Here is a 70,310-nt window from a genome sequence, read left to right as displayed (position 1 = left end):
TTCTTTCAAATGATTTCTGATGCAAAGAAAGAAAAATAGAAAATTTAATGTTCACATAAAATAGTTTGATAATTCATATCCTGCTACCTAAATACATTCTCTGATGTACTACTCTGCCCCTAATACATTACTAGTTTCCTAGAGCTGCTGTAATAAATTACCTGAAACTGGGTAGCTTAAAATAATAAAAATTTACCCTCTCACAGTTCTGGAGGCTAGAAGTCTGAAATTAAGGTGCCAGCAGGGCCACATTCCCTCTGAAGGCTCTAAGGGAGAATCCTTCTTTGTCTCTTCCCGATTCTGGTGGTCAGAGGTGTTCCTTGGCTTGTGGCAGCGTAATTTCCAGTCTCTGCCCCCATCTTCATATGGCCTTCCTCTCTGTAAACCTTCATCTGAAGTACAATAAAAAATGAAAAAAAGATACACTATGATTCTCTTAAACATACAAACAAGTCGTTCTCTTCTGTCCCTGCCTTTAAGGCAATTCTCATATTGAGGAAGTACTGGGGAAGTTGGAGTGAGAAGGGTAGAGGGTGGGACAGTGCAGGGATCTTTCCTTTGAGACTTCCAAGAAATACAGCACACCCTCTCCCAGTGTCTCACTTTCCTGATGTACTTCCTATTGTCAACTGAACACGCCAAGCTCACTGATAGGCCATTTCCTCTGCTTCTCAAGCTTAGGCCATTAAATCTTCAAAGATCAGAGCCCCACTTAGCCCATTCTTCTCCTATCAAGATAATTCAATACCCAGCATCCTGAATTCCTAGATCCTCTTTTGTAATTCTTTGATCATTTTTATGACCTATGTATGGACTATTTTAAATGTCCTGTCTTAGATATACAACCTTCAACACAATGCATGAAGAAGCCTGACCAGAGCTGAGTAAACAGAATCACTCTTTAATTCCTACCAGTCATATCCTATTAATAAAATCCATCATCATGCTGGAGTTTTTACAATATAATATGGGTGTCTTAGTTATCTAGCGCTGCTATAACAGAAATACCACAAGTGGATGGCTTTAACAAAGAGAAATTTATTCTCTCATAGTTTACAAAAAAAAAACAAACCCATTGCCATCGAGTCAATTCTGACTCATAGTGACCCTATAAGACAGAGTAGAACTGCTCCATAGGGTTTCCAACTGCCAATCTTTTGGTTAGCAGCCGAGTTCTTAACAACTACACCACCAGGGCTCCTCTCATAGTTTAGGAGGGTAGCAATCCTAATTCAGGGTGCCAGCTCCCAGGGAAGGCTTTCTCTCTCTGTTAGCTCTGGGGGAGAGTCCTTATCATCAATCCTCCCCTGGTCTAGGAGCTTCTTGGCACAGGGACCCTGGGTCCAGACGACATGCTCCACTTCTGGCTCTTCTTTCTTGGTGGTTTGAGGTTCCTGCACTGAGAAGCTCCTAGACCAGGAGAAAGTTGATGACAAGGACCTTCCCCCAGAACTGACAGAGACAGAAAGCCTTCCCTGAGAGCTAGCACCCTGAATTTGGACTTCTAGCCTCCTAGACTGTGAGAGATAGCTAAGACACAACCCAAATGTCCTACAATAATAGAATTGATAAACAAATCGTGGTGTATTTAAATACAGCGGAATATTATAGAACATGAAAACAAATGAACTACTGCTACTTGCAACAATAAGAGATGAATCTCACAAACATAATGTTGAAGAAAAAGAATACACACACAAGAGAACATATGGAATGATTCTATCTACATAACATTCAAAAATAGGCAGAGTAAACCTCTGTGGAGGAAGGATGTGACTGGGAGTGGTGATTCCAGAATATTGGTCATGTTTTATACTCTGATCTGGATCATGATCACATGAGGGGTTTACTCCATAAAAATGTATCAAGCTGTACATGTTTTTGTGTGTGCTCTCTGTATACATGTTCTATATTCCAATAAAAGATTTTATTTAAAAAAAATTAACCCTCCCCTCCCCCCAAAAAAATCAGGTTTTGGTTGTTGTTGTTTTGTTTTGTTTCTGGTAACTTTTTGTTTTGATATATTTCAAACTTACAGAAAAATTGCAAGAATTTTACAAAGCACTCCTGTACATCCTTTACCCAGATTCACTGTTTGTTTACATTTTGCCCCATTTGCTTTATCATTCATTCTGCATGTGTGTGTATACATTTTTTTCTGAACCATTTGAGATTAAGTTGCAAACACCATGCCTATTTGCCCCTATGTAGTTCAGTGTGCATTTCCTATGAACAAGGATATTCTCTTATATACCTACAGAACAATTAATCAAAATCAGGAAATTTATCATTGATACAATACAATTATCTAATCCACAGTCAACAGTCAAATTTAATCAATTGCTCCAACAACGTCCTTTTTTTTTTCAGTTCAGTCTTCAATTCCAGGATTACATTTAGTTGTTATGTCTCTTTAGTCTCCTTTAGTCTGGAATCATTAATCAGTTTTTCATAACCTTGAATTTTTTTTAATACAAGAGGCTGGTTATTTGTGTACTATCCCTCAATTCGGGTTTGCCTGATGTTTCCACGTGATTAGACACATGATCAGATTCAGTTTGTTTTGAGCAGGAATGTTACAAAAATGCTGTTGTGTCCTTGTCATTGTATCACACAAGAGGCACATGATGTTACTTGGTCCCATTATTGGTGATACTAACTTTATCACTTGTTTAAAGCAGTGTCTGCCAGATTGTGCCAAAACTGTAAAGTTACTGTTTTTCCCTTTGTAATCAGTAGGTAATCTTGGGGAAGATAATCTGAAACTATGTAAATATCATGTTCCTCATCAAACTTCTCCATTAATTTTAGCTTGCCTGAAGCAATTATTAATGCGGTGGTTGCCAAATGGTGATTTTCTAACCCCATCATTCCTTCTACATTTATCACATTTATTGTTGTCATTCTGCTGTAAGGAGAAGCTTTCCTTTCTCCCCTATTTATATAAAATATCCTCATACTGAAGTAAAAACAGATTGTGCATTTGAACTGCACAACATGCCCACTACAACAAAAGTATAGGGGAAAAGGCAGTAGAAAATAACAAAATAAAGAGGAAAAAGTAGGGAAGAAAGGCCATGAACCTTAAATAGAGAACGTTCCTTACTTTGTATCCTTAAGTTTCAGCAATACATTGTTAACTCTACGTAAATAATAGCAGCAGGGGTGAATTTAAAGGCTCTACTAAAATCTGCCAAGTTTGAAACCACAGAATAAATAACAGTTAAAGTTCACAAAGAAACAACTTCTTTTTTCTTAGTTATAGAGGCTTCTTTTTCCATCAACTCATAATGTGGAGTTCTCTTTCTATCTGGCTTAAGGCTCCAGTGATAAGTATCAACTAACAAAAATAAGAACTAGAATTTCAACTATAACTTTGCACAATACAAAAAGAAATTGTTTAAAATATAAGACTGGGGTTTTTTGGTTTTGTTTTGTTTTGTTTTGTTTGTAATTCTTATCTGGTCTCATAGGACAATAACTTTTTTCAAGTTAGCACTTCTTATTTATGGAGAGAGAATTCTTTTCATACCACAATGAACTCTATTTTCTGTATCTTGAATAGCAAACAAAATCTCCAAGAAGCATTCTGCTTTTCAAAATCTAGATCATGTTAAATAACTCCTAAACTTAAAAAGAGAGAAAAGCTTGGCAAATGAAGCGGGTTTTGTTTTGTTTTGTTTTCCTACATAGAAGCATTATGAGTGACACTTAGGGTTGACAGTAAACACCTCTAGAGTGCTAAACTTTCAGCAAATAAAGTCAATACATACCAGTAGGAGACAAAAAGAACAGAGAGCTTGACCATGGCCTAAATAATGGAATTGACATATGTAGGTGGTTACAAAACTGAAAAGTTGAAATTTGGAGAAATGAAGGATTAAAGGTTGGAAAGGCAAGATTCATCAGAGTTTATCTAGCCAGCATTGTTCAGGGAAGAGAGCATACGAAAAACATTAACCTCGTATAAAACTGGTTACTCTAACTAGCCTCTGACAAAATCAAATATCTAGATCTCCCAAGCTGAGAATCGATCTCTGGTCACTGTTGACTTCAATGGACAAAATCATATGAAGCCTATCTGAGCAGTCAATCAGCTGCGTGGTGGCACCCCACTATTTCTTCATCTCCCCTCCAAAGCACAGTAGATATGTCGGAAATTAAGCCCAGCCCATTATAGCCAACCAAGCTGTTTTGAAAAGATTAGAGCAAATAGATGGGAAGAAAATCATACGTTTTATTGTGAAAACCAAGAGAGAAGAATTTTAGAAAGAAGGGTATTCAACAGTGTCAAATACCAAAGAGAAGTCTAAGAAAGTGAGGGCTGAGAAAAATCCATTGCATCTTGTGAACTGGAGACCAGGATGGCCTTTCAGTGAACAGGCTGAGTGACAGGGACAGGCATTGAGGGAACAGCAGAAGACAAGCGAGCAATACAAGGAGTGACTGCACTGAGAAAACAGAGTGCCCATTCTTAAACATGTGAAAGTAAAAAGATAAGAAAATTAGGATGAGTTGCACCAAGGTCAAATGAAGGATGTTTTTGTTTGTTGGGTTTTTTGTCGTTGTTTCTTTTGGAGAAAAAAAATACGTCTGCAGAGAGAGAAGGAAATTAAAGGTGCTTAAGTGGCACAGTGGTTAAGAGCTATGGCTGCTAACCAAAAGGTTGGCAGTTCAAATCCACCATCTGCTCCTTGGAAACCCTATGGGGCAGTTCTACTCTGTCCTATAGGGTCGCTATGAGTCAGAATCAACTCCATGGCAATGGGTTTGGTTTTTGGTTTAAGCTAGACAAAAAGGAGATAATTAAGGGAAAAAATATTTGATTCTAGATGTTATAAGACCCACAAGGAAGAAAGCAAAGAGGACTGAGAGCACAAGTAAACGCATTGCCAATGAGTCAATTTCAACTCATGGCAACCCTTTAGGACAGACTAGAACTGCCCCATAGGATTTCCAAGGCTGTAATCTTTACAGAAGCACACTGCCACATCTTTCTCCCTTCGAGTGGCTGGTGGGTTCGAACTGCTGACCTTTCAATTAGCAGCTGAGCATTAAACCACTGTGCAACCCAGGACTCCTAGAGAGCACAAGTAGTTTAAATTTTAAAAGTTCAGTTCATCAGTATGGCCCCCGGACACCCTTATAGCTCAGTGGTTAAGTCACTCCTGAGGTTCACTGTTCAGCCAGGGATTGGACAGCCCCATAAAACAAAATGGGACTAATGAGGCACAGCAGTCCAGGGACAAGGACTAGAAGGCAGGAGGGGACAGGAAAGCTGGTGATAGGGAACCCAAGGTTGAAAAGGGACAGTGTTGACATGTTGTGGGGTTGTTAACCATTGTCATAGGGCAATATGTGTACTGTTTAATGAGAAACTATTTGTTCTGTAAACCTTCTAATTTAGTATAAAAAAAAAAGAATTATCTATGTGAGATCAAATTGACAACAGCAACTCAAAAGGTTTGATGGGAAGCCTAGGGGATAGTGAGTTGAAGATAATGGTGATGGAATAATTTGAAAAACGATAGTGAGAACAGCAGCACAACTGGAAGAATGTAATTGACATCAGTGAATTGTACATGTAGAAATTTTTGAAATGGTGTATCTTTGGATATGTATACTTTCACAAAAAAAAAAAAAAGGTCTTCCAAGGTCGAGAAGGGAGAGTGTTGACATGTCACGGGGTTGTTAACCAATGTCATAAAACAATACGCGTACTGACTGTTTAATGAGAAACTATTTGTTCTGTAAACCTTCATCCAAAGTACAATAAAAAAAAAATTTAAAAAAAAAGTTCAGTTCATCATCTGAGATGGTGGGGAGAGAAAGAAATACATACAGAGTTATTTATCTAATAACAGGGAGAATCCCAATTCATTAGGTAATTTTTAATTCTCATAATTTTTGTAAGGTTCTCCAGTACCACTAGTGTTGGTAGTAGACTAGAAGTACCAAAAGGCAGAAAGAAGAATGACACTGCCATCAATACAACCTGGAGAGTTGCCCCAGTGGCTCAGAGGACAAGTAAGAGCTCTAGGGCACCTAGGTTTTTATTAGTAAGTGTGACCTCAATGTTGGGATAGACTTGGGAATATAGGCTGGGCAAGTTAAGTATAGCCAGAAAATATCTTGTTTAGCCAGAAAATATCTTGGTATGAGCTTCATTTACCAGTACTTTATCATAAAATTATCACTATGTTCAAATCTGTTGTTCTGTTATTTTTTTGTTTTGTTTAATTTTTGCTACTTTGTCTTTATTCCTGGAGCCCTGGTGGTGTAATGGTTAAGAGCTCAGCTGCTAACCAAAAGGCTGGCAGTTTGCATCCACCAGCTATTCCTTGGAAACCCTATGAGACAGTTCTACTCCGTCCTGTAGGGTCACTATGAGTCAGAATTGACTCGACAGCAATGGTTTTTTGTTTTTTGTCTTTGTCATGCATTGAATTGTGTCCCCCAAAAATATGCATACAATTTGGCTAGGCCATGATTCTCAGTATTGTGTGATTATCCACCATTTTGTCATCTGATGTGATTTTCCTATGTGTTGTAAATCCTATCACTATGATGCTAATGAGACAGATTAGTGGCAGTTATGTTGATGAGATCCATAAAATTAGATTGTGTCTTAAGCCAATCTCTTTTGAGACATAAAAGAGAGAAGCCAGCAGAGAGACATGGGGACATCACACCACCAAGAGAGCAGTGCTGGGAGTAGAGCACATCCTTCGGACTTGGGGTTCCTGCACTGAGAAGCTCCTAGACCAGGGGAAGATTGATGACAAGGACCTTCCTCCAGAGCCGACAGAGAGAGAAGGCCTTCCTCTCGAGTTGACACCCTGAATTCAGACGTCTAGCCTACTAGACTGTAACAGAATAAACTTCTGTTTGTTAAAGCCATCCACTTGTGGTATTTCTGCTATAGCAGCCCTAAATAACTGAGACAATCTTTATACCTGGGGCCATTCTCAACCATCTGCTATTGGCTCCCCACACCACCCACCCAGAGAAATCAAGCAGTCTCATTGTTTCCTTTATCCCATCAGTGCTGACGATGACAAAACATCTTCCACTCCCATCTCCCCCATAAATCCCAATCTCACATTTCCATCAAGTACAAGATATCTCCACTTGGATAGCCCACTGTCACTGCAAATTCAATATATCAAAAGCCAAACCTGACACCTTTGGAAGAGGCTGCATAGGCCCGGCTCACTATTATTTACTCCCCATTGCTAACATTGTCTCATGATCTTGTCTTTCCCTCTGGTTCCAGTCTCTACAAAAGTTTTAAGATTAACCAATGTTCCTCCTTGGAGGGTGGAAGGTGACTCTAGAGTCCTGGTTCTGGGTGTGTGAGTGCTCGTGTGTCTGGGAGGTTGAGATTCTCTAAGATCACCTCTCTCGGCAGACAGGGCCGTCTGAGAGGTTGAAGGGGTCAAGATCACTTCCGTCAGCTTGCAGGATTTCTCGTGAGTGTGTCTGGGAGGTTGAGATTCTCTAAGATCACCTCTGTCAGCAGGCAGGGCCATCTGAGAGGTTGAAGGGGTTGAGAGCACCTCCGTCAGCTTGCAGGATTTCTCATGAGTGTGTCTGGAGGTTGAGATTCTCTAAGATCACCTCTGTCAGCAGGCAGGGCCATCTGAAAGGTTGAAGGGGTCGAAGGCACCTCCATCAGCTTGCAGGATTTATTCGTTTACTATGGTTTTGTGTCTGTCCTGTCCATTCCTTTACTGTGGTTCTGTGTCTGTGTCCATTGTCTGTGTGTACCTAGTGTTACACCATCTACTTGGGCGCCCTGATTCAGCTGTAAGAGAAAGTAAAAATATCCCGGGTGAGACTGGTTCTTTAGACAGCCATGGTATCTTAAGACTATGTTCACGACTTAACTGATCTGGATCCTGAAAGCCCTGAAAATGCCAGAACGGTCAATACAATCTTTACAGGACAAAGTGCCCGTGATATTAAGAGAAAGCTTCAGAAAGAAGGAAACTAAAAGCTTGAACCTTATCACTTAACATCTTTGATAAATGAGCCTAGATTTCCCCCCCACCACTGATTCACTGGTTTAGGGTTCATATTTAAAAACACTATAAACTGAGTATACTAGAAGTAACTTGGAATTTCAGTGACCACTTTGGGAAAATGAGCTTTCATTTGTGTTGTCCATTTTTTCCTTTAGGGAACTTTGCTTCACGCTCAGGTTTTGTCAAAGGTCTAATATTCCCCCGTCTGAGGCTCCGGCAAGTTAATAAGTTTTATCTAGAACCTGTTTTTTCCATTGAATTGAGTCGAGCTTATCAAAAATTGCTGTGTACACTTTAAGAAACTAGGATCCACATATCCTTTTTGTGTGGTATTGTCTGGTGAGTTTATGTGGTCTTTCTGTCTCCTTTTGTCCTGAAAGAGCTTGCTTCTGGTCTAGAGTGTTGTGTCTAAGTCTGTCTTATATCAGGTTGGAGGTTATGGCTAAGAATTATTGTTTTTTGTAAGGCTGGTCATAGAACCTCAGTTCTTTCTTCGTCCAGAAAAAAACTGCATCTTGTGTCTTTCTTATGATTTAGACTTTTAATAGCTACTTGAAGAAACGCTGATATAAATTGGTCTATTTGAAAAGTACGCTAAGATATTTATGTTTTATACTATGTCAATCTTAAAGCAAAATCTTTCTAAGTAACTTCAGCTAGATATCATATAAAATGTGTTTTATTTAAGAAAAAAGGATAGTTTTGTCTTAAAGTAAAAGTAACAGTTGCAGAACAGTAAAAAAGAAATTAGTTATCTTTCATCCTTCAAAATTCCTAGGTCAATTTAAACATATGTAAATGAATTGGGATGATACCCCCATCCCCAGTCTTGCTACCCAAGAGTTGATGGATTCATTTCCAAAATTGCTAAAGAGCTTTGGTATTTACTGGGTAAATAACCTTTCAAGATACCTCCATCAACTTAAACATATGTAAATGTCTTCCTTGAGTCAAGAGAGGGAGGGCAGGCACGATCAGGCCTCCTCAGCCCCCAGCCCCCAGTCTCCAAGGTCATGTAGCTCAAGGGAAGCTTTTGAAAGATCCTTTCCAGCTAGGTGGAGACTCTTTTAAGACAAAAGATAAGAAAAATTGCTACTTTGCTATAGTTATCAAAAATTGAGTGGATCCTGATAAAGAACTGTAAACAGGTTCTCTCTATTACAGGGGAACTCTAAGAAGTCAAACAATAGAAATCACAATAAGACACACCTAAAATGGCCTGAAAAAGTGTTTCCAGCAGTAGTCAGAGGCTTAAAGTTATATCCATGTCAATGAATTCGTCAATTGAACAGAGACTTTGTGATTTCCAAAGCCAGTTGATAAAATTGTTAAAGGCTAAAATTAGGTTCGGAAAAATACAAGAAACAGTAAGTTAAATGAAAATTAGAATATTTAAACAGAATTTCTTTCAACAACAGTTATGTTTCTTTAAATACAAGCTTAAAATAATTTCCAAGACATTTTATGTAATTTAGTGATATTGAGTTAATAGATATTTGTTATAATTTAAGTTTATATACTTTAACTTTTTATGCCACAAGAGGAAGAATGTATACATATATATTTAAGTCTGCTAATAAGTATGCTCATTTTTGCCATTTAAAGGTATGCACTATTAAGAGATATCCAACAAAAACAACGTTTATGAGGTTTATTGAAAAAGAAATGTATTTGATATGGTCAAGTTTTATCCATCTGACTAAAGTTTAATGGTTCAATCTATGAGATTTTTAGGAGTTTTAATGTTAAATAGCATATAAACAAAGAAATAGGTTTCTCGCTGTTAAAATAACAAAATTTTCTTTGATTTCTGAGTTAAAAGATTAATTTATTCTTTGTGTAATCTGCCTAGAAGACGAAGGTTTGACCTCTCATTAGAATAAGAGTCCTGAGTCTGAATACTAAGCTGCATGGCTTTTAGAAAAGAAAGCTAAGGCTTTTACTTTAAGAGCTTTGGTTAAATAAGTATTGTTTCACAGTGACCTATAATATTATTATTTCTTTATTGCTAACTTGGTTGCAACTTTATCTTTTTGAATCTAGCATCATCAAAGCCAATGGTTTGATTTGGAAAGTCACATCATTTACCTATGAAGTTTTCTTATTACGATTCAGGTATTTAGAGATTTGATAATCTTGGTATATTCTCGGTGTATCCTGACTATATGGTATTTTGTCTCAAAATTATTAGGTATTACATCTGAAACTCTTTGAATACAGTTAATGGTTATACTCAGAAATATTTTTTTATCTGAAGTTTTTTCAACTGATTTCATTTGGTCTTTACATTGTGCTTGTAATTAATTTCTATCAGGTCTTTTACTATTAAGAATATTATTTTTATGAATTAATCATGGCCATATTAAGCTTTGTCATCGGCAGATAAGTTTTTACTTTGCTGATTTGCTGAAAACATTTGACCAAAATATCTCAAGACCAAAAGATGGACTGTTAGACTTGATAAAAGGACTGTGACTAGACTCAATCAAGATTTCCAGAACTCTTATGCAGAAGCTGATGAGTGCACAGACTGTGGCTGATCCAGAATCATGTGGAACAGAAATTAACTACATAAGACTGGTAAATGAAAGGAAACTATGGGTTTTATGTGAGAATATTGTTGATCTTTAAAGGTCCTACTTTCTGGATATAAGAAATCATTTTCCTTTGTCCTAAATTATCTAACTAATGGGTTTAGATATTGTAACTCTTGAATTAGAAGTTCTGTTGGTAAACTTAGCAAAGTTGTAACTATCATAACTAGAGAAGCATCTGAAATTTGAGCTATGATTTTACAAAATAGATAGTATTAGCCTTCCTGTTAGTCTCTCAAGAAACAGTTTGTGCCTTAATAGATAAATGTTGCTGTATTTATAGTAATACTCAGTCTGAGGTTTTGCAAAATGTAGTTGCTGTTGAGGTACATGAAAAGCAGTTACTGACGCTACTTATGCATAAACAAACACCTGTTATGGGGAGAGGCCCATCTATCCCAGCCAAATCTCCTCTAGGCTACATTGTAACAAACTGGAGGAGGTATAGCTATGAGCCTATGACAAGAAAGAAAATGATATGCTTATGTAAAAATGTATGGCCCCAGTACCAGCTGGGAGACCAGGAACATTGGCTCCAAAATGGGTCTTTGGCTTAAGGCGTGATTTTTCAGCTTGACTTGTTTTGTAGGATAAAATGGAAAAAAGTTCCCTATATTCAAGCTTTCATCTCTCTATCAAATTTTCAATCCCTCTAACCAGGTTCTTTTCTAGGGAAAGCTGAAGGTAAAAGTGCTTTCTGAATCCTCACCAGAGGGTCCCCTCTTAGAAGGAATAGCCCCGATAACTGCTTCGGCTCCCACCGCCATATGGGGAAGGTGCGGTAGAAGCTGACAGGTCGGGTAGAGGAATGATGGCAGAGTCCCCCACAGAAAAGGCTGAGCCTGATTCTAGTCCGGCCAGCTTGAGAGGAACTGATGAAGGAAGAGAATCGGCAAGTAAGAGTCCGACTTCATTGGGTATGGTCTCCCCACTACACACACCAGTCAGGGTACTGTTTTCGATGAGGGTACTGCCGGGGCTTGGGCAGGGCAATTTCCTCTGAGAAAAATTCCAGCCGAAGGAGGAACAATGTTAGTACACAGTCCTTTCTCTACCTCTGGCTTGTATAATTGGAAGAATCACAATCCTCCTTATTGGAGTAACACAAATAGGACGGCAGAGTTGCTCTTTTCCATTTTCTACAGATCCTGCCTGAAAACGCATGCGTCTTACAGGCGATACCGTTGCAAGAAGGAATAGTGACACTTAGTGGCATTCCTTTCCATATTCAACAAAAGCTGAATCCGGAGGTCTGGGCATAAGAAAGGCCTGGGCGAGCCAAGTCAGCCGCGCTGGTTAAAATTACTTTAAAACCTGGAGCACCTATTATAAACCAGAGGCAATATCCCCTCCGCAAGGAAGCTTTGGAAGGGATCGCACTATTGATGCATCGATACATAAAAACTCAACTTTTAAAATTTTGCCAGTTTCCGTACAATACTCCTATCTTACCAGTGTTAAAACCGGGGACAAGAGAATATCAGTTTGTTCAAGACCTAAGAAAAATCAACCAAGTAATAGAAGACATACATCCGATTGTACCAAACCCATATACCTTCTTGGTTACTATACCCAGTCAATGTGCTTGGTTTTCAGTACTGGGCTTGAAAGATGCCTTCTTTTGTATTCCTCTCCACCCCAAGTCTCAGCCTCTATTTTCCATTGAATGGACTGATACTAAGACAGGGAATTGCTGTGGGGGTACTAACTCAAACCCTGGGACCAGCCAGGTGACTGGTGGCCGACTTTTCAAAACAGCTGGACAATGTGGCCCAGGGATGGCCCCCTTGTCTTCGAGTCGTGGCTACAACATGTGACCTGTTACAGAAAGCTGAGAAATTCACCCTTGGGCAAAAGGTAACAGTAAACACACCACATACAGTTCTGCCTCTTCTGGAACAAAAGGGGGTTTTTTGGCTCACAGCAGGACGAACGAGAAAATATCAGGGAATCTTGTTAGACAACTCAGACGTGGTTCTGAAGGCTGTCTCCTCCCTCAATCCTGCCACATTGCTGCCTGTTTCGGAAGATGCCCTCGTACATGACTGCCTAGAGATAAATGAAGAAGTTTATTCTAGCAGACCAGATCTCTCAGATGTTCCTTTGACTGACCCAGAAATACAAATGTATACAGATGGCAGTAGCTTTCTATATGAAGTATGCCACAAAACAGGATATGCAGTGGAGACACGAACTCAGCTCTTAGAGGCAGCTCCACTTCCTGCCAGCACTTCAGCTCAAAAGGCTGAACTCATAGTCCTTGGGCTGGCCCTGTGACTAGGAATAGGAAGACGCACAACTGTGTATACTGATGATAAATATGCCCATCTGGTCCTTCAGTCACACGATGCCTTGTAGAAAGAAAGGGGACTTCTGACATCTGCCAACAAAGAAATAAAACATACCAGAAATCCTAGAACTCCTGAAGGCAATCAATGATCCCCTTCAGGTGGCAGTGATATAATGCCCCAGACACCCGGAAATTTTAAATATCTGCTGGTTTTTGTAGACACCTACTCAGGGTGAGTGGAGGCTTTCCTTTGTCGAACCAAACGAGCCCAAGAAGTGACCAAGGTGTTACTCAAAGAAATCATACCCTGTTTTGATCTTCCAATCTCAGTACAGATTGACAACAGGAGAGCTTTTATGGCAACAGTCACACAAGAAGTCAATAAGGTTTTAGATATAAATTGGAAATTGCACTCAGCCTGGAGACCACGATCGACTGGCAAGACCAGAAAAATGAACCATACTCTGAAAAAGTCCTCGGTGAAAATTTGCCAGGAGACAAGCTCCATTTAGATACAAGTTCTCCCCATTGCCCTGCTCGGAATCCCGGTAGCCCCTCAAAGCAGGCTCAAATTGAGCCCTTACGAATTAATACATGGGAGACCATTCCTGAAAAAGTCGACTTTCCCCCACCTCGGCGATGACTGAAGTAGAGAAAAGAGACTGGGTCTGTTCTCTGAAAGCCATCATAAACACTTTTAATCAGTATGCTTCCTCACATTTGTCTTTTCCTTCTGACACTCCCCTCCACAGGTTCCAACCCAGAGACTGGAGATCAGGTCCTGTTGAAAATCTGGAAGAATCAACCCCTGAGGATCAACTGGCCCCTCAGTGGGAGGGACCTTTTGAAGTTCTCCTGATCACCCACTCGTCTCTGAAATTAACAGGAGTAGCTGCGTGGGTACATCACTTGAGAGTAAAAGCAGCCCCACCAAAAGAAGAGAAAGAAACAGAAAACAAAGAGCTATCATACTCTTGTACTCCAATTCAGGGCCTGAAGTACAAGTTCAAGATGCTTACAATACAATGATTTTGACCTTATTTCCCTCTATCTTTCTATTTTTCCGGGAGACCTGGACAGAAAAGGTGCCGGTGATCCTACAGGCAAAGGGGACACTGACCCTGCAAGCTGGGGACACTCTGACCCTCCCATGTGTAGTCTCAACCCTAACTCCAGTAGGTCCAGTTAAGTGGGCCATAGAAGAGCCCGAGAGAGGAACCTTAAGAATAGTGATTATTCTAATTTGTTTTTGTGTTCCCTGTTTTATGAGAATATTAACAAAAGGAACTACAAATACTCTTAAGGCTAGAAAAATTTTTATCCTGGTAAATCGGGACACCCCTTTTTCAAGCTCTGAGGACGAATGTCATCTAATTCACCAAGATGCAGCCAACTTCCACTCTAACTCATCCCCCCACCCCCGCCTATGGCCTCTAGTCTATATCAGGAGGTTTCTCACCCCAGCTGAGGCCCCTAACCAGCAGGAAGTAGCCAGAAAAGAAGCGACGCCCTGTTTCCCAAGATTGAGAAAATTCCAATAAAAGGGGGGATTGGAAGAGGCTGCATAGGCCCGGCTCACTATTATTTACTCCCCATTGCTAACCCCACATTGTCTCATGATCTTGTCTTTCCCTCTGGTTCCAGTCTCTACAAAAGGTTTAAGATTAACTGATGTTCCTCCTTGGAGGGTGGAAAACAAGCGATAATGATCTAAGAATGAAAAACTGAACAAAGCACCCATCTTGTGACAAGAAAACTAGGATGTCACCAGATAATCCCCAAGAATGTCACCAGAGAACCCCAAAGAATACCAGTAAAACATTAACTCATCTGAGACATGACCCCCTCAAGGGGAAACTAATACAAACTTCTAAGACCCATAATCCTGTCCCTATAAAAGCCATTGGTGGATCTCCAGTTGGAGAGACAGGTTTTTTGGAGGAGTCTATTCCCCCTCTGTCTCCTATATATCGATATATAAGAAAACTGTTGCTGCTCACCTCATCCGTCTCAGAATTGGCTATTGTGGCAGGCGGCTCCAATCCACATTATTGCGGTGACACCTTCAAAAAAACAAATTTAAAAACAAGAAATAAAAAAACCGCTTCACTTTTGTAACAGTCAGGGTCCAGTTCAGAGATAAAAACAAAGAAAATCGAAAATGAGGAATTACTAATTAGGTGTAAAGTTGTTAACTAGATAAAAAGAGAGCTCTGAAGTATCACAGAGGTAGCAACTGCAAAAAGCAACTATAACCCCTATGGCTGAGGGAACAAAGGGAAGAGGTTATGGTTATTAGAACTTGAAGCTTAGAGCAGAGACCCCACAGAACTCAAAGTCAGATTATCAGAGCAGGGAGTACCAGCCACCTGCTGGTGGTGTCCCTGAGGGAGTGTGATAAGACTGGTTCTGCAAGTGTTGGAAAAAGTGAAAACTGGATTTAGCTGCTGCTACGAGAACAATTGCTACTGCTGGGGTGAAGAAGCTCTGCTGGTGTGCTATTTACAGGGATGCAACTAGATGGGAAGCTTGCATGGAACAAGTAAGAAGGAACAAGACCCTTCTCCTTCCTCCAGTCTTCCAGTCTCCCTCTAGCACCCCCTATTTGCTGAGTTTAACAGGGAGCCAGCTAGTGAAGTAGAAATGCGGTTTGGAGAATACCAGGCCCAGCATCACCAAGCAGTTGGGTTTGGAGCTGACAGACAATAATAACTTAATAACTGGCACAGCTTTTGAACTATACTAGTTAAGGTCCAGTCAAGAAACAGAAACTACCCTAAGTATTTAAGAGAGATTTTACTACAAAGAATTGGTTGTTGTTGTATGCTGTCAAGTCAATTCCGACTCATAGTGACCTCATGAGACAGAAAAGAAATGCCCCATAGGGTTTCCTAGGCTGTAATCTTTACAGGAGCAGATCACCAGGTCTTTTCTCCCGTAGAGCCATTGGTGGGTCTGAAATGATGACCTTACAGTTAGCAGCCAAGCACTTAATCATTGTACCACCAGTAATAAACCAGTTGCCATCAAGTTGATTCTAACTCTCACGGCAACCCCATGTGTGTGCATAGTAGAACTGTGTTCCATAGGGTTTTCATGGCTGTGACCTTCTGGAAGCAGATCGCCAGGCCTTTCTTCCAAGGTACCTCTGAGTGGGTTCAACCAACAACCTTTCAGTTAGTAGCTGAGCACTTAATCATTTGCCCCATCCAGGGACTCCTATATGGGTAATAACCAAACCACCAAATCAAACCCATTGCTATCAAGTCACCTCTGCCTCATAGCTATCCCATGTGTTATAAGGTAGAACTGAGCTTCATAAGGTTTTCTTGGCTGTAATCTTTACAGAAGTAGATCACAAGACCTTTTTTTCATGGTGCTGCTGGGTGGGTTCCAACCACCAACCTGTCGGTCAGTAGTCGAGGACAAACCATTTGTGCTACCCAGGGACCTTACATGGGTAATAGAAGAGCTAAATAAAGAATAAAGAGCTTCTTAGCCAAACAGGAGACAGTGAGGCAATCCAGAAATTGGCAACAGTAGCGTGGTGGACCGACTTGTGTCCCCTAAAAAATGAGTGTCAACTTGGCTAGGTCATGATTAGAATGATAGAATTTGAAGATAAGAACAGTGAAAGAGCTACTACACATCTTCTAAATATGTTCATGAGTATAAAGAAAAATAGGAATGTAATGAGGAGAAAAACAGACGATATAAAAAAATTAAGCTATAGATGAAAAACAATACCTGAAATGAAAAATACACAGGCTGGGATGAACAGATTAGACACTGCTGAAGGAAAAGTCAGTGAACTTAAAGACATGGCAATAGAAACTATCCTAACTAAAACACAGAGAAAGGAAAAAATAAATTAATAAAAGCTTAAAAAATTAAACAGAGACTGTGACCTGTGGGACAATATCGAACAGTCTAGCATACATGCAATTGGAGTTGCAGGGAGAAATAAAGAAGTGGGACAGAAAAAGATTTGGATTAATGGCCAAAAAGGAAAGATAAAAATCAAGAGGTCTTGGTGACTGTTTGAATATAGTGAATAAAAAGAAAGAAAAAAAAAAACCTATTGCCATCGAGTCGATTCTGACTCATAGGGACCCTATAGGACTGCCCCATATGGTTTCCAAGGAGCCGCTGGTGGATTCTAACTGCTGACCTTTGTTTCAGGTAGCAGCCAGGCTCTTAACCGCTGTGCCAAAACGAAGATCAAGGGCGATATCCAGGTTTCTAGTCTGAGCAAAAGGGTGCATGGTAGTATCATCTAGCAGGATAGTGAATACCAATAAGATAAAAGCAGGTTTTTGAGGTGATGGGTGGGTGGAGATGAATTCAGTTCTGGACATAGTTCAACTTAGTCTGAGGTGACTGTGAGAAGTTAGATTAAATAAGATTGGGTCTTGACTTGTCATCTACAACAAGAAAGGACTAGTCCGGGTCAGTTTTCAACCTAGTAAAGAAGCCATTATTGAGCTTCAGGACATCTTTGAAATCCCTCAAAGTATATGCAGAATTTTGTGGGGGAAAATATATGTATTTTTCTGAAGAGGATCATAGCATTCACCATATTTTTTTTAAAGAGTCTGTGAAACACATAAAAAAGAGTTACAGAACCACTGAATTCTTAAACAAAAGGAGAAACTCTTAAACCTCTAATATTCTAGGTATTTTCCTTCTGTTATTTTTTCTTACACTGGTTGTTAATGATGTGCCTGCAGGGCAGCTACAAATATTCTCCGTCCTGAATCAAGAGACTAAAAAGCTGAAACAGTCACTTAAGAGTTGGGGGTAAAAGCAAGAAAGATTCAATCTAGAAAATCTATCATGGTAATTTACAAAAAAATTGATTATAGGGAAAAAATCATGCATTATCTCAGTAGATACAGAAGATTTGCTAAATCTCTAAGTACAGTGGGGAACTTGACAAATGTTTTGTCCCAAAAATCCTACAGTAAACATTTTACTCAGTGGGGAAACCTCTGACACATTCCCTTTAAGAACAGCTTAAGACAATGATACCTATTGTCATCATGCTGCTTAAAAAATATGATGTGAATCTCCGTCTAAACAGTAACATTTATCTAGAAAAGTCAAAACAATCAAATTCAGAATATTGTTTTAATTTTTTGTTGGAAAAAGATCAACTTGCAAAAACCAATAGCATTTTTTCACATCAACATTAGTCATACTGAAAAATGTGACTTACAATAAGCAGCAACGAAAACTATTAAGTACGGATGGATTTTAACTTAGCAAGGGACGTCTAAGATTGTTACGGAGAAAAATTCTTATCTCTAATGAAGACATAGAAGATCTGGGGCAAAAAAAAAAAAGGTTGGGGATAACAATTACTGAACATGTATTGTGCACCATACCACCATGCATGCATATCATTTCATTTAATCTTCACAATAACTCCAAGGAAATCCTAAAACTTGTCCAAAGACACACAGCTAGTGGTACTGGGATTTGATCCAAGTGGCCTTACACCAGACTTGGTCCTTGTGACTATCACATTTACTTTGCCTGTCAAAAGTCCAAAAACCAAACTCCAAGATGAGTTACCTTCCAGCCCATTCCGACGCATGGCAACCCCATGTGTGTCAGAGTAGAACCCTGTTCCATAAATTTTCAAGAGTTGGTTTTTACTAAGTACATGACCAAGGCTTTCTTCCGAGGGGCCTCTGGGTGGACTTGCACTTCCAAGCTTTTTGTTAGCAGCTGACAGTTTAAAATTCCATTGAGTCTGCGGTTATTTAACAGTAAGAACCAACCATCATTGTGCAGGAGGGAAAACTAGCCAACACATCCAAAACTGCCGCGGGGCTATTTTTAACCTAACAAATCAGGGAACAACCTCGGCTTTAGTGCACCGAGGAAAACCTCGGGTTTACGCCGTCACTAACCACGGCAGCTAACGTGACTTTCAACTTCAATCTCCTGAAAACACCCCGTGAACGTTCTTGTTAAGGTAGCCCTTTGCGTCTTCGTACCCACTTCAAATATGGCCGACAAGTTCTAGTCTCCTTTACCGCCGATCCGTGACGACAGCTGCGGCTTCAAGCCCATTTCCAAAAGGGCCTCTTCCCGCGGGATTGCGAGTCTGAGTGCGCAGGCGCAGATCTCCTTCCCAGCAAAATGGCGACGGGGCTGATGTGCGGGCGCCGGGAGATTCTGCTACTGCTACGGTCTCAGCGTCAGGTAAGGTTGCCCCCGAGCTGAGCGCCCGAATGCATTCTTGTCCCTGTGATCCGACCGCAGGGACAACTCGTGCTTGGAACATGAGCAAACGCTGACCTGCTTACCGGGACCTGCGTCCCATGACGTCGGGTCGCATGAGACACGGGAGGGTTGGTCCTGGGCCCGAGAGCTCAGCGGCCTGGGGTAACTGAGGTCCAGGATTGCACTCACCAGTTGCATGGCTTCGGGCCAAGTCCTCACTTGTGGTACCGTGTCAGCTTGCTTCATGGGAAATGAGCATATGAACGTCCTGTACCCCCACGCTGGGACTTCAGCTCTTGATAAAAGGGCTCCCTCATCGTTTTACCCGCTCAGTTCCACAGGGTCGCGGGGCCCTCGCACTGGCCCCAGAAACCGCTGACCAGTAGGCTTCCGTTCCCAGCCGGCCAGAACTACGGGCGCCCGCATTATGTTCTCGCGGCCGCCGGCCCCCGCTGCCTCAGTACCTCTGCTGTCTCGTTTGCAGAAGCCCAGGTAAGAAGCGTTTCATTCCTGCAGCATTAGGAGGGGTGCTTGTTGGTTGGTTTGTTTTTGTTTTGGTTGGGGAATCAGGGGAGGATAATGAAGCAGAGTTCTTGTCCACACTCCCCGCAGTTCCCAAAAATGGTAGCATCTCTGCTTGGGGTGGGATTTTCAATTCATTTGGGAAATAATTGAAAGTACAATGGTAGAGATTCACTGGTGGTGGTATGTTAAATATAATTCCAGGTGTGTGCGTGTATTAGAAAAATTACAACTTGCATATCAAGTCCATGATTTCATGGAAATTATTTCCTAGGGTGAGACCAACTAGGTATTTTAGTTTTAAAAAGTGAGTTGTTTTAAAGAAAAATTCTAAGTATAATAGTTTCAACATACAGCAAAAATCATGAAGGTGGTACTCAAATGACTGAAGTTGGGAAACATACAAGAAATTACTCCCCAGCACAAGAGAGGTCTTAGTCTGAGTAAGTTACTTTCCTGCCTATAGGGGAAAATAAAGATGACAAAACTTTTTAAGGTTTAGCTGTAGTCGAAACCTGGGATAAAAAAAGTAGAGAGTTAAGAGAACAGAACCAACCACTTGCTTTCTGTCTGTCCACCCTACTGAAATATCTTCCTTTCCCACAGGTCCAGGCTTCTCCTCCAGCCGTTCCTGTAACTCCTTCACCCACAGCAGTGACTGAAGTGGCTCCTGGAGAGACTGCAGATGTAGTCCAAGCTGCTGCAGAACAAAGCTTCGCTGAACTGGGGCTTGGGTCATACACCCCAGTGGGACTGATCCAGAACTTGCTGGAATTCATGCATGTTGACCTGGGCCTACCCTGGTGGGGGGCCATTGCTGCATGTAAGGGGAATATATTCTGGGCAAGGGTAGAAGGGAGGAGCCCTGGTGGTACAGTGGTTAAGTGCTCAGCTGCTAACCAGAAGGTCAGCAGTTTAAACCCACCAGCCACTCCACGGGAGAAAGATGTGACAGTCTGCTTCCGTAAAGATTACAGCCTTGGAAACCCTACAGGGCAGTTCTACTCTGTCCTATAGAGTTACTATAAGTTGGAATCTACTCGTTGGCAACAAGCTTAAGGGTAGAGGAAATGGGGACTTAGGGATTGACCCTTAAAGATGGTAGTCTGTAAGTGGATCAAGAAAATGGTTGCAGAAGTTTAAGTGTCAGAAAAGCAGATGATTCAAATGAGGGATAGAAGTTCATGATACATAGATGTCTACTTATTTTTCCTAAAGAGCATTATAGAATCACTAGATCATCTAGGATTCAAAAACGATCAATATTTGAATGTGAGCATAGAATTAGAATAAAGAGACCCTATTAACAGTGATGAAGCTGCCTGATTTAGGAGAGAGGGTCAGATTAGGTATTTAGACCCCAAAATTGGGAAGCCATTCACATTGCTCCTTTTTTAAAAGGCAAAAACTATGTTTTAAATTCCGTTTCCTTCTGTTTCTTGGTACATGTTGCTCCATCAGTTATCCCTTTTCTCCCGTGTCTTCAAATTCTCCCTCCTTACCCCCTATCCTGAACCTGTAAACGTGCTCAAGCATACCATATATTTCTTGGGGGGAAATTCCTTCCTTTCATCCTTACTTCTCCCTTTATGACTACACTCTTTCTCTCCTTCCTTTCGTAGCTTTATTTTAAAAAGTGGTCTACATCCAGTGGGCCTACTTCTTCTCATTTACTTCTTGCCCCTCAGTAACCTGGATCTTACAAATACCGTTTCATTCTAACTGCCAGTGACATAATTGCTAAGTCCACTTTTCTTAATCATACTTGACCTTTCTGCATTAGACACTTTACACCTAGAAATCTGCCCCTTGGCTTTAAGACAACCTTTCCTGGTTTTCTTCCTGTCTTTCTAACCACGCCATCCCATCTCCATTATCCAGTCCTCCACCTACTGCTTCAATGCTGATATCCTGGCTTCCATCCTCAGCTCCCTTCTCTTTCTACTCCACATCATCCATCATAATGTTAATAAAGCCTAACCAATATCTTCCTCGTCTCTTCTCTGTCCCAACCCACTTGCATATCCTACAAATACTATAAATTAAATATTAGAATGATTAGGAAATACAAAGTAAAAGGAATGAAATAGAAATGAGCTAAGGCACCATATTACCTCCTACTCCAAGGATTTCTAGGACAGTGGCTTTCAGACTTCATTTCTGGGAGTCCCCGAGTTCTGTAAAGATGTATCTGAATAAGGTGAAGATCAGCGCATACACAGTCATCTAGCCAAGCTCTCTCTTCACCCAGAGCAGCCTGATTTTATCTGTTTTATATATTGGGGCTATACTCTCAGTTGAACAAAGCCTCCAAAGAATAGAAAAGTTTGAAAATCATTCACCTAGGAAAATAGATTTTGTTGCCTTTTTACAGGAAACAGGCAGGATTCCTGGTTATCCGCTTAGAGAAGTTAACACAGTCTTTTGTTCTCTGCAGAGAACCAATCCTTGAAAGAATTAAATCTTATGCCTATCCTTAGTTCTGGGCCCCTGGGGCATGAGTCACAGTTTTATAGAGGATGGAATGAGAGAGATGTATTCAGTGAGAACCTAAAAACCTTCCAGTGGCAGAACTGCTTTTAATTTCACTCCAATCCTGATTTGTGTTTTCCAGCTACAGTCCTTGCCCGCTGCCTAGTTTTTCCTCTCATCATAAAGGGCCAGAAAGAAGCAGCCAAGATCCACAACCACTTGCCAGAAATCCAAAAGTTTTCCACTCGAATCAGAGAAGCGAAGTTGGCAGGAGACCAGGCTGAGTGTGAGTCAATTGCAGGATAAGCATGGGAGAGAACCACATTTACACTTTTCCTGAGATTCTGCTGGGGAGGTAGCAGCAACCTACAGCAGGAGTTGCTATAGTTGGGCAAGTTCTAAAGACTTACCTGCTTCCTGGGCCTAATGTTTCCAGTGACTAAAACAAAAAACCAGATCCACTGCCATGTCAACCCTATAGGACAGAGTAGAACTGTCCCATAGAGTTTCCGAGGAGCACCTGGTGGATTCGAACTGCTCACCTTTTGGTTAGGAGACGTAGCTCTTAACCACTACGCCATGAGGGTTTCCTTCTAGTGACTAGCCAAGGTCAAATAGTAATTTCACAGCCCAGGTGATGAGGATGTTCAGATGTTCATCTCCACTGACATAACCATTAGCCTGACCGTTAAACTTCTCCTTACCTCATTAGCCTGACTATTAACTTCCCCTCACCTCCCAGTTTACAGGGCCTGCTCAGAGATGACACTTTACCAGAAAAAGCATGATGTGAAACTCTTTAGACCTCTCATTCTACCTCTGACTCAGGTGAGCAAAAACATTTCCCTCCTTACTTCATCCTGAATCCATCAAATAAGAAGCACAGAGAATTGCTGCCTCTGTGCTTCCTGTGCCCCTGCTTCCCAAAAAGCAGGGGTTGATATTACTCATGGCTTTCAATAATAAGGTAATGAGAAATCTCCCCTCTGCTAAAGAGCCCTGACACTGTTTATCCTGTGTAATAGGCCCCGATCTTCCTCTCCTTCTTCATTGCCCTGAGAGAGATGGCCAACCTTCCAGTGCCCAGCCTCCAGACAGGTGGCCTTTGGTGGTTCCAGGATCTCACAGTATCTGACCCCACCTACGTATTGCCACTGGTAGTCACTGCAACCATGTGGGCTGTCCTTGAGGTAAGCCCAGGCTGGCCAGTGCCTGGCCTGCAAAGCTGATGGCTCTAGTGAACTGGGAATGGGGGTAAAGCAGTTGTGCAGAATGGTCATTCTTCACTCCCTAGAGAGTATAGTTGAAGGGTAAGAAATTAGAGCCAGATTCACTAAAATTGACATGTATTTGCTATTCCTTACCTCTGGGTTTTTTTTTTTTTTTTTTTTTTGGCAGCTAGGTGCTGAGACAGGTGTGCAAAGTTCTGATCTTCAGTGGATGAGAAATGTTATTAGAGTGATGCCCCTGGCAGTCTTGCCCATAACTATCCATTTCCCCTCGGTAGGTAATGGTACAGGAGCTGGCTCCAAGTCCTTCCACATGGCCTTGCTACTTCCTAGCAAACTAACCAGAGATGCCACTTCTGAGTACCTTCTCTTTGTTCTCACCCAGGCAGTTTTCATGTATTGGCTCTCCTCCAATATGTTTTCTCTGGGCCAGGTGGCCTGCCTCCGGATTCCAGCAGTACGCACTGTACTTAAAATCCCCCAGCGTGTTGTACATGACCCTGACAAATTGGCTCCACGGGAAGGCTTCGTAAAGAGCTTCAAAAGAGGTAGGGGCTAGTCCTCTGTGAAACAGGACCAGGGGAAGTGGTGTGAAGGTGGGTGCGGCACTGACTCTTCTCTTTACACAGGCTGGAGGAATGCTGAGATAGCACATCAAATGCAAGAGCGTGAACGACGCATGCAGAATCACTTGCAGCTAGCCGCCAGGGGTAAATAATCATTTCAGTATAAGTTCTGCCCCTTGTTTCTTCCCCTCCTTTGTCCTACAAGACTTGTTTTCTCTTCTTTCCCCAGGTCCCTTACGGCAGACCTTTGCTCACAACCCTCTGCTACAGCCTGGAAAGAATCACCCTTCCACCACCCCAGACAGCAGCAGCAAACCAAAGTCAAAGCAGCCCTGGCAGGACACACTTGGCTGACTTACGTTCCCTGCTCATACTGGCAGGAATGCTGTATCCTCAAAGACTTAGCCCCAGAATTAGGCTCGATGCTGTGCCCTTGCCTCAGTCCTAGGACCTGTGGGACACAGGTATTCATTTTAAAAGTGGATTTCACTACAGACTCTCACACCTGTGTGTAAAACAGAGCACTGGGAAGCCGGGTGATCTTCCCATCCACAGAATTAGTAAATCTCTTCATTACACACTGCTTCTGGTACTTATTAAACAGGGAAATGGGTTGTATGCTTCAGAAAAATGAAGAATGGGTTGGAGGTGATTGCTGTTGATGCCCCATGAGACAGCAAAGTGTCTCAAAATGTTTTTTAAGCAGGCATTAAGCCCCTAAACCCCTCCCTCATAGATGATAGATATGTTGTTGCTATCCACATTTGCATGGCAGTCATAGGGTATGACTGATGAGTTGAGATTTTATCCTAAATATAGTAACCCCATTTGTTGACCCCAAAATTCCCTATAAAATTTCTTTTAAGTAGATGTGTTCAAATTCTTAGTGATAATTAAGAAGAAAGAAAGGTTGATGTCGTTTTTATTAACAAGCTAACATTTTACTATGACAGTTTAGGTGTTTCTCTTGTGTGCCTTGTACGTGTACAGATTGGTTGTGTCAACCTTCAGCAACTGGCTTGGGAGGGAAGAAATACGCAGATACTTTCAGGCATAAGATTGTTCTGTCTTTTCAGTCTAATGGAAGCTATCCCAAAGATGCTGTAGCAAATGAAGCCACTGAAAGCTTAGGAACATATCCTTTTTATTGTTGTCCAGCACCTGTGACAGTTTTCTGTCTCTCTAAAGGAGATGGGAAGCTTGGAGCATTACTGGCCCTTTTAAAGGAAAAGGGGAATGGGTCAGCACAACCCAGAGGTGAGTGAACATCTTAAAACACTTGGAATGTGCTACAAGAACCACCAAACCCACCCTTGACATGCTCCCACCACAGTTTACCATTCCCTTAAAAAAAACCTGGAATACTATGTAGCAAAACAAATAAATTAACTTTCCATCTCTCAAAAAGCAAGTTCACAAGGTTATTGAAGCTGCCTTGACCAGGCATCTGGATAGGTGCCTCCAAAGAAGTGAGCTTTCCTTTTCAACTTCCTTAGCTCCAGCCAGTAGGAGACAAGAGGTCCACATATCAGGATTCACAGTGGTTACTTAGTTAGACTTGGGATCTCGTTGCTTGGGCATCTCTTCCCCATCTTCCAAATCCATCTCTGTAGCAACTGACATACATAGGACCTGGAGGTACCTTGTGGTGGATGCTATAAAAAGAAGTTTGAGTCAAAACAGGGAAGAGGTCCACTGGGTGGAGTTCCAGTGGTACTGGATAGGGCTGGGCCTAGGGGAAATGATTTAGTTAAGCCCCAGGGGTAATAACAGGAAGGGGCTATGGCAAAGATGATTTGGAGCCTAGATTTGCAGAAAAGGCAAACCAAGCTATGTAATAGCTGGGCTCACTTGAGGATCCCAGACTTACCCACCATCTTTCGGAGGCAAAGAGGTCGTTTGTGTTCTGGCACTCTGATGATGAGGAAGTAGAGGGGCAAGCCTGAGAGGGCAATGCCAATGCCAATGAGGGAGTTGACTGTATCACTGTAAAGTGGAACAGCCACCAGAAAGATGGTGCAGAGGCAGAAGACAATGGGGAAGAAAAGGCTGAGCTAAGGGCACAGAGAAAACGCAAATGGAGATTAGACAATTCAGGATTCTTAGCCAGTATAACCCTACCTCCCATGAAGATCAGAGCACTGGACCTTCTTTCCATCCCTTCATCATCTCCACACCACCACCACCACATCCTAAGCAAAGGTTTCTGAATAAACTGTAAACAGTCTCCTATAGCAGCAGCTCTAGCAGTTCCAGACGGAGCAGAGATAATGATTGAGGTGAGTTACCTTGAGGGGACGAGGCCAGTCAGGCTCTTTCCAGCGCAGATAAAGCTGGCCCACAATAGAGAGCCCCACAAAGAACCAGTAGCTGAAGCTGTAGTAGTTAATGAGCTGGAAGATGTCCTCCACACACAAGTAGATCAGTGACATGATACCCTGTAGGCACAAGCCCAAGCCACCTCCTGTCAGAGCATTTATTTTTCAAGGCACTTTTCACTCCACTTTATCCCCTTGTGAAATCCTCAGTCTTCCCCCATCTATTCTTATCCCTACCCACCCCCTTACCATCCTAGTTTCAATACCTCCTTCCTTCTCTATTAGAAGTCAATAGCCTCTCAACTGCTTTTTTAGCCCCTTCAAACCTCTGCCAAGTTAACCTATAAAGCACAGCTCAAAACATAGCCCCTCAAAAACCTTCTGCCTAAGAGCCCCTTCATAATAGCTCCAACCTACATTCCAGCTTTTATCTCCCACTACCCAACTCCACACTGTTTTACCTCCGCAGGATCTTCTAGTGCTGTTTCCCTTACCCATCTCTACTGTTTGGAACTCTTGAGCTTCAAAATCCACTTCAAATACACTTCCTCCAAGAAGTCTTTCCTCATTCACCCTCTACCCCTCTGGAAGTGATCATTCTTTCCTTCGAATACCACATTCCTCACTGTCTTCCATGGCGCTTATTTCATTACAGTGTGTATTCCACGTACTACTTTGTGCCTTCTCTTAGACCAGAGGAGGTTGTCATTCAGAAGAAAAGATAGATTTCTTTGTAACCACTGCAGCAGTTAGCACAATGCCTTGCACATGATGGGTGTTCCAGCAGTACTTTTTCTCCTAGAATCTCTTGTAGGACTTTCAGGAAGCTAGAATATAGTCACATCTGCTGTACTAAAGTTTCTCCCACAAGCCTCATCTCACTTGCAACCCCATCCTTGAGATTACTTACATTGAAGAGCAGAGAAGGTACTGGCGTGAACCGTTCAACATGAATCATGCAGATGGCATCAGGAAGATGGCCTTCTCTTGAACCCACAAAGAAAAGCCTAAAATAGATAAAATTGTGAGACATGGTGCACCTGACACACAGTCCTGCCTCTCTTCCATTCCTTCTTCAAAAGAGTTTGAAAAGTACAGAATGGAGTTCAATATTGAGATTAGTGAGAAATAGAGGCTGCCAATGGGAACAAGAGACTGTGGGTATGATTTGGGGGACACAAGTGGTACAGTCTGGGTCCTTTAAGTCCTACCATCCTACTCCTCACAATACTCCTCAGTAAAGGACACAACTCTTACCTAGAAGCAGCCACAATAGAGGCATTGAGGCCACCAAGGCAGGATAATGCAACTGCCAATGGAATTGTCCAGTTGAATACTCCAAAAATCTGGTCTGCAAAAGACTTAAGGGAAAGGAATGGAAAAGAATCATCCCTTTATTGGAAGCCAACCCTTCCACAACAGGTAACAGGACCTTCCAAGCCCAGTATCCTAAGTATACCCCTTCAAGGCTATCTACACCCTTTCAAGAGCTGGGATATTCCCAGAAGCCCACAAACACACCCTCAGTCTTTTGCTAGCCAAAGTCCTTTACCACAGCAACAGCATCACTGGCCAGGATGTCTCTCATGTCCAGCACAGTGTAATAGGCCACATTGGTCAGGATGTAGATGATAGTAACAATGGGCATGGAAATGCCAATGGCGAGGGGCAAGTTCCTACAGCCAAACAGGATAAAAGATACATTAGTCCCACAGTCCCATCCCTATGTCTCCTTTAATCCTTAGATTCTTCCCCTGCCATACCATCTTTCCAGGGATGGGGCTTCCTGCTGCAATTTTCTGGTGCCTTTGGCTCTGAGCTAGCCTAGGATATTAGCTCAAGCCCCGAGGCTCTAAACTCTTATGAACTAAAGAGCATCAGGGGAAAGAAATATCACATTCATAGAAAGGGCCAAGCAAAAGAAAGAAAAAGGATTAACAAAGAGCTATGTCACAGCACAATAATAGCACAGGAAGATGGGAGGTTTCTTTGACTTTTTTACATCGAAAGGCCTATTGATGTCAGTATCCCTTCTTAAGGCTATTAACACTGGAAAAATCTGTCTTAAGGTTGGGAAATATAAGAAATTATGAAATCTAACATCTCCAGACAATAGTATAGGCCGTTAGCAGGAAGAACAGTGTATGTATCTGAATGAGCAACCTGGGAAATATGTCCACCCCACCCCTTCCTCAGTTTGAGAACCTTGGGTGCCATACTAACTGGTGGCTAAGGGAGAGACAAAGACATCTCAAGATTCCCCTAGCGCAACAAAGCCATTATCTTTAAACATCCTTGACAGTGAGACTGCCCCCCAAAAAAGAGAGGACAAATACTGTCCAGTCATTCAGCTTCTGTCCGGTAGGTGGAAGCACCATGCAGGCCCGGATCTTGCTTATTATCTCTGCTCCCCAAGGTTGCAACACTGGATGTATACCAAGAGTGTTCTTTGTTTCTCAAAGCCAAAAGGGGTCTATTGATATGAGAATTGTTATTCCTTTGACTTGAAAATTTATAGAAACTCCATTCCCTGGCAAATTTTAGTTCCCAGAATCAAAATTTTAGAGCCAGGAAAGGCCCTGGCGATCATATAATTCAACCTCCTCAACTACAGATAAGGAAGCAGGCAAAGAGATGCTGAGCCAGCTAATCCGTGGAAAGACAGACTCCAGGCCCTTGACTCCCTATCCAGTGCTCTTTTCACCCTGAATGACTACAGAATCATTTAGAGTAACCTTGGAGAGGTGATAAAGTTGAATCACTGAAACAATACCATGTTGTCAGTATGAATTTGGGAAACAAGTATCAGTTCAATAGGAAGCCTTCTATGGCCTAAAGTTGGAGATAAGGGTGGGTGAAAGATCTATCAAGGAACATCTATAAAAAAGCATACACAATCTAAAAATAAACCCATACAAAAAAAAAGGAGACACCAGGGGGTTTACATCTCAGCTCTGTCACTGTGTGACCATGGACAAGTTACTTCATCTATTAAAATGGGACTGATAAAATCAACCTCAGAAGCAGTTGTGGTAAGCTTTCTGGCACAGAGTAGGAGCTCCGTAAATGATGTCTATCATTAGCACTGTGGAAAGTTGATGGTGAGGTACCTACCTCTCAGGATTCTTGATCTCTTCGGTGACATAGTTGAGGGTGTCCCAGCCCGAGTAGGAGAACAGAGCCGAGTATAGGGCCAGGGCAATGTCACCCATCACATATGATGAACCCTCAAAAGAATTCTCAAAGTGAGTCGAGGCTCCTGGAACCCAGAGAACATTGGAAGGCAGAAGTATTACTGGCCCAACTCCCTGACTTCAAGGTGATCCAGTAAAGAAGTGGAAGAATATGGTTATAACAGCAGGTAAGCAGCTTAGAACACCTTCAGCAGCAAGCCTACCCATGAAGGAACAGGTAGAAGAGAGACATCTACAGAGATGGGCTAGAATGGATGGGACATCATGGGGCTGTTGACAGGATGGGCCTGGGGCCGCTTTCAAGGATAAGTTACCAGGGAGCAGAAGGGCTGGAGCATAAGAGTGATGCAGCTCTGTTCTGCACCCTGCCTAACTTCTGCGCCCTTTCTAACACCAGACAGAGCTGATACAGGCTAGAGAAAGGCATGGCTCAATATGCCCAGGTCAACAGAGTATCTGTCAGGTAGGTGTTCATACCTGAAGACTGGAGAGGAATGGAACAAGGAGTTCATTTCTTCCCTTACCCATTCCCAAGGGCAGAAAAATAGCCACAGCATTTGGGTTCAGCAATCAGCAAAAGCCAACTCCCAGGGCAGGACTATGAGCCCTTTTGCCAAGGTCAGCCTCCTCTGAGAGGCAGCATGCATAGAAGTTAAACTACAGGTTTGGGAGTCAGTCTCCCTGGGTACAAATTTCAGTTCCCCACTTACTATCTAGTGACTTTGGCAAGTTACTTAACTCTGTGACCTTGGTTTCCTCATCTACAAAACAGGGATAATAACAGCACCTACCAAATAAGGTTATTGTGAGAATTACGTGAGAAAATGGACAAAGAGCACTTAGAAAAGTGTAGCTCATGGAAAATGCTTAACAAATATTAGCTGTTATTATTATTTCTTACCCTGGCCAAGTCTAACAATGCCTGCAATGATGACTGCAATCAGCGCCAGTACTTTAGCATAGGTGAAAATATCTTGTACCAGGGTTCCCCACTTGACATAGGCACAGTTAATGAAGGTTAAGAGACCTGAAAGAAAAAGAATACTGATTGGTGACTGACCCTATCACCCAGAGGGCATTAGACTCCCGAGCAATTTTTCTAGTACTAGTCATGAAGATAGACCCTTTGGCCAAAGACAGCATCAGGGTTCAGGCTCTGACCTGCTCTGTATTGGAAACCTCTACCCCAGAATGTCCTCACCATTATCATTCAAAGGTACTTGCTGAACGCCAGTGTATGTAGCACCACCACCACCACCCCAGTAGCTTGTATGGGAGACATGAAACAAAGTGACCATGGATCTGCTTGTACACAAAAGTGCACCCAAATTCCCAGTCACAGAAGTGGGAGGCAACTGATAGTCGTACAGGATTAGTGATGTGTTCGGCTGTTGGCTCTGAAAAGTCACGGTCACTCCCCTTCCCCCAACACGGGCTCCAGGACCCAGCACGCTGACTCTGCGGTGTTATTGCTGAGTTTTGTTAACCTTGATGAGTCCTGTTGTGATTTATCCAATGTCTGGGCCAGCAGGTCAGGACATGTGGCCAAGGATTAGGATCAGGGCCAGACTTCCTGCCCACTCATTGCCTGCCAACTCAGCTGCTTGTTTTCATGTTTGGAAAGATTCTTGCAGCTAGGAGAGGGGCCTGCAGAATGGGGACAGGGCATTTCTCCTGGCCAAACAATGCAGAAGAGCCACAAACATTCCTCGAGCCCTTCTACCCTGGAGTAAAAGCAACCACTTTCAACCTGAGTGAGCGTCAGCAAAGTTTATGGATCACCTTTCAGAGCTAGCATTCTTAATTAGGGCCATGAGCTTCACAAGCCCCTGAAATGCTTTGCAAAGCATTATGTCCATGTGAGTATATGCATTTTTCTAAGAAGAGAGTCCATAGCTTGCATCAGAATCCCAGAGAAATCCATTTCCCCCAAAAAAGTTGTAAACCACTACTTTAAGAAATTCAAGGGTAGCCCACACAAGCTGTGAGGTTGACCAGTAGCCCCAGGATGTGGCAGGGGAAGAAAGTCAGAAGAAATGATTCTGAAACTCAACAGAATGTTCCTTGCATCCCCTTCCAACCTCTTAAGCAGTCAGGCAGGCATGTTACAACATACCTTCCCCACAGGTGGCAGAATGAATTGCTTCATTGCACTAAAGGATGACTTAAGTCTTTCTTCAAGAACTCCAAGGAAAAGATCAGAGTTACCTTGCCTTACCAATAGAGAAACAGCAGCCCAGTACTGGGCTTGCCTGCTTCAGGCCACCAACATAGTAAGTACTCCCTGTCTCAGAGTGCTACTGGCAGTAGGTGGTCCTTGGTATCCCAGGGTCCTCCTGTTTTGGTGTGTTCTGGCCTCATCACACTCTGCCCAGAGACTACTTCATCCCTCAAAGTAGGAGAGACCAGCATCTCAGAGCAGCTGTCCCATCTTCTAGCTCTCAGTCTCCCTTATGCCCACCTATTCTACTCAAGTAGAATGCCCAAGTTCTTTTCTGCTCTTCCCGAAAAAGGGTATTCCTATACAAACGCTTGCCTTTCTTCCTAATAAACAATAAACAACCAAATCTTATCACAGGGCTGGGCCAAAATGCACCCATAACTCCAGGCCACCATGGTACTAAGTTAATAATTAAAGACACATGTGTCCGGTCCCCACTAAATGACCAAAGTATCTGTATCTTGCCCTCTACAAATCTTTCAGATCTGTTGATTCCCCTCAGCTCAGCCAGCCTTTACTCCACACTGGACTTCTGCCTCCAACTATCCAACAACCTTCATACCACTTCTCCCCATGCTGTGACCTCTACTGCCTCCTGTATAGGCTCTATAAGCCAGATTTCTGATTAGAAACACCAGAGACAACTGAAGCTGCCATAGTCACAGGGAATGGGATCCCCTAATACAAATTCTTAGCCCTCAAGGTAATCATGGGTCACAACACCAAATTGGAATAGGATTAAGGGATGAGCTCTAGTTCAGAGTCAGAGTCGGCAGTGGTGTGCCACAGGTTCTGTTCTCAGCTCTGTGCGGGGATGTGAGCATCCACCCACTAGTTCTCCTCCCACCCTCACTGCTGAGCCTGATTTCTCAGTCACTGACCCACCATCATGCCCTAATCTGCTCTCTGTATTGAGCATAAGGGTCATATTTATTGTAGTATTTATGTATTTGTTAAAAAATCAAATTATATATTTTTATTAAATCAATGACACATTGTACACATTTAATATGTATAAAACTGCTACGCTTTTTACTAGGCTCTTATCTTTTTTTTTCTTTTCCTTACATTATTTTTTTTATTCTACTTTAGATGAAGGTTTACAGAACAAAATAGTTTCTCATTAAACAGTACACATATTGCCCTATGACAATGGTTAAGAATCCCACTACATGTCAACACTGTCCTTACTCAACCTTGGATTCCCTACTACCAGCTTTCCTGTCCCCTCCTGCCTTCTTGTCCTTGCCCCTGGGCTGGTATGCCCATTTAGTCTTGTTTTGTTTTATGGGTCTGTCTAATCTTTGACTGAAGGGTGAACCTCAGAAGTGACTTCATTACTGGGCTATAAGGGTGTCTGGGGGCCATACTCTCAGGGTTTCTCCAGTCTCTGTCAGACCAGTAAGTCTGGTCTTTTTGTTTGTTTTGTGAGTTAGAATTTTGTTCTACATTTTTCTCCAGCTCTCTCTGAGACCCTCTATTGTGATAACACAAGGGACTCATTTTAAATGAAGAAGGGGATCTTGTGGAAAGAAACCAGGGAGCAGAGATAACTGCCTGAAGAGAACTTCCTCCAGGGCCTCTTGGCCGTGGGAGCAGGAAATGGTTATGGCCAGCAGCAGTGCTGACTGGGCTCTTTCTCCCTACCCCAGGCGGATACAGCTGATCAGCAGCCCCAGAGCCCAGCCAAGTGTGCTGCTCTTGAAGTGGATGGACTCTAACCTTATGCTTCAGAGGCCAAGGACAGGAGGGGACCGTGGGGTTAAAATAATATGGAGGCAACTGCCAAGTTAACTTCAAGGAAAAGACTCCCTACCCTCCCATCCCCAGGTACAATTCAGTCCCCACCCGGTACTGGGCCAAGTCCACAGTAGGATGGCCAAGGAATCGACTTTGGCCCTTGACTCAGGTGCAACTCCATTCTCAACCCCAGGGGGAGGAAGGAGAAGCTATGAGGCAAAGTCACTCCTATAATCACCTAGAGACACTCCTGAATGGATAGGTCCTCACAGCCAGCGTACACAGTCTCTCCTGGAGTGGGAGGCTAGTTCCAGTACTAAGGCCCAGAATCAGCTCTCAAACTAAAAGCCAGGAAAACATTGCACTAGGTTGATCCAGAACAGAACAAAGCATCCAGGCCCACTCTAGATCAGACACCCAGGTTTTATTTAGATGCTCAAACTAAACAGTCTCTAAAAAAGAACATTTATCCAACAGTTCTCCCAGCACCATTAGCACAACACACAAACCTTAGGGTGCTATTTAATCCACCTTCTGCTTCAAATTCCCATGGACTATATAACCTCCATACTTTCTTAGGCAATTCATTCTATTTTTTAACAGATTTATAGTTCTTCCTTCCACTAAGCCAAACACGTTCCTCACACCTTCTACCCAGTGGTCCTAGGCTTCTCTGGACTAAGTTACAGGAGCTATAGGAAACGAATACATCACTCAACAAGGTGTTTTCACATCCTTCCTGTTCTTCAAGATCTGAAATTCCTGGTAGTAGTTCTGTGATCTCAACTAACTATAAATTCTATTTGTCTGTACCTAGATACTTAACACTTTCTTAACACAATGACATGCTTTATTATCATCCCCTCAACTCTCTTGACTTTGCTTCTTTGTTGGCCTAACCACGTTTACTGAGCCCTTTCTCGGCTAGCAACCCTTCTGCTACACATAGAAGTTTAGAAGGAAACAGACCTTGTGTCCTTCTCCTTTCTCTCCATCATCTATTATCATAGAACTAACTGCCCCCAGAGAATCCAGCCCTGACCGTGATAGTCTCACTCTGAGTATTCCTCTCAAAAGTATTTATTATCCTTAGTCATTTCTTCAGATCTTAGTTTATGCCAGGCATTAACCTTCAGGACATTCTTATTGTAGCTCTGGGCCACACTTGTATCTAATCTTGATTCCATCACCTCTCTGCCATGTCTTGCTTATCTTGTTTCTAAAATCTAAATTCACCAAAAAGCAATCTGATCAGTCACATTGGTTTTTTCAGATGAGTCTTTTTTTCTAACTAAAGATCATTTTCAACTATGTTATCAAAATTTCATTTTTGAGAACCTCTTGGTCCTTTTTTTTTTTTTTTTTTTTAAATCCCTGACTGCAGTGCAATGGATCACTTTTATATGGCTGGCAAACTAGGGTGCCTCTGGGCACTTACTGATGGAGCTAAAAAGCTTTGTAACACTTGCCCCAGCAAGGCAGAGGCCAGGCTGAGGGGCCAAGGGCCAGAGAGAGGCCTGCCTGGGGCACGGCTGAGAAGAGGCTGTCCTGATGGAAGAACCATCTCCTGAGTTGTTTCTCATTCCGAGTTGTAACCTGTCACTTCCCTAATAAACCCCATCACTGTGAGTATGGTCTGTGAGTTCTGTGTGGCCATTGCAATGAATTATTAAACCCAGCAGAGAAGTAGAGAGTGCCGTGGGAGGAACAGCTGGTGTCAGAACTGGTAAAAAGGTTGGAGAGTGGAGGTATGGCTGACCTCCACCTCTTAAGAATCAGCCCTGGGCTGTTGATCTTGATTCCCTCTCCTCTTCATGAAGTTAGAGGAGGTCAGATGCCCCCACCATGCCATTTTTACACTGGCCGTGAGATTATAATTTTGTTTTCCCTGAACTTTTTTGCAATCTGTTTGCCTAAAATTTTGAGTGAGGAAACCCAGCATTTCTTTTCCTGAGAGGTATAAACTCCTAGCAGGCATTGTCATTTCCTCCCAAGGATTCCACATTTCCCCTGAATATGTTAAAAAATAATAATAAATATTTAATTTTAAAGTCCTTATCCTTTAGCAATTCATATTGAAGGCTTTAAGGGTTAAATTGTAGGACGTCTTGGATTTACTTTAAATAATCCAGTGGAGTGAGGGAGGGGTGGTTGAGAGTAAAGACAAAACTATGTTGATAATCATTCAAGTTGGTGCTTGGAGCATGGGAGTTCATTGTATTATTATTTTTGTACATGCTTGAAATTTCCCATAATAAACCATCTTTTAAAAATTTATGGAGGTACTGCTTTTAATAGAATGAAATTGAGTTTAGCAAAAGCTGTTCAGAAGTTGAGGCTTCCATCACTACCGTATTTGCCTTTTGTATCAATTTTACAACCCTTATTAGGGAAGTAAAATATTTATTCTCCTTCTAGTCAGGTGGTCTGCGGAGCCCTGGTGGCGCAGTGGTTAAGAGCTACGGCTGCTAATCAAAAGGTTGGCAGTTCGAATCCACCAGCCACTCCTTGGAAACCCTATGGGGCAGTTCTACTCAGTCCTACAGGGTCGGTATGAGTTGGAATCAACCCGCCGGCAATGCGTGGGTTTTAGTCAGGTGATCTGCAGTATATGCTCACAATTATATCACTTCTCCTTCTTTCTACTTTTCTGGTTCCTGTCCTCTCCACTATGCTTCTTCCCTCTGGATGTACTATTCATGCACTATTGCTATGGCAACCCTTCAAAAAAATACCCTAAATGGAACCTGAGAGCCCTCTGACACCACCATGTAATAATTCTTCCTCTAAAGCTAAGCAGATGGGATTCACAGAGGCCAGCATCTCTGTGCCCCTTCTCAGAGACAGGCTGCATATATGAGTGAAGGGGGAAAGACTTCTATGTAGCTGCAGGAAGAAACCACCTGCAGGCAGAGGGCTGGACTCAGTACTGGGGTGGTACCAGTCATTACATTTGTTGGGAAACAAATAAAGGAGAAAGAATCTTTTGAAGATCTCTGTACCTTGGTGTACTGAACTTTCACCCTCACCGCAATCGAAAGAATCAAAATGTGACCTTGCCCAGAAGGCATCCCATATTATAACAGGTCCTAACACAAGTTCATATTGCTTTGATATGCTACATCAATCCCCAGCTCTTTCTAGCAAATCTGTGTCTTCTGAACAAGGTATACCTTTTCACTGTTATATTCCAATGAAATATCACTGATAGTTATGAAATTGTTTCCTCCTTTTAGTAAAATGTTAAATGTGTTTATTAACCTTTTTTTTATTATTGTGTTTTAGGTGAAAGTTTACAGTGCAAATTAGTTTCTCATTCAAAAATGTATACACAAATTGTTTTGTGACATTGGTTGCAATCCCTGCAAAGTGTCAGCACTCTCCCCCTTTCCTTTATACCCCAGGTTCCCCGTGCCCATTCATCCAGGATTTCTGTTCCTCCCTTCCTGCCTTCTCCTCTTTGCTTTTGGGCTGGTGTTGCCCATTAGGTCTCCTATACTTGATCGAACTAAGAAGCACATTCCTCATGTGTGTTGGCATTTGTTTTATAGTCCTGTCTAATCTTTGGCTGAAAGGTAGACTTCAGGAGTGGCTTCAGTTCTGAGTTAGCAGGGTGTCAAGGGGCCACAGTTTCAGGGGTATTATTTTTAATGTTTGTAGATATGAGTCCAGAATCATCGTTCCCAATCTTCTATCCTATTTTCTCCAAATGAGCAACTCTACTACCATCATTCTTCCTTCTGGGTAATATCACATAGCCTCCAAAATATCCAGATATGTACTTTTATCTGTGCATGTTTCTCCTTCCTCTCTAGTTTCAGTTTAAAGGCCTATTAAACCCATCCCTCTCAGTCCCTGTGAAATCTGCTCTATCCCTTGCTAGGAGATCTTTCTGGTATCTTGGCATTTACACTCAGGTGCTCTCTTCTGTGTTCTTTTTTCTTTCACGAATACAGCCTTCCATTGACAGAAGGATGAAAATCCCATCTGTCACTCAGCTTGCTACCTTGAACTTCAAAGTCACCAGTGACACATCTCGGGTGTCTTCTGACTGGTGATGTCATTCATCCCACAACAATCAGCAGGAGTGTAGTGGTCCGTGGGTTAATTAAGGTGAGCAAGCTCTTTGTCACATGTTGCTAAGAAAAACCACAAGTCTCTGCATTAGGCTGGATCTACGTATAGTCAGAGTCACACTGTTCAGGAGGAGCAGCCAAGCCTCTTGACTGGTATGCTCAAACCTGATAACATCCTGACGTCTCCAGAAGTCTACCACTGCTTCCTCAGAAGGAAGGTTCACGCTAAGAAAAGCCTCCTATCTGTTGCCTACACCCAGAGGTTTCAAGTTTCTTCTGCCTCAACATTTTTGTTTTGTTTGTTGATTTTGTCTAATACGAATTTAGGATACTCTCTACAGCTTAAAATCACTTTTTTTTCCTGGCTTCCTTGACATATTGTTTCTCGCATACCATCTAGGTGCTGTTATTTTGTTATTTTTCTCAAATAGCAGACGGTCCTCAAACTCTTTTACCTTTTCAGGCTAGCAAACCATTTCACTTAGCTCAGGTATCATGGCTGAGAGCTTCTGGCAAGAAGACACACCAAGCACACACCCTATGTGTCACTGGATCAGATCCCTCCTACTCTCCTCCCTGGAAGTCAGTCGGCACTTTAGTCCCTGTGGCTCTGCACCACACTGAAGGAGCAAGCAGGGAGTTTCTACCAGGAGGCCCTAATATTAAACAACTCCATCTGTTCCTTTCTCAAAGTTGCTGAAAAAAACAAAACAAAACCCATTGCTATCAAGTCAACTCACAGTGACCCTATAGGACAGGGCAGAACTGCCCCATAGAGCTTCCAAGGAGCGGCTGGTAGATTCGAACTGCTAACCTTTTGGTTAGCAGCCGTAGCTCTTAACCACTGTGTCACCAGGGCTCCCAAAGGTAACTAGCTCTTGTTAATCTGATCCCTGCTGGTTTGCTCAGCTAGATTCAGTTCAGGTCTTCAGAAACCTGAGCCTCAAGTGAGCATCGGAATCGCCTGAGGAATTTGTTAACCTGCAGCTTCGGAGCTCCACCCTCAGAAGTTCTGACTTAGAAGTCTGAGACGGGGCTTCCCAAGGGACTCTGAGGATCTGCCTGCTTTAGACGTACAGCAAAATCATCACAAAGAGAACAACCTTGATCAGAACAAGCTCAAACCCTTTACTTTACTCAGGGCTCCTCTCTCTTGGCTGCACACTGGCATCACTTGACAAGCTTTAACAAATCCAGTGTTCAGGCCCCGCTCAAGGCCAAGGAAGTGAGAAGCTCTGGGGCTTAAGCTCCCAGGTGATTATAAAGCACAGTGACAAATTGAGAACTTCTCTTCCTACCTCCTGCAACACATGGCCGGCATCACCTCAGTGGCAACTTTTCTGCCTCCTCAATTCTCATTCTCCAAGGCAATTCCCATTCTTCTTCCCAGTGGTTCAGAGTTACTTAGTTGGAGAGAGAGAAGAAGGAGGCAGGAGCATAAGTTTTTTTTTTTGTTTTGTTTTTGTTTTAACTCCCTAGGTTATTCCAGCCAGACTTGGGACCCACAGCCTCTAGCTCCTTCCTTGGCCTCCTCTAGACTATCCCTTCAGCTTCTTCTGAAGCAGAGACAAAGAGAAAAGAGGAAGTCAGACACCAAGGGTGAGCCCCCAAAGAGCCTTGAGGATCAAACTAGCACACAGCTCTACACCCTTCACTGCTGGTAATGAGTGTGTTCCAAAGTTCACATTGACCCCACGCTAGAAAGAACCGAAGGGTCTGACTCCAGCCTGTTTTTGAAGTTAATGTGGAGCATGAAACATAAGCTTCCTCACTCCAACTATAAGATGGCTCTTGGAAAATCCCTCCAGGAGAGGTAACTAGCTTCCAAATAGAAAGTTCAAAGTGCAAAAATCAGCAGGGGGCCCAGCACCTGGCTGTTCCACCTCATTAGCCACAAGTACATGAGGTCAGTCATTCTGGAGAAGCTGCATAGGACACGTGGCCAAAGCTCTCAGACACAGATCTGAAGTCCTTTACAGTCCACAGCAGCTCTAGCAGACTCAAGTTGAACTGCCTGCCCTCCCCTCTGCTGTTTCCACAGTAGCCCTCAGCCCCCCACCACCACCCTGAGAGCCAAAAGCATGCAGTGCCCTGCTAGGCCAAGTTGAATCTGGAACCACACTTTCTGCTCATTCACTCAGCCAAGTTATTGAAGCACCTACTACATGCAAGTCCCTAGGGTCAAGGGTTAGGGACATGCAAGTCACTAGGGTCAAGTGTCCCTAAAGAACAGTACTCTGTTCACAGGGGGCCCTGAATAAGTGTCACTGGCTGACTGGGACAGTGGCCAGACTGAAGAAACAGGAGGTAAAATGTCCTATAAATGAAAAGTCAAGAAAAAAAAATTAGACCAAAAAAGTTAGGTCACAGTGTGGGCAAGTCTAGGCAAGGTAAGTCAGGAGCAGAAATGTCCAACCATTCTAACAGTGGGCCAAAACACTGGGCTCTGAGGAAAGGACAGCAGGTGAAACTGGACTTCTGGACACCTATCCCTGACTCTGTCAAAAGGAAAGTTCCATCTCTCCTGCAAAACAGGAAGAAAAGTCTCAACCCTAAAGCTGCTTGTAAGTAACCAAAGAGAGAAGGTAGAAAGCACAGTTTTTAGAAATTAGTAAGATGCATATGATTGTGAATATAATTTGCAGTAATAGATACCATTTTTGACTGACAATTATGTGCCAGGTTACATACATACATCATCTAATTTAATCTGGCATAAAACCAAAACCAAACCCATTACCATCAAGTGGATTCAGACTCATGGTGACCCCATATGTTACAGAGTAGAACTGCTCCATAGGGTTTTCTTGTCTGTAATCTTCACAGAAGCAGATTGCCAGGCCTTTCTTCCACAGCACCACTGGGTGGGTTTGAACCACCAACCTTTAAGTTAGCAGACAAGCATCACTGTTTGTGTCACCCAGGGACCTTAATCTGGCATACAATAGGTTTTATTATCTTAGCTGAGAAAACTGAGGCCACTCAGCTAGTCTCCAGCTCCAAAGCCTGCATACATTCTACCACACTTTCTGCTTCCCTATTCGTATACAAGGATGTGGGGCTAGAAGTGACATTATCTCCCCCTGTGGTAATACAGCTTCTGACTACAGAGAACAGGACAATCCAGAAGGAAATCAGAAGCCAGAATAATCAGCTTCAGGAGAAGCCATCTGCACACCTCTCTGATAGGGAAAAGCAACCTTTGTGTAGTACTCTGGACAAGTCAGCAAGCTTCCTTCAGAACTCAGAATCCATTCATTCATGGAACAAGCATGTATTGACCACCCACTGTGTACCAGGCTTGACACTCACAGAGTGTCAAACTCTGCAATTAAGATCCAGTCCCTAACTGGCTTAGACTGGAGGATTCCCCAAGACTATTACCCTGAGATACTCTTCAAACCTTGAACAGAAACTAATCCCTGAGGTCACCTTGTAGCTAAATAACAGATTGGCTTACAAAATAATGAGCATCACCTGTAAGTACTGTGCTCCTTTTAAAAATCACCTATGTGAAACCAAACGATGAACAATTACTTTAAAACAAAGATGAGAGTGTAAGAGGGCAGGGAAACCAGATTAATGGAAACAGATCAGAATGGAAATTATGAGAATGTTCACCATTGTGAAGTATGTAACAATGTCACTGAACAATTTGTGTAGAAATTGTTAAATGGAAACCTAAACTACTTTGTAAACCTTCACCGAAAACACAATAAAATATTATTTAAAAAAAAAAAAAAAGATACAGTCGCTAGCCTTCATGGAATTACAAGAATCAGATGCTACGGAAGTCACTAAGAAGAGAGGCAACCCATACAGTCTGGGGGAGTGGAAGGGAGAACAGCTGCTACCTGAACTGAGTGTATGGAGGCTAGAACTAGGACGGGGGTAGAAAAGGGAGAAAAGTATTCCAGGCAGAGAGGGGAACATGAAATCAGCAATGAGTGAAGTCACCCACCCACAGGAAAAATTTACCTAAGCAATAATTGGTGAATGGTTTCAAGATCTAGTAGCTATACTAGCGTAGGCTGTGGTTCAACAATAGTTCTAAAGGAAGACTTCTACTGTCATGCAAATAACGCAGCACTCTACATTTTTTTGCCAACCGCGCCATCCCTGACCCAGATATTTTCATAAGCGTGCTGTGCTGATTTTTTTTTACATGTTGCTGTAAAAAAAAAAAAAAATTAGCATAGTGCACTTAGGAAAATACCATGCAGGGGAGAGGCAGATGGCAAAAACAAAACAAAACACAGAATGTGTATATTATTCGCATAAAAATGTTATACCTATCAAAGGACAGTAAGCCACTCTACAGGAGCAGAAATCGTGTTTGCTGTCTTGAACTTGTCACTGTTTGAAACAAAAAAGATGAAAGTATGGCAGAAATATAGATCACCCCCTATTAGGTAAGAACCCTAATCTACAGATGAGGAAACTGAGGCTACAGATGAGGAAACTGCATCCAGGCCTGCTTGATTCCATGCTCTTAACCATTATACATGATACACCCCAAAGGGATGAGGGTGTCCCCTGCACTGTTCAAGGGAGAGAAATGCTGACTCAGGGGACCCAAGCATTCCATTGTGGGGTAGGGATATATCACCCAGCTTTTCCAGAAATATATCCCAAACCAACCTAAGACAGGTTTAAGTCTTTCCCATAAAATCTTCCCTCAACCTCGGTCCCTCCCTCTAACAATCATCCTCCTTCCCTTCAGAGTGAATCGTCTAGAAATCATATCTACATTCCCTCCCCTCCTGTACAACCCACCCTGCCACTCTACTGAAACAACTCCACCAAAGTTACCCTTGATTTCCTAGTTGCCAGTTCCAAAAAATGTTCCATTCAATGATGTTATCTTACTTGACAGTTTCTCCAGAAAAGCTACTCTTGAGTGTAAACCAGACCACCCCCGAGGTGTGCTGCCCTTCCTCTGGGCTTCCTACACCCCCACACTAACCACACTATACTAGAATGGTTTACAAATCTGTCTCCCTCATAGACTGTGAGCTACTTAAAAGCAGAGACTAGATCAAAGTCATCTTCCTATCCCCAGGGCCTAGCCCACAACTAGGCACAGTAGACAAATTTTTCACTGGGTGAATGAATATCTCTGAAATCTAACTCCACACTCACTACCCTGAAATTTCCCTCTCCAAAGTCACCAGTGATCTCCATGTTGATAAATCCAATCAACTCCAGTCAGTGATCTACCTAGACCTCTTAACTGATGGGACAGTTGGCCATTCACTCCTCAAATCTCTCTCCTCCATTCACCATCTCTCAGATTTCCTTTTTCTCTCTAGATGCTTCCCTATCTTTTTGCAGGATACCTATCCTTCAAATGTTGGTATTCCTAAGAATGTTGTAGTAGGCTTTTTTCTCCTCTTTTTACAGGTCATGTCAATGTCATCTCGTCTATTCCCATGGTTTCAATTACCATGTATATGCTGATGACTCCTAAAAGTATATCACCAGCCCAATCTCTCTCCCAATTCCAGATACATATGAATATCCAACTACCTACTGTATATCACCAAGCACATCAAACTCAACATATCCAATACTGAGCCCATCGATTTCCCTCAAACCTACTGCTCCTCCAGTGTTCCCCATGTGAGGAGCTAGCATCACCATCCACCCAGTTGCCCAAGCCATAAACCGGGGCATCTTATTATAATCAACAACCTGTACTCACAATTAATCAGTGTCCAAGTCTTAACCTCCTCAGTCTCCACATCCCCAAAACATGACTCCAGTCCAAGCCACCATCATCTTTCATCAGGATCATGGCAACAGCTTCCAAACTGGTCTCCCTGCTTTCGGTCCTGCAGAGCCAGAGTAATCTTTCTAAAATCACAAGTCTGATCATGCCACTCTCCTGTTTTAAAAGCCTTAAATGGTTTCCATTGTCTTAAGAGAAGGCCCACCAAACTCCTTAACATGGTTCATGGGACAGATTATATTTTCCAAAGATGCCTCGACCATATCTCCCATCCCATATGCTTTTCTTACAATGTGACTTTGACACTCGTCCCACCAAGAGGTGAGGTCTGTGCCTCTCCCTTTGATACGGATAGTCATCTGTGAATGTTTCTACTCACAGAGTATGACTAGAGTAGCTCCATGTGACTTCAGAGGCTAGGCCATGAAATATGATGCAGCTTCCACTTTGTTTGCTGGAATACTCATTCCTGAGGCCTTCAGCTGCCAGGTAAGCAGTCTGACTGCCCTGAGGCTGCCATGCTGTGAGGAAGCCCAAACAAGTCTGTATGGGAAGATGACATGGAAAGGCCCTGACACTACATAAGGAGAAAGAGATGTCCAGCTAGTCCCCAGCTTCTTCAGCACCCCACTAATCTAGCTCCCACCACCACCTGACCTCAACTATATAAGAGACCCTGAGCCAAAACAGCCCCATCAAGCCCTCCCCCCAAATTCCTGAGCCACAGAAATCATGGGAGATAGTAACAAAATGACTATTGTTGTTTTAAGTCATTATGTTTTAGATTATTTTTTATACAAAATAGTAACTAGGACAGTTTATAAAGCCCTGAACAACCTGCCCTCCCCAACCCCATTTACCTCTACAGGCCCAACTCTTAATATTTCCTACCTTAAACTCAACACAACAGCCCATGCTCAACTCCTTTCAGCATCTCAAAGATGACCTTCTTTCTTGCCTTCAAGGCTTCACACATTCTGTTCTGCTGCCTGAAATGTTCCTCTTGCCATTCTCTTAAAGCCTCTTATCAATCAGCTTAAACTTTCTTATTGCTAAACTCCTAGGCTAGGTCAGGTACCCTCCTGTGAATTCCCACAACTCCCTGTACTTTGCAAATCACAACAGTAATCAAAATCCATTATAATCTTGTGTTGGGTTGTCCATCCTGCCCTCCCCATGCGTGCACACACACACACACACACACACACACACACTGAGAGCTCCAAGAAGGTAATGACCAGTGCCAGGAACATGGCAAGTGCTCCATGAGCATTTGCCAAATGCTCAGTCTCCAGCCCATTTCTTTCCTGAGCTCCAAACAAGCACATCCACCATGTCCTACAAATAAATTTCAAGTTCATCATGGCCCTGTCCTTCCCCTCCCCATAAACCTATCCCTCCCCCAGAATGCCTTTTCTCTGTAAATGATGCCAGTACCTACCAGTTGAGCAAACCAGGAAAAACTCATCTGTTCATTCAAAACATATTTATCAAGCCCCTCTCTTTGCTGGGGATATGGTGGATCCTGAGACAGGCACAGCCCTTGTTGGCACAGAATTTACAGGCTCGTGGAAGTCTTCCTCAGCACCTCCCTTTCTCTCACATCCTACATCCCAATCTTCCAATAAATCTTATTGGTTGTACTGATTATATCTTCTAAATTGCTCTCAAATCTACTCTTTCCTCTCCACCCCTACAGCCACTGCCCTAGTTCAGGCTTTTGTCATTTCCTGCCTGGATTGCTATAAAAGCTTCCTGATTGGTGTCTCTGCCTCCAGCCTTGCCCCCTATGTCTCATCCCAGCTATATTGTTCCCCTGCTCAGAATCCTTCAATGGTTCCTCATATGCTTTAGGATAAAATTTAAACCTCCCTGGAAGGTATGCCTCATGCTCTAGCCCCTTGCCTCCCTTTGCCCTTCATATTACACAATTTTCAATCCACACCCTATACTTTTTCTCATCTTTGTTGCTTTATATCCCCTTTCCCTATACCTAGAACAATCTTGCCCCCTTCTTCATTCAATGGATATTTATTGAACATTTAGCAGATGCCAGGCACTGTTCCAGGTGCTGGGGATTCAGCAGTGAGCAAAACTAAGTCCTTGCTCTCATGATATTTACATTCTAGTGGGAAGATAGGCAATAAACAATAATATGTCAGGTGGTGATGAGTACTACAAAGAAAAACAAAATGGGATGGGGGACTGAGAGTGACCATATTAGATAGGGTAAGTCCCTGGTAATGTAATATTCGTGCAAAGATGTGAATGCAGTTAGGGAATAAATTCTGCAGGCATCTAGAGGAAGAGTCTTCCTGACAGGAAGAACAAATACAAAACCCCTGAGGTGGGGCCACAAGAGGCATACTGGAGGAAGAGCAACAAGGCTGGTGTGGGTGGAGCAGAAAGAGTGAAGGCAAGCATGGCACAAGCCGAGTCAGAGAAGTCAGATGAAGCAGAGCTTTGCAGGTAAGGATCTGGGTGTTTCACCCACACCTTGACTCCTTTCTATCCTTCAGTGTTGTGTGCAGATGTCATCTCTTGAATAAACTGCTCTCCACCCTCTGCTAGCATTTACCATATACACTGTTTAACTGACTATTTATTTGCCTGTCTCTACCACCAGACTGTGAGTTCTCAACCTTGCCTCAACCTTTTAGCTCTATTTTTATAGAGTCCATCACAGTTCCTGGTACCCAAGAAGCACTTGGTAAATTTTTCTCCAATAGTCAAAACTTTCTTCCCTTGTTCCAATTCCATGCCGTGCAAGCAACTTTCTGATCACTAGATGGGTTTGATGATGGTACCAAGAAGGGAGTGTCCTGATAGAGGACACACACATTTGAATCATTAGAAATTACATGCATATTTGGAGGTTTAGTGTCATGGTTTCATGGGACATCTCAGTTAATTGGCCTAATAACATGTTTAGTGCTTCTGTTCTACCCCCTAGTTTGTTGTGTAATGCCTGGGGTCTTAAAAGCTTGCAAGCAGTCATTCAAGGCACAACAATTGGTCTCTATTCACCTAGAGTAACAGAGGAAGAAGGGGAGTCAGGAAGAGGAAGAGGAAATGGAATGTGTGGCTAACTGCCTCCATGAACAACTGTCTCCTTTGTCATGAGACCAGAAGAACTGGATGGTGCCTGGCTACCATTACTGAATATTTTGATCAAAGATTCTATAGAAGAATCCTGATCAAAAGGGGAAAAATGCAGAACAGAATTTCAAATTCTCATGAACTTCAGACTTCCTGAAGATATGGAGGTTGGATGAACCCCTGAAACTATTGCCCTGAGATAATCTTTAAAACTTAAACCAAAAATATTCCCTGAGGTCTTCTTAAAACCAAACAGTAGTTTAGCTTAACTAGTAAAAAAAAAAAAAAAGAAAAAAAAAGTCTGCCTTGAACATTATGCTCTTTTAAGAACTATCTATATAGGATCAAATTGATAACAACAACTGGAAAGATTAGGCAGAAACCTTATGGGGCAGTGAATTATGTTAATGGGCGAGGAACAACTCATAAAAGAAGGGTGAGAATGGCTGCACAACTCAAGGAATGTAATCAATAAAAAAAGAAAAGAAATTACACACATATGCTCACCACTGAACATTAGTAAACTGGCATCATCATTTACACATCAGCCTCTGTTTTAGGTAAGTGTGACTCAGGTGGTGGGGAAACGACCAAACTCTGGGTCATGATGACCCAAGAGAGGCACTGCTCACAGAAGGGCCATGTGAGCAGCCCAGTATAAGTCCCAGATACCCCTCTATCTCCTCACTCAGTTACCTGCCATATTTCAGATGTCGGTCCCATGACCCTCATTTGCCCAAGCTTGAATGCTCAGAATCACTTCTGAGAGCTTCCATACTGCCCACATCCAGAAGTCCTAGAAATTCCATCTTGTAACTATTTCTTTATCCATCCCCTCATCTCCATTCAAAGGCCACTCCTACAGTTCAGGTCTTCTCCATTCTTCACATGGACTCAGGTTTCAGTCTCCCTAACTTCTGTCTCACTCTCTCCAAAAACCCTCTCCACACGGCCACCAGAGTCCTTCTAAGCAAATCTGATCATTTCAGTCACCTGTTTAAAATTAGTAGCTTCCCCCAACCCTCAAGATAAAGTCCAACCTGTTTACACCATCTAAAACCTCCTTGTGCTGGCCCGGTGCTGTTTCCCCTTTCTTCTACCTCTGCTCCCCACTCCTCCCACTCCACATTCCAGACATACCAATACCTGGAATTCTCTAAACAGTCTGCCTCCTTGCACCTCCACACCTTTGCACTAGCAGTTCCTCGATGAGAAATGCCCTAGGAAACAGCTAGGTTCAGATTCAGACATCACCTTCTCTGTAAAGTCTTCCTAAACCCTTCTTCTATCCACAAAAAAGAAAGCTGTCCCACCTGCTCTTATGGTACCTCTATCTCTATCACCTCACTTACTATTTTGCATGACAATTATTTGTTGATATGTCTGTCTCCCTCCTGGACTGTGAGTTCTTGGATGGCAAGGGTCATACTTTATTCTTCTTTGTTTCCCATCCCAGCATTAAGTAAAATATCTAGCACTTAAAAAAAAAGAAAAAAAAAAACAGTTGCCAATCAATTCAATTCTGACTCATGGTGATACCACGTGTGTCAGAGGAGAACTACGCGCCATAGGGTTTCCAATGGCTGATTTTTCAGAAGTAGATCACCAAGCCAAAAAATAGATTGTCTTATAAAATAAACAATATCACCCATAAGTAATGTGCTCCCTTAAACAAATTAATTATATGAGACCAAACGGTCAACAGTTACCCAAAAGCAAAGATGAGACAGCAAGAAGAGGAAGGGAAGCCAGATCAATGGAAATGGAACAAACAGAATGGAAATAATGAGCATGCTGACACATTGTAAAAATTGTAACCAATTGCATGAAATAATTTGTATAAAAATTGTTAAAACTAAAAACAAAACAAAACCTGTTCCTGTCGAGCCAATTCCGACTCATAGCAACCTACAGGAGAGCATAACTGCCCCATGGGGTTCCAAGGAGCAATTGGTGGATTCAAACTGCCAAGCTCTTAAACCACTGTGCTACCAAGGCTCCAAAAATTGTTAAAGGGGAATCTAATTTGTTGTGTAAACTTTCATCTAAAACACAATAAAATATTATTAAGAAAAAAAAAGAAGTAGATCGCCAGGCCTTTCTTCAGAGGTGCCTCTAGGTGAACTGGAACTGTCAACCTTCCAGTTAGCAGCTGAGCACGGAACAGTTTGTACCACACAGGGACTCCAAAATATCTAGCATATAAAAACCAAACCCGTTGCCGTCAAGTAGATTCCAACTCATAGCAACCTTATAGGACAGAGTAGAACTACCCTCTAGGGTTTCCAAGGAGCAGCTGGTGTATTCAAACTGGCAACCTTTTGGTTAGCAGATGAACTCTTAACCACTAGGCCACCAGAGCTTCATAGTCATTGCCATCGAGTTGATTCCAAATCATAGCAACCCTCACCCTAAATAAATGTTTCTTGAATGAAAAAAGAGTAAATGAATGGAAGCTTTATATTAAAGCCTTTCTCTTGCTAAATCTGAAGATTCAGCTTAAGTCCCCACTTATGCTAAACAGAACTGAGTCATATCTCAGCATCTGACTTGTGCTAGGTGCTCATTAAACAATGGCTGAAGGAATAAACCCATGGATCATATATCCCTAAATTCTCACAATTTTGGTTGCCCTTCTGAACCTTCTGCCAGATCTCCATGACCCTCTTAAGTTACTAAAGATAAAAAAAAAGTCCAAATACTACCTATGCAGTATTATCTCATTTATCTAGATATAACCACTCAGAAGAAAGTCAAGAAGCAGGAAGAGGAAAAGGCCTATAGGCAGTAAGAGAGAGAATTTTAACCATAACAATCATCAATAACTTACACTTCAGTCATGATTTATAGTTTTCTCATTTCATTCTCACATCCACCTTAAAGTAAATAGCCATTGCACCTTGCCTAAGGTCACACAGCTGTTTAGCCCAGCTTTAGACACAAGTCTGGTCCACTTTTCACTCTTCCAAAGTTGTCTCAAATACATGCCATAAATCCATGCCTTTTATTCACAGGTAAGCTCTTCAGACTAATTCATAATTGTGACTACTTTGCATGTATCCTTACAAGGAAGTCCACGTGTGTGTATCTGTACATGGGTGTACAAAGGTTTGAGTATGTCTCTATTCCCAAATTAGAAGGAGTGACTGGTGGAGGTAAGCATGATGCCAGAATCAAGGAACGACAGTTGTCAGGGATGACACAGATAGAAACCATGAAGAATAAAACCTGAAGAAATGAAGTCAGGCCAGCAGCCTGAGGACACTGAGTAAGGAAGCAAACATTCTTCCTTCCCTACCCAGTGGCCTGTGAAGACCTCAATAGTCATACAGAACTGAGATGTGCAATGGTCACCCTGACTCATCAAAAAAAAAGTCAAAGTATGAAGGCAAGCAAACATGTCATTGGTTTTAAAGAGATTTCCAACAAAGATGGTTAAAATAATAGAATTCAAGTGCTTTTTAAAGAGATGAGCCATCTGGAAAATTTACTTAAATGGAATAATCTTTACTCTATACAAGCTAAGGAACATATGCCCAGAGGGCTCCAGAACCACAGATCCTAAAAATTAGTTTGTCCAGTAAGCCAACCTATCAGATCATCTATAAATGATGCAAAAGAGATTACAGATCACATTTAAGACCTCAGGGGAAAACCCTCATCTTGCAACACAAGGCAGTGTCTTCCACTCCTCCTGACTGTTGCCATGCATGACAAACATCCCCATACACAGAGATGAGTCCAGCCATACACATGGACACACGAATCACAAGAGGGGAGCCAGTTCTCTGGACAACAGTAAAATTAGGGAGGCTGAAGAGGAAGCTGAGGAGTAAAATAGAGCAATTGGGAAATTGAAAGAGAAAAGGACATAAAGCTGACTAGGGTGCCAGTGAGTAACTGCACCCAGTACAAGATTCTTGCACCCAACTGCTGCAGGTGCTGGGGCAGCTGCCCCTCAAACTGACAGAATTTCTGAGCTTCTTCACAATTGAGGGAGGGGAGAGGAATCTCCAAGGTCCCAGTCTCTCCCAGGCTGGGAGGGGATTTTTCAAGGACAGAAGCACCTGAGGGATGGGGCCATAGTAGATTGTCGTCTCAGCACCTCCAACGTAGCTTTGCTCAATGTACAGATTTAAACAATATTATTTGAGATGGAAAAAAAGTAAAAGTGGATTGAAATGACAGTTTTAAGAATCTAGTCTACAGAAATACTCATGTAAGTACCATAATAAGGATATCCAATGAAGCATTATCTGTACAATTGAAAAACTGGAACCAACGTAAAGGGCCATTAACAGAGGACTGAACAACGGTACCAAAAACCAAAACCGTTGCCATCAAGTCGATCCTGACTCACAGCAACACTATAGGACAGAGTAGAGCTGCCCCAAAGGGTTTCCAAGGCTGTAAATCTTTAGGGAAGTAGACTGCCACATCTTTCTCCCATTGAGTGGTTGGTGGGTTCAAAACACCCATCTTTCAGGTTAGCAGCCAAGCACTTAACCACTACACCACCAGGGCTCCCTAAACAATTGTGCAGCCTTGAAATTAATTAACATGGAATAATACAAAACATTAAAAAGAAAACTTGATCTGTAAATAGAAAAGAATGTCACTGATAAATGCGGAGAAAAAAGCAAATGGTAGAATTATATGTATAGTATGATCCCATTTTTGGAATAGACAGAACAAAACTACACCTATTGAAGGAGTATAAATAAAAACCAGGATGGGCACACAAACTGCTAATGGTGTTTACCATGGGTTGCTGGGAAGGGCGAGTTAGTTTTTTTTTTTTTTGTAAAAAAAACTAGTTGCCGTGAAATTGACTCCAAGTCATGGCAGCCCTGTGTATGTCAGAGTAGAACTGTGCTCCATAGGGCTATCAATAACTGACTTTTCAGAAGTAGCTCGCCAGGACTTTCTACTGAGTTACACTTTGGTACTGTTTGAATTTTCACATAAAGCATACATTAATTAAATAATGATAATATTTAAAAGGTGCTGTCAGAGGCATTCCTTTCCATTTCCTTCTTACTCCCTGGTTGGGCTCACAGCCCTGCCGCCTCTGCCTTGACCCTCCACCAAGCCCTCCACCCCAGCCCCACTTACAGATGCAGATAGCAGCCAGAAGGCGGACGGCAGCATAGGGGGCCACGCAGCTGGGGAAGAACGGCTGCACCATGTAGTTGGCAAAGGTGATGGCAATGACGGCCTGGCTAGTGGGCTCGATGATGAGGAGGGAGGTCCAGAGTCGTATGAAGGCAAGGAATCCCCCGAAGGCCTCGAGGATGTAGGCATAGCTGGCCCCAGATTTCTTAATGGTGGTGCCCAGTTCTGCATAACAAAGGGCCCCAAAGACCGAGAAGAGGCCCCCAACAGCCCAGATGACCAGGGAGAGGCCAAAGGAGGCACTATACATGAGCACGCCTTTGGGGGAGACGAAGATGCCTGAGCCAATCATGTTCCCCACAATCAGGCACACGCCGTTAAGCAGTGAGATCTCCTTCTTTAGCTTTACCTGCTCAGGCCCTGGGCTAGCGCCATCAGCCAAAGGGGAGGAATCCCTGTCGTGCTGGGGGGCCACTTCATACTTAACACCGTCAACCATGGCGGAGGAGGAGAGGAAAGCCTTCACCAGCTCCCTGGCATCGCCCTCTAGGGAAAAAAGATGGTGATATATATAGGGCAGTTGGCAAATTACATAGAAGGCCTTGCCTATAGGGCCCAGTGGTGGCAACCCATCCAACACACCATTTCAGAGACCTCTCTCTTGCCTCCCTGCTCCCACTAACCTCTTTTTCTCTGGCTCAATCATCAAAACAACCCAGCTTGAATTTTTAAAGGAGGCACCCCTTCCCCAGAGAGACGGCATCCGTCTCTCATCATTAGGATAGTGCTGCCCACCTAAGCCGTTTCTATCTGAACCTGCTGTGATACAGGACAAGACAGGAATGACGGCAGCTTCCAGGTGCAGTCATAGGGGTTTGAGTCTGAGTTTTCAACCTTACACAAAAAAGTCTGTCTTCCCTCCAATTTCAGTCTCACCTGTCATGTGTGCTGAAATGCAACATTAGGAACCAACTTTGCAAGCAGTTAATCTGTGGGGTCTTCTCACAACATTGCTGTTTTCTCCAAGGACCCTAGCTCTGGCAAACCTAGGGGCTTCAGGAGTCGCCTGCTGGAACCCACAACCATCCCGCTGCTCAGGGAGTATTCCTTAACAACCCTCAGCTGGAGTCTTCACCCCTAGCAAATCCCCCACCCCCACCCCACCCTGAAAGAACATGGGCAATTCTCCTCTTTTCCTTGCTGTTCCTTTCCCAAGTACCTTTCCCAACCCAGTATTCCAGGCCTCCTGCCATCAAATCATATTAGCATAATTGCATCACTCAAAAAAGTTTGAATGAGAGACCCAAAACCAAAACCCACTACCATCCAGTCGATTCCGACTCATAGCAACTCTGTTGGACAAAGCAGAACTGACCTATAGGGTTTTCAAGGCCATACATCTTTACGGAGCGGCTGGTGGGTTCAAAGCACTGACCTTTCGGTTATCAACCAAGCTCTTAACTACTGTGCCACCCGGGCGCCTCTGGAATGAAAGGATGAGCCAAATGCACAGCCGAACCTAGGGATGATTGGAGGCAGCTGATGACTGCTCCCCACCCAGGAGTTGCTACTGGGGAGATGCCACCTAAAGCCAAGGCAAGGAGATAGCTGAAGCAGGACAACAGGTGCCAGAGGAAACCAAGGCAGGAGACAGCTGAGGGGAAGACAAGAGAGGATGATGAAGCAAGTGAAGAAGTACTGGAGTGAGAGGCAGCCAGGAGGGGTGACTGGACACTGCAGAGCAGCAGAGAGATGGGTTGAGCAAGGTGAGTGAGGATGAGAGAAGGGTGGGATGCACACTCACTCCCTGGCCCAGGATGTAAGTAGGTTCCTGTGGAAGCAGTGGTGGCAGCAGCGGCAGTCAGGGAGACGAGCCCTCAGGCCCCTGGAGGAACTGTGGCCCAACTGCTCCTCCCCCTTTCAGCCAGCGGTAAAAGGGAAGGGCCGGCAAATGCTTACGGATTTAAGTTAAATTGAGGAGGGCGGGGGAAGCGAGGAAGGAGAGGAGGGGCATGTTAAGCAACTGTCTGGGTCTAAGGTTCACTGGCCCTTCACATCTGCAAAAGGGGCTGCTAGGAGCTCTAGGCTCAGCATTTTCTGAGATAAGAAGGCGCTCTCTCAGGAATCTCCTTTGTCAGCTCCACGCTAGGCCTGGGGACCCAGAAAGACATGCAGCTGGGTGCAGTTTCCCCAGCTTCCAGGGAAAGCAAGTTAGCTGAAGACAGGGCAATAACTGAGAAGGAATGCACAGCCCTCACTCTCCATCCTCCATGCCCCACCCTAGCCCTACTTCTCTCTTACTCAAACAATTAAGAAAAGCAGGAAAGTTGCATAGTGTGACACAAAAGCTTACTCACATGCCAAGATTAGAGGAAGTGTAAGAGAGGTCCCTACACCCCATGATTGGGCATCCTCAGAGAAGAACTCTGCACACTTCCCCATGTAGGATGAGGGGCAGCAGACCCTAAGGTTGGGCCATTATCCCAAGACTGAGGCTCTTGCTACTTCAAAGGAAACAAGTCTGATAAATGAAACTCAAACCCTTGGCTCCATCCGCACCCCACCCACATGCCCTATCATCCTTAAAAAAACATACCAAGATCTTTGGGGTAAGCATGAGGTCCTATAAATACCTTCACCGAATACAAGTTGTTTACCGTATCCCAATTTCCTAAATATATGGGGGTAATAAGATTTGACTGAGCTATCCTAGGCAGATAGGCCAGAGAGGCAGAGGATAACGAGCATTTTTTGGAAACCACATAGTTTATTCTATCTTTATGGTCTACTTTAAATCTGATATTCCAGTTCTGTTTTACCAATAGAAACACACCCTAACCATTCAGAAATCCAAATGCCTGTCTATCTGTCCCTTCTCACACCCTTTCTAATAACCTTGGTTATTCTACAACCAGAGACCTAAAACTCCCTGCGAGATATATCTCTACCCCACATCCTCGCATTCTAGCCCCTAAGCTTTTTATTATTTTAAACCAAGAGGGGGATCCTGGTGTTAGCCTTACCAGAGATAATGCTTCTTCTAAGACACAGTCTCACAAATATCTGAATTTCATCCAGAGGAGACTGGGCTTTTCTCCTGCCCCACCCACCAAAATGCTCTTCTAATATAGCTACCATTTATTGAGCATTTACCTGGTCCAGACACACTGTTAAGCACTTAAGTACATTATCCTATTTAATCCCTGGGTGGCGCAAACTGTTGAGAGCTAGACTACTAGAAGAAAGGTTGCAGTTCAAACCCACCCAGCGGTGCCTTCAAAGACAGGCCTGGCGATCTGCTTCCAAAAGGTCACACAGCCTTGAAAACCCTACAGAGCAGTTCTACTCTGCACACTTGAGGGTCATCATGAGACAGAATCTACTCGACTGCGACTAACAACCCCCACCAAACCAAAACCAAAACTGTTGCCATCAAGTCGATTCTGACTCATATTGACTCAACAAGACAGAGTAGAACTGCCCCATAGATTTCCAAGCAGTGGCCGGTGGATTCTAACTGCTGACCTTGGTTAACAGCCGAGCTCTTAACCACTTCGCCACCTAGACAACCATTTAATCCTTCGGCAGCCCCTGAAGGCAAGTACTAAATCACCTGCCAGGTTCCAAACTAGAGAGGGAGGCCAGTCATCTGGAAACCCAGAGCCCATGCCCTTAACCACTGAAGTGTACTGTCTCCTGTACCTTACTACCCCCTCCAAGTATGTAGACTGGAAAGACTGGAAAGTGATTCAGGTGGCTCCTTAATGACTTCCCTGGGGGAATATGTGATTAGACTAAAAAGAAAGCCAACAGCTTCTGCCATCCTTCAGTCTGTAGTCCAGCATAAAGGCTCCAACAAAGCTTGTTCATCTCCTTTCCCACTGCTCCTCCTGTTTCTCATCCCTTTGCAGGGATGAGAGGTGATTACAAGTCCTCTTGGCAGTGCTCCTATTGCTAGGGTGCCCACTTGTAAAGCAAAAAAAACACACGTGGAAACACATCATCACGTCTGCCCTCTTAAGATCAAATTCACTAGTACCACAGGGTACGCGTGTGTCCTAACATGATGCGAAGAAAAAGAATGAGGGAGGGAGAAAGGAAGGGGAACCCGTGAGGGAATGTGAGGAGAGAAGTGTGCAGGGCTTCGTTCCTAGCTTGGGGTATCTGAAAAGTTAAATCCTCTTCATGTAACCTAGAGACCAAAAACCACTAGGGAAAACCACACCAGCAAACAGCATACCCTAGTGGTCTCACCAGGAAGATCTACCCAACACTTCAGTCCGCCCACGCAAACTGGCCAGGAGGTTGCCATTCATCCAGAGGATGCCCCCCTTTTCTTAACCACTGCCTAGCACTGTGGGCAGCTCACATTTCTCCCTAAGGCCCTGGTTCTTGGAGTAATGCTTCCACTAATCAAGCAGCCTACGGTCAGCAGAACCCCCGGCTCTCCTGAAGGGGCTTCTCCTACCCAAGGTTTTACAGGAAAACCTTGCTGAGTCTGAACCCCTGGGCGATAACTGTTCATGATACAGTATCCTTGTCTTCTTCTCCTGTCTGAGGTGCAGTCATCTCTAAGGTCCTAGCAGAGATTACAGGACAATACACTCATCCAACAGCCAGCGGGATAAATCTCGGAGTCAAGGGTTCAGGAAAGGCAGGCTGCAGGAACCCTAGCATGCAGTCAGTGCCTGGCACAGCAGCTAGTGGAACCCTTCACCCTGGCCCCAGCCGCAAATGACAATACCAAAACACATATCCTCCAGAAACCAGCACACACTTCAGGGGCTTGGCTCCTCAGCCTGCCGAGGGAGCTTCTGTGAGAACACACTTTCTCCTCCAGAGACCCCACGTTCTGCCTTCCTGGCTCCAACTGGTCTGCGCTGCCTCCCCTAACAGCAGGAGCAGAAAACAGACACACTCTTGTCCCCATAGAGTCCCCCATCACCCCAAGCTAGAAGCTCAGCTCCTCCCTGCCCAGTTCTCCTCTGTTTTTCTGTATCACACTGCAGCTTTTTTTTTTTTTTTTTAAGTGAAACAGGAAAGAAATTCCCGTGGCCAGAGCTTCCATTAACGTAGGGTTGAAGTCTCTGGGCAGGACTATGCCCAGGGAGGGCAGGGGCTGGGATCAGGAACCAAGAGGCTCTTGGGTCTCCGTTCAGCCAGTTTTCAGGATTCTCACTCCATCCTTCTCCTGCACTTTCCCTCTCACCCACTGTCCCTCCTCTCCCACCTCTTACCTGTCCAGTGGCAGGTGTGGGGAGGAGGGGCTACCAGCACACTTGGGGGAGGAGAAGGCACTACGAAGGGGGACTGGGGGGAGAGGGTTATGGCTCAAGCTGCAGCAGCTGTTGACTCTGAGGAGCAGAAAAGGCAGAGCGTGCCGTGGACCGAAATTGAAAACAGGAAAACATATGTGTGACTCTGACCGGCAGCGGGGAGGGGCCGGGGGATGGGCTGAAGCTGGTCAGACCCAGAAGACATCGCTGCCTGCTCGCCTCCAGGCACCTTCTCCACGCTCCTCCTTCCCTACCGCAGCTCCTGTACTTCGCTGTAGCCCTACATTTACTTAGCCTGTCAGCTTTTCCCAGTGATTTACAGTTCACTTCTGATGCCCATTACAACTTCCCTCTCCCCTCATTCTTCTTCCTACTCATGTCTCACTCGCGTACTATCCTTAGTCCTGCTGGGGGGCATATGATCCCATGGTTAGAACAATGGAACTGTGCAGTCCCACCCCAAGAATTTCTGTGCCATTTTGGCATCTATGTAAGGTAATACATGCCAAGGAAGACCACCTGTGGGGATACAGTCAAGCGCACACCCAAACACCAAGCAAGCCCACTCACATTGCAGATCCCCAGTTGGTTCGGGTGATGCCTATGTCAACAGGTAAGAGCCAACTAGGGCCACAGCAAGCTGTGGGTACCCTGGACAGGCTAATGAGTTGCCACCCCTTCAAACCAGTATTATTTAAATATTTGTTCAACGTTTACTTAGCGGAAGTCGGGGAAAAAACTGGTTTTCTCAGAATCACAACTGTAAGCCGCTTTATATTCAAAATTTGGGATTATTACATGAATGCATCTGAAGCAGACAACTTCTTAGTAGGCATATTAAACCATTTAACAAGTAGACAATAGCATAAATTTCTCATTCTCAGCAAGCAGCACTTCATGGTGCATTATGTATTTTCAGAACTCCAGCTGGACTGCTGCCTTTAGGCAACTGTCAGCTGGCTGATCTTGAGGCTTCACCCTGCAACTTGCACCTGCATGTTATAAAATTACACCAGAGATAAGTGGTCCAGGTAAGGAGTCAAGGATTCTGTCTATGTCAGTGGGCGGGAGCCAACTTATATTTCACCAAGACAGAAATCAGAGTTCACTTGGCACCAAATGTCTGAATTATTCCAAGGATAATTTAGAGCCTCGTTGGGCACAGGCTACTGCCCAGCTGGCCTGCCCCTTAATCCACTTCTGTGGTCAGGTCCAACCTGTGAGGGGAGTCCTAGGAAGACAGACCTGAAGCTGCTCCTGTTGGCACTGGCTCCTCCTCTCTGCTCACTCCCCTCCAGCCACACTGGCCTGCCTCCTAGTCATAGCCACCATCAAGCACGTTCCCACCTCAGAGCCTGACTGGGACATTCTTCCCCATGGTATTGTTCATTCCCTCATTCCACTCAATTCTGTGCTCAAACACCGCCCTATTACAAAGGTCTTCCTGAGGAGTTTCTGAAAGAGCAACTTCTTCCCTCCATCAATTTCTAAGCCTTCAGCATGCTTGACTTTTCCTCATGGGTGCTTACTACCACCTGGAATTTATTTATTTGCTTATTGTCTACCTCCCCCACTAGAACGTAAGCATTGGAAGAACTTTATTCACTACTGGATCCCCAATGCCCAGTAGATGAAGACCGTCAATAAATATTTGCTGGATGAAGAAATGAGTGAAAGAACAATGTTGTCTCTCCTAAACTGATTTCCTAACTGGGTGGGCTCCCTGGAATATCCTTGCACATGCCCTCCAGGCCCCCTTGTGCTGCTCTTCTGGCTCCTAAGCAAAGAGTATTCTGAAGTACTTCTGCTTTTTGCTAGTGTTGAGTCGAAGGGAGGGAGGAGTGTATGATTTTCACAGTTTTACTGAGAGGCACATAAGGGTTTGAAGTGGCCCTTTTTGAATCAGTTATGGAAAAAAAATAAGAAAAAAAAATTATCTAACCCCCACTCCCCCAACTGGAAGGCTCTCAGCCGCTGTGTCCCAAACCCAGGCCCAGGTGACCGGCCTGTGTAGACGAAAAGCCAGGTGCTCTGGCAGAAAAGGGTGAAAGGGCAGAGGAGAGGCAAAGGGAGGCGAGAGCTCAGACTCCAGCATATGCAGGTGGGTTCAAGCCTCAAGCCCCTAAGGCGTGAACGCTTCTCGGACCCCGCATCTTCCCACCCCGGCCCACTTCCTCTCCCACCCTCCCTTGCCCCAGCTCTCCTCCCCCGATCCTCGCGGGCCTGCCCTTCCCCCTTTCTATTCCGGGTTCCCGGGCCCTCCTCTGCCCCCGCCCAGCCCGCAGCGGCGCTCACCTTTGCCCCTTTCTCCCACTCTCCCCCCCACCCCACCTTCACTCTCGCTTTCCTGGGGCCCAGCACCTTCACATCGCCCAGCCGTTTCCCTGTATTTCCCGTTTCTCTTCTTCCCCATGGCCCTTGGTTTCGGGTCCCCAGGCCCAGGATCTCGCCTTTCCAAACCCCGACCCTAGCCAACGCACGCTCTCAAATCCCCTCTGAAGGTCGTCGAGGTCTATCTGCCTGGGCCGAACCATTCTCTGCCTTGACCGGCCGCGACCCTACTCCACCCGGCGACTCTCCGACCCCTCCACCTGGCCAAGCAGCCCCCGCCCGCGCTAACAAAGGGGGTTGTGGTGGATGTTGGCGAAAGGCCCAAAGGTCGAGAACCGAGAGGCCCCACAACCCGCTCCCCTGCCCCTCCTCGCTCCAGCACAGCCGCGCTGCCCGGGACTCAAACATGACTGCGGATACCCTTAGTGACGCGTCCTCCGCCCCAGGAACGCTCAGCGTCAACTTCCCTCCCTCCCAATCCAGCTCGAGCTGGTGGCCCGACGGGGGTCTGGGCGGGAGCCCCAAGCCCTAGCAACCCCTGCCTCCAGTCCCCGGACGCTAGGCTCCAACTCGGAAGGGACCCTACACTGGGAGGTCCCATGGCGACGGGGGGGTAGGGTGGGTGGGGCCTGCTTGGAGCCAAAGGAGGGGTCTTCCGGAAGGACATCTCCTCCACCCCGGGTTCCCAACTCTCCGCCCCCTTGAGAGAGCTGTTGCATCAGCTTGGAGATCCCAAATTGAAGAAAGTGGTCTCCAGCAGGCCGGGACGGATGTGTCGAGCGGCCAAGCCACCGCCAGGCGGCAGCGCTTAACAAAAAAATGTCTGGACCAGTGTGCCCGGGAAGCAGGGCCCCAAAGCACCTTTCATCTGAGGAGCCTTGGCGGCAGAGTGGACCCTGCGAAAAGAGAGAGATCCTGGGCTATAGTTCAAGAAAAGGGATCAAGAGATGCTTCCGCACGTTTTAAGGCTAAAAAGATGACTTTCAAATAATACAATTACCTTTTTTTATACCTTTTGGACAACTTAGCTTTGACATTTTTTAAAGCCCAGATTGCCACTCTGCAGAGATTCACAGTAGACTACCTTCAAGATTCACAGCCACCCACCTTCAAGACCAGCCTAGTGGAAAGGCACACATCTTAATAAGGGACTTCCCAGCCGCCAAGCAAGAAAGAAGCGTGTAGCCTAAGGTCATAATTTACCCACCTTGAAGCCAGGTCATTTAACATAGAATTTAGCCAGTACTGATTAAGAAGGGATTTGACAGCTCTGGGAAAAGAAGAGGAATGCATTACAATAAATTATATAAGTAAAAAGGAAATAATATGCAAAGCCATGTATGCATGTGTGTGGGTGGTTTATAACTGTCAATTTCCACACTTCTTACACGGAGTGGTACAGTGATTTGATCTTTGAGCAGTCCTGAGGAGGAAGACTTGGAAGAATGTAAAAGACATGAAAGAATGTACCCAAATCGTTCTCCCTTCTCTCCACAACTTCAGCCCTAGAATTTGGTCACAGCATGCAAAAAAGGGGAAGAGGCTAGAAAACAAGATGGAATTAATTACCCAGAGTAAGCTTCACTTAAGTTCTTTCTCCATTGTTATTCATCACAACAGTTAAAAAGCACCTAATTTCCCAGAACAAAGCACTTGTACAAAAGCAACTCTATAAATACAGGCCTGACAGGACAAAAGGATATTTAAATAAACATATTAAACAAAAATGTGAGTGAATAATGAAAAGTTAAAACCAAATACAGGTCATGATGCCCTTGAAAAGCAAAGGAATTTCAATAGCTTTGTGGCCAGAAGGAACACCAGCAAAGTGGTCCTCTCCTGTTGGCTTGGGCTGTCAGAATCCAAGAGGAAAGACATGAAGCAAAGACTCCTGGTGCTTCTCATTGCTTTTAACTTCAGCCTTTGCCAGATGAAGTACAGAGGTTGAAAGGCATCTAGTTTGGGATGACGAAGCTGCTTTACTATGGCTTATGAGGCTGATATCATCGAGAAGCGCTGTCCAGGTGCCTGACCCCCTCCCCATGAGGTCCCAGAGAATATTCATGATGTTAGCTGTTAGCTTGCTCTCTCTTTCCTTCTCCCCCCTCCTTCTGTCTTTGTCTCTCTCTCAAAATCTCAACCCATTATTTCCTGCTGTTTACAACCCATAGATTGTCCCCCTGCCACATCACAATAACCACGTCAAAGCCTGAACTTGTCTTCCTCCCAGACTTCCCAGCTCTGAACAAATTTCCCATCCTGCCCCCGAAGTCCTCCGGCTCTGGCTCCTACAGCCATTAAATGATTGCATGTGTTTACGTCTATATGTGGAGTTCATATTGTCCACATTATTTGCTCACCTTAATGCACGTCCTTTTCATTTTTTAATCTGCATTTACTTTTTTTATTGTTTTATAACACAACATTGGCCAATTCAACATCTTTCATGTGTAAAGTTGTGACATCAGTTACATTAATCATGTTGTACAACCATCACCAATATCCATTACCAAAGTTTCCATCACCATAAACAGAAACTCATTGCTTCCTGAACAGTGATTCCCCCTTATCCCCTCCCTTCCACCCCGGTAACCACTATTAAATTTTGATCTCTATACAATTGTCTATTCTAGGTATTTCTTGTAAGTGAGATCATTCAATATTTGTCCTTTCGTCTCTGACTTACATGTACTCTTTTCTATAATTTTGCAAATCAATGGTGTTCCTCTATTGTGCGAGCTACTAGAAAATGGAGTGTTTCTTGTTTAACTCCTTTATGTAGTACAAGTGGTAGAGCCAGCCTGTCATCCTTCCTCTCAATCCTGAACATTGACACTTCGGTTATTCTTTGAGCCTGTGGCTTCTACCACTCAATTCCCCAACGGTAAACTATTTAATGAGATTCCAGTGCTGTCTACTTTCAGCTGTCTATCTCAGCACCAGCCAAAGGCTCATGGAGACAGCCTTGGGGAAAGTGTCACTCAGCCTTTATTCTATCACTAACTATAAAATAATAAATCAGCACCCAACTTTTGGTTCAGTTCTCTGATCTCTGAAAACTACAAGCAATTTGTAAAATGATTGTTTCCTGACCTGTCTTATCTACTTTACAGGTTAATTATAAAAATCAAATGAAATCATTTATGTGGAAGTGTTTTGTTATGTAAAAATGAAGCATGAAGTGTATGAATGTAAGATAGAAATGGTACTCTTTTGTCTTATTTTCCTTGTCCCCCCGCCCCTGTCCATTTTTTGGCTTCTAGCCAAGTTTCTTTTGTTCCATTCCCCTCTTCTGATTTAGCCCTGGCCTATACCATTCTTACTGTTATCAAAATAACTGCTTTTACTTCTCAAACCAGGAGCCACCCTTCCCCTCTTCAAAGCACAGCTCAGAGACACCTCCTGTGGAAAACCTTCCCAGTCTTGCAGAAGGAAATGATAAACTTCCAGACAGGCCATTACACCACTCCCTCAGGTCCTGTCCCCCCCAGCATGTGTTTGAGTGTCTATCATAGCACACAGTACTGGGCACTTTTGTAGGAGTGTCACCTTTTATAAAGTACTTTCACATTATCAGTTTTAAGATGTTTTCATATAGGCACTATACTAAGCTTTTTTTTTTTTTAATGAAGAAATTAAAGATAAATGACTTCCCCAAGGCAGTACTGAATAGTAAGTGATAAAAAGGAGGGAAGGATTCACATATCTGGGTTTGTCACTTACTAATACAGGTAGTCCCCAATTTATGATGTATTTGAGTTACGACGAACCTCACTTACGACCATCCATTTTGTTTTGTACATCTTATCGTTAGTATTATGTACTACATACAGTGTTACAGTGCATAATTTGCTGATGTGATCATTCTCAGATGTTCACTCACGTATGTTCAATTTCATGATTTACTGTTCAAAACACTGCCATATAGATTTCGTTTTCTAAACTAAATCAGGGGCTTCAGTTGCTTGAAAACATGGACCCAAACTCTGATCATGTTGCTAAAGTTGACAGGCAGATTCAGGAAGCAGTGAGATGTTACCATGAAATATATGAAGAAAACAAGAAAAGGACCACACAGACAACTCTCACTAATTTTCTGACTAGAAACGCCATCCCTTTTCCCAGGGATAATCCAGATGATCCAGAGCCTTCCACAAGTGGAGTTATAATCGCAACTGACAAAATGCCAGTGTTGTCCAACTCTTATCGTAGGAGTAAATTTTTATGATTTGTGTATTTTTCTTTGTTATGTATGTATTAAAGGAGCCCTGGTGGTGCAGTGGTTAAGTGCTCAGCCGCTAACCGGAAAGTTGGCAGTTGAAATCCACCAGCAGCCCCTCCGGAAAAGAAATGGCAGTCTGCTTCAGTAAAGATTACAGCCTTGCAAACCCTATAGGGCAGCTCTCCTCCGTCCTATAGGGTCCCTATGAGCTGGAATTGACTGCAACTGGTTTGGTTTTGGTTCGTATTAAAATATATCTGTAAGTTTATATGTAATGTTTCCAACCCCCAAAGACAAATAAAGATCGGATTTATAAAGATACTGATAATAAAAGGCAATAATAATGAAAACTGAAAAAAAAGAATGTTTTGGACTTAACATCAGAACCGACTTGGAACCTCATCATACGTCAGTTACTACCTGTACCTACCTCACAAGAAGGAGTATAGTTGGCAGTGTGTGGTAGTAGCTCTTATAAAACTGGAATCATATCTCAGCTCCAACACTCCTTCTTCAAGGAAGTCTTCTGTGACTGCCTATTCTAAATTAAGTCCCCATTATATGCCTACAGGCACCACGTCTCTTTCCTTCCCAGCACTCATCTCAGCTGTCAGGTTACATTAATGTGTGTGGTCATCTGATTATTGTCTTCTCTCTAGATTGAAAGCTGTATCGAGATAGAGATATTTCTTTTTGCTCTCCATAGAATCTCCTGTGCCGAATACAACACTTGTCACGTAGAACTTCTTCAATAAATTTTGTTGGATAAATAGGTGTGAATTTAAACCCGAGTTTTCTGATTCACTCTAGATTTGGCCACTTAGTCTTGGAAAAATATGTGACTAACAGTGATGCAGGACACTGCAGAATGAAGTAATGTAGCTGTAACTCCTCTGAGACCTTATTATAAATTTCAAAGGACTAGAGGACGCGAGGACAGTTCTTTCACGGTTCAGTCTAGGAGGACACGACTTCCACTGAGGAGATGCATGAGCAAAACGCAGTTTTGTCCTTCATTTCCGTACGACGACCCAAGATGGCGGGACCCGTAACTTGAAAACCATGTCCAAGATGGCGGCTTCCGGCTTCCTCCGCAGCGTCTCGCGTGCCTTCGAAGCCACGCCCATTTCCGGCCCCTTCGCCTTAGCATGGCTGTTTTGGTAGCTTTTCTTTGGAGTGAGTGGGAATGGGGTTTTTGGGCTCCGGAGCCAGCGGTGGGGCGGGCCGGGGACCCCTCAGCCTGGCTGTGAGGCTCTCCTCTGACTCTGCCCCGTTTCCCAGTAGGTGTCCGGAGACTGCACTGCAGCTCGGCGGCTCGGGCGGGCAGCCAGTGGCGGCTCCAGTGAGTTGAGGGGGTCGGTGAGCTGAGGGCCCAGGAGCCGTGCCGTGCCCTTACCAGACAGTTTTTCTCCCTCCAGGCAAGGTCTGGCTGCCAACCCGTCCGGCTGCGGACCTCTTACTGAGCTGCCAGACTGGTCGTACGCGGGTAAGCGCCGATCTAACACTTTAGTTTGGAAATTTTCACCCAAAGGGAACGCCCCTGGACGGAGAGGGCCTGGGGGTGTCAAGGTGGGGAGGTCTGAGTGGAAAACGAATTTAACTTTATATTTGGAAGACAGAGTTTAGGTGAAGAAGCCTTATTTATTTTGTAAATTAAACTGCGACTACGGAAAGTAAAGCTAGGCAGGATAGATCCTCGTGGCTTGTGGCGATAAGCGGAATATAATTCTGATTCGGGGCTCCCCGGAGTGGGAGAGGGTGACAAGACTTTCACCTTTCTCAAAAGGGAACATGGTTTTTTAAAAGTTAGGAAGCACTGCCCTTTGGTGTGGTGAGTACATTGTTGAGAGTTTGGTACCAAATGCACAGAGATCTCTTTGAAAGTTCCTAAATGAGCGTCTAAGAGAAGTAGAAGGGTGAAGATTGAGGATGGCAGGCTCCCTTCAGGAAAGTATTTCCCCTTTACTTAAGAAAAAGAAAAAAGGAGATAAGAGAGGGAGGGAGGGAGGCAGAGAAGAGGAAGGAGGAGAAAAGGGATATTGGCCCTAGAAGGGGCCTTAGAGAAGTTGAAACCACTACCCACTCTCTATGTAGGACTTTACAAGTAGGGAAATTGAAGCCTGCAGAAATGAAATGCCTGTAATCACACAGCTAGATTGTAGCAAAGCCAGGACTAGAACTGGGCAGGGGCCAGACCCCCTTCACAGCACAAATACCTGAGTATAGATACCCTATTAGGTTTTATAGGCTACAGATCCCGCTTAATCAGATATTGATGACTGAGGAGGATGGTGAAGATATTTTCAACTTGTTATTTAACTGTAGAAAGCCTAGGATCTCCTTGTGGTTAGTGGAATATTGGAAAGACTCTGGAGTTATACAAACCTGATTTTTAACGCAAGCTTCCCTACTTGCTAACTTTGCGGTCTTGGGCAAATTACTTAATTTTATCTGATTATCAGTTTCCTCATCTGTGAAAGAAGAAAAATATCTATTTCATATGGTTCTTGTAAGAATCAGATAAAACAACAAATGTAAAGCACCTGGCATATGCAATATTGGTTCCATTTCTTGATAAATAATACCTCTCATCTATCTTGCCTTCAAACTTTTGAGCAGAGTTTTCTCTATATTATTTTCTGTTTGTTTGTTTCTCTGTAGAAGGTAGGTATCCTTTCTCCCCATCTCCATTATAAACTACTTGAGGTCAGATACTGCATCTTTTCAGCAAGTCAGCAGGTATTTATGGAGTATTTATTAGGTACCTATGTGTCTGCACTATACTGTGAACAGCTAAAGAAAGATATAATCCCAGATCCAAAGTAACTTGCCTGGGAAAACAAAACATGGGCATTTTTTAAAGTAAATAATACTTTAGTACTCTGCCCGTTTCCAAAACAATTTGAGATGCCTAAGTACACTAAAAACAATAGTACAAGAAATGTCCCAAGGCAAATAGACGAATATTAAATGATCCATATGTACTTCTTTCAGAACGGGTTGAAAAAGTTAGAGAAGTGTTTCTGAGAAAGTTAGGTCTTGAGCTGGGCCTAAAAATGAGGATTTGGCTGGAAGGAAAGGAGAAGGGCATTTCATTATGGAGTGGGGTGGAATTTAGTGCAAAGACTCACAGTGAGTAGAACAGTGATCAGATCACTTGAGTGGAGGATTTCTGAAGATAAAACAGATGCAGCATTGCAGAAGACCTTGATGTCTCCAAGCTAAAGGGTGAAATAGAGTGTGAACATGTCTAGGAACTTATTCTTGGTGGGCCTGTCATAGAAAAATTGCCTACAATAGTGTGAAATAGAAGAAAGGGGCTAGAGATTGGTTCTTCCCTGATTCCTATCACAGTGTTTGCACAAGGTGCTGCAGGCCATATCTTAGCACTTGCCTTTTCTCTCACTTCTATCTGCAGATGGTGGTCCTGCTCCCCTAATGAAAGGCCAACTTCTGAGAAAAGCCCAAAGGGAGAAGTTTGCAGTAAGTGATTAGAGAAACCAGCAGGGCTACCTGTGTGTAATCAGAGAAGGAAAATTTAAATCATAATTTGTCTTGAGCTCTGTCAGCACCTACACTAATATGTGTCCCTCACACACAGGCTTTAACAGAAAAGGGAGGAAGAGAGTGGGGCACCTCTAGGGCAGAAACAAGCAGTAGACGTTCTGCCCCATGTTTTGCTGCCTTCCTCTCCTACTTCCAGACCCAGGACACGGTCCCACCCCTTCCCTAGTCAGCAGTGTAATTTTCCAGCTGAAACCTATGACTTTGATCTGTGAGTGAAAGGATGTATGGTGCAGAGCTCAAGCCCCAGATGTTATCCACACTGTTTTCCTGTCTGTTTCAGAGACGAGTTGTATTGCTGTCACAGGAAATGGAAGCTGGATTACAGGCATGGCAGTACAGGCGGCAGCAGAAGTTGCAGGAAGAAGAAAAGAGGCAGAAAAATGCTCTTAAGCCCAAACGGGCTTCACTGCAGAGCCCACTTCCAAGTCAATAAAAAGCAACTCTTACCCTGTTCTCCCACTGTTCTCTTTCTTTTTTTTAAAATTGTGGTAAAAATACATATAACAAAACAATTACCGATTCAACAGTTTTTACGTGTACAATTCAGTGACAGTGATTATGACATTTATCATGTTGTACAGTCATTACCACTATCCTTTTCCAAGTTCCACGACCATTAACAGAAACTCAGTGCCCCCTAAGCAGTGGCTTCCTCTTTCTCCCTCCCTTCTACCCCAAACCAAAACCAAACCTGTTGCTGTTGAGTCGATTCTGACTCATAGTGACCCTATAGGATAGAATAGAACTCCCCCGAAGGGTTTCCAAGGAGCGGCTGGTGGATTCAAACTGTTGACTTTTGGTTAGCAGCCAAGTTCTTAACCGCTGCACCATAAGCTTTGGTCTCTATACATTGCCTATTTCATACAAATGAGGTCATATATCATATAATATTTGTCCGTTTGATTCACTCAGTATGTTTTCAAGGTTCATTCATGTTATAGCATGTATTGGGACTTCATTTCTCTTTATGACTGAATAATATTCCACCTATCTACCATATTTTGTTTAACCATCTGCTGATGGGCTTTTAGGTTGTTTCCACCTTTTGGCTTTGTGAGCAATTCTGCAATGACCGTTGGTATCTTTTCTAGATGTCTTATCCCAGACAGAAGGGAGCCTTTATGTTTCCCACCTGTTTTCAGAGCAAGAGCTTGGATGCCAGGAAGAACAGGCTGTAAGATCACTAACGGCTCAGTGCGCTTACCCTGGCTCCATTCCAGTTCAGCTGAATCTTGCTCTGGGATTTTCATCCCTCTTCAGGCCGTAGGACTGGCCTGAGTATGAGTTGGAGCTCCTCTGAGAACATGAAAAGGGAGCAGCAGTTTCCCTGGTTTTAGCCAGGCACTCAAGCCTGTTACCACAGCCCATACACCGCTCAGGCGATGTGCAATTAGACATTTAATGAATGTTGTGGTGAAAAAAGCTTTCGGCTGAGGTCCATTTCTTGGCAAGAAACTGGTACCAGTTTTCGTAAAGTTCAGATACGTGACCCAGGAGGATATCCCCACTGGAAGGCTAACAAGGTAAGAACCAGACTTGCCTATTGAATGTTCTGCTTGAGCTGGGTCCTGAGGTCTCCATGGTTCTGACAATTCCAGAGGTTGGCTGGAGAGGGATCTGCCCACCCCTCCCCACCCCAGTTTACATAGGGAGCACTAGAAATGCTCAGCCCTCAAACAGTCACTGTGGGATGGCTGCCCAGGAACCTGGGGAGTCTGCCATTTTATTGATCATGGCTCCTCCCATGGATTCTGACTTTTCTTCCATTCTTCTGCCACAAATATGTGATAGTTCCTGGATCCCTAGGATTTCTGGACCTTGTCTGACCTAATTTCTGTCCAGTCTCTTCTATTCCTTCCTTGCTTTCTTTCCCTCCCTCTGCTCCCCTCCTTACTCTCTCGCTGACCAAACGCAATTCTTGGATCTTAGATTTTGCTGATGATCGAGTTGTCTGTCTCCCACACTTTTCCTGCTTCCGTTGTGCTGCTTTTCCAGATCTACTTCTCAACCTCTTATCTGTCTCTCTTTCCCACCATCAGCTTTAGTTACCCTCCCCATTCCCTGCATACCTCCACCTTTTGTTCTTGATGTCTAGTCGGTCCTGAAGGAGGAGCTTTTACTCTTTAAGGAATTAATTGCCTCCTTTTCCAGTGTATAGGTAAAAACTAAGCCCCAGAGTCCTAACAGCCAATACCTTTCTCCTAACAATTTCACCAAACTTGATTTGCTTTTCCCCAGATTTGATGTGCTTTTACCCGTTTCCTCCCCAGCCAGTCCCCTAATTCAAGGAGCAGCCAGATTGCAAACAGTAATAATAAAGGGACCACATTTGTCTTCCTACAAGGACAGATCCTTCAGATCCAGTGTGCTTGTGGGGTTTAATGTTGGGGTAGTTGGGTTTTGTTATTTCTTTTTTTGGCAAGGGAGGGAGGGAGATGGTTTTCTATTATAGGGGACAAAAGTTTTGAGTTGGTCTTGGCACAGGTACCAGCAGACAACCCCCTCAGCTGCTACTAAACTGGCCCTTTTCCCCAACCCAGGTCTCCTGGAGATCCCCTTTTTCCCCTCCCATCCCAGACCCTGAGCTCCTTGTTAGCCCCAGCTGCTGAGCCTCGCCATACTTCCCACCCTGAAGTGAGACAAACGCTGAATACCAGCGGAATCTAGCCACCCAAAATATGCTTAGGAGGAGAAAGCCTCCCACATCCCGTCCCCTGGGTCCCCCCATAGCCCCCTGCTCCCGGCCATGGCCTCAACCCCTGCAGATGGCAGCCTGCACCACAGAAAGGCAACTTAGGACTGCTTTCTTTTTTTTTTCCTCCAGCTCTTGGCTGTAATTGGATTCAGTTTGAAACAACCACGTCCCCACCAGGAAAGGAGGGCATTGGGGCGGGGGCGGGGGAGAGGCTGCGGGAGAAGGGAGGGACCTGAGGAGAGAGCAAGAGAGGGCTCCCGACCCAGTTCGCCGACTAAGCAGAAGAAAGATCAAAAAACGAAAAAGAGAAGAGCAAACAGGCACTTTGAAGAACAATCCCCTCTTCTCCAAGCCAACAGCGCTCTAAGAATCCAAATTCACTGCCTCCTGAAGACAAAGGCGCCCCGAGGGAGAGTCGGCGCGACCCCAGGGCGTGGGCCCCGCTGCGGAGCCCGAACGGCTCAGCTGCCCCGACGGCCGCAGACCATGTCTCCCTCCCCACGACCTGCTCGCAGGCTGCTCCTCCCCCTGTTCACGCTCGGCACCGCGCTAGCCTCCATCGGCTCGGCCCAAAGCAGCAGCTTCAGCCCCGAAGTAAGTGAGCTCCTCCGGCCCTTCCCGGAGTCGCGCCTGCCGGGGAGATGAGCCCGGGGGTCTCCAGGGGACAACCCCCATTCGGAAAGGAGGGCTCTCGGGGTCTCGGCTGCTCCGGTCTGCAGGATTCCCCCTCCCTTTTTCTTTCTTTCCTCATCTCCTAACTTGCAAGTCGGTCCAACTTTTGCCTGCTTGCA

The 70,310-nt window shown here is 43.8% G+C and overlaps 4 protein-coding genes across 11 annotated transcripts in view; 3 read left to right on the top strand and 1 right to left on the bottom strand.

Annotated features, from left to right (window-relative positions):
* Positions 1-18,868: 18,868 nt before the first annotated feature.
* On the top strand, positions 18,869-24,423 carry OXA1L (OXA1L mitochondrial inner membrane protein). Of its 3 annotated transcripts, XM_004389935.2 has the most exons (10): positions 18,869-19,124; positions 19,479-19,637; positions 20,274-20,490; positions 22,282-22,425; positions 22,882-22,967; positions 23,165-23,329; positions 23,538-23,642; positions 23,754-23,916; positions 23,998-24,078; positions 24,164-24,423. In XM_004389935.2, the coding sequence occupies exons 1-10, from the start codon at positions 19,062-19,064 to the stop codon at positions 24,286-24,288; spliced, it is 1,308 nt and encodes a 435-aa protein (XP_004389992.1). In that variant the 5' UTR covers positions 18,869-19,061; the 3' UTR covers positions 24,289-24,423. The 3 variants fall into 3 exon arrangements, with proteins under 3 accessions (XP_004389992.1, XP_023580659.1, XP_023580660.1); XM_023724891.1 differs by having other exon boundaries at positions 23,538-23,916; positions 24,164-24,307; XM_023724892.1 differs by lacking the exon at positions 23,165-23,329 and having other exon boundaries at positions 23,538-23,916; positions 24,164-24,307.
* A 1,029-nt stretch (positions 24,424-25,452) lies between these two features.
* On the bottom strand, positions 25,453-56,682 carry SLC7A7 (solute carrier family 7 member 7). Of its 4 annotated transcripts, XM_023724887.1 has the most exons (11): positions 53,233-53,255; positions 52,864-52,947; positions 51,429-51,974; positions 30,348-30,473; positions 29,367-29,511; positions 27,805-27,928; positions 27,510-27,613; positions 27,163-27,259; positions 26,223-26,372; positions 25,805-25,988; positions 25,453-25,589 (listed from the first exon to the last, which is right to left on the bottom strand). In XM_023724887.1, the coding sequence occupies exons 3-11, from the start codon at positions 51,925-51,927 to the stop codon at positions 25,483-25,485; spliced, it is 1,536 nt and encodes a 511-aa protein (XP_023580655.1). In that variant the 5' UTR covers positions 51,928-51,974; positions 52,864-52,947; positions 53,233-53,255; the 3' UTR covers positions 25,453-25,482. The 4 variants fall into 4 exon arrangements, with proteins under 4 accessions (XP_023580655.1, XP_023580657.1, XP_004389991.1 ...); XM_023724889.1 differs by lacking the exons at positions 52,864-52,947; positions 53,233-53,255 and adding an exon at positions 56,666-56,682; XM_004389934.2 differs by having other exon boundaries at positions 52,864-53,307.
* A 7,685-nt stretch (positions 56,683-64,367) lies between these two features.
* Positions 64,368-67,278, top strand: MRPL52 (mitochondrial ribosomal protein L52). Of its 2 annotated transcripts, none has more exons than XM_023724911.1 (5): positions 64,368-64,433; positions 64,539-64,599; positions 64,676-64,743; positions 66,676-66,740; positions 67,105-67,278. In XM_023724911.1, exons 1-5 carry the CDS (start codon positions 64,406-64,408, stop codon positions 67,255-67,257), a joined length of 375 nt encoding a protein of 124 aa, XP_023580679.1. In that variant the 5' UTR covers positions 64,368-64,405; the 3' UTR covers positions 67,258-67,278. The 2 variants fall into 2 exon arrangements, with proteins under 2 accessions (XP_023580679.1, XP_023580680.1); XM_023724912.1 differs by having other exon boundaries at positions 64,369-64,433; positions 64,542-64,599.
* A 2,508-nt stretch (positions 67,279-69,786) lies between these two features.
* The window catches only part of MMP14 (matrix metallopeptidase 14), an 8,782-nt gene continuing 8,258 nt past the window's right edge, over positions 69,787-70,310 (top strand). Inside the window, exon 1 of one of the 2 annotated variants that reach the window (XM_012559560.1) lies at positions 69,787-70,113. In XM_012559560.1, the coding sequence (XP_012415014.1) occupies positions 70,006-70,113 (108 nt within the window). In that variant the 5' untranslated portion in view covers positions 69,787-70,005. The remainder of the gene's footprint in view (positions 70,114-70,310) is intronic. The other variant, XM_004389933.1, reaches the window with a different exon arrangement.

This window comes from Trichechus manatus, unplaced genomic scaffold (genome assembly GCF_000243295.1).
Source record: "Trichechus manatus latirostris isolate Lorelei unplaced genomic scaffold, TriManLat1.0 scaffold00268, whole genome shotgun sequence".
In the NCBI taxonomy this organism is placed as follows: domain Eukaryota; kingdom Metazoa; phylum Chordata; class Mammalia; order Sirenia; family Trichechidae; genus Trichechus; species Trichechus manatus.
This window is presented reverse-complemented; position numbering and strand designations above follow the sequence as displayed.

Coding starts and splice junctions, on each gene's coding strand:
- OXA1L (XM_023724891.1), top strand. CDS start 19,062: ATGGCGACGGGGCTGATGTGCGGGCGCCGGGAGATTCTGCTACTGCTA. Junction 23,917..23,997: donor CGTAAAGAGCTTCAAAAGAG/GTAGGGGCTAGT, acceptor CTCTTTACACAG/GCTGGAGGAATGCTGAGATA. Junction 24,079..24,163: donor CTTGCAGCTAGCCGCCAGGG/GTAAATAATCAT, acceptor TTCTTTCCCCAG/GTCCCTTACGGCAGACCTTT.
- SLC7A7 (XM_023724889.1), bottom strand. CDS start 51,927: ATGGTTGACGGTGTTAAGTATGAAGTGGCCCCCCAGCACGACAGGGAT. Junction 29,512..30,347: donor CATTGTTAGACTTGGCCAGG/GTAAGAAATAAT, acceptor TCTGGGTTCCAG/GAGCCTCGACTCACTTTGAG. Junction 27,614..27,804: donor CCAGTGATGCTGTTGCTGTG/GTAAAGGACTTT, acceptor CTTTCCCTTAAG/TCTTTTGCAGACCAGATTTT.
- MRPL52 (XM_023724911.1), top strand. CDS start 64,406: ATGGCTGTTTTGGTAGCTTTTCTTTGGA. Junction 64,744..66,675: donor GCCAGACTGGTCGTACGCGG/GTAAGCGCCGAT, acceptor TTCTATCTGCAG/ATGGTGGTCCTGCTCCCCTA. Junction 66,741..67,104: donor CCCAAAGGGAGAAGTTTGCA/GTAAGTGATTAG, acceptor TGTCTGTTTCAG/AGACGAGTTGTATTGCTGTC.